The sequence below is a fragment of the Schistocerca gregaria genome, unplaced genomic scaffold (genome assembly GCF_023897955.1).
Source record: "Schistocerca gregaria isolate iqSchGreg1 unplaced genomic scaffold, iqSchGreg1.2 ptg000317l, whole genome shotgun sequence".
In the NCBI taxonomy this organism is placed as follows: Eukaryota; Metazoa; Arthropoda; class Insecta; order Orthoptera; family Acrididae; genus Schistocerca; species Schistocerca gregaria.
Window position 1 is genome coordinate 1300564 of NW_026061795.1, and position 72089 is coordinate 1372652.

Sequence of the window (72089 nt, forward strand, 5' to 3'; positions counted from 1 at the left end):
CGATCTGGCTTTAAGTCGATTCGATAACAAATGACGAAAACGGACGGATTTCTCAGGTTTTTACTACATATGAACACTTTTCACATTCTCCCGTGCAACTCGGCGGCTAGTTCTCCTTTCATGCAGAATCTTAAGGTCCTGGCGCATGTCCAAGGCACCAAAGCCAGCTAAAAAGTCAATAACCGATACCTAAAAATTGAATTGTACTACTTCTTACTGGCTATTACATCATCTTAAAAGCTTCATCTGTGTTCTACTATGGTGTTTTTAGTGTCTCCGAATATCGCAGTACGCGTCATAGCTTTGCAGACGATAAGTACAACCGTTTCAGAGAGAAGAGCGGCCAATGTGACGATCTGGCTTTAAGTCGATTCGATAACAAATGACGAAAACGGACGGATTTCTCAGGTTTTTACTACATATGAACACTTTTCACATTCTCCCGTGCAACTCGGCTGGTAGTCCTCCTCTCATGCAGAATCTTAAGGTCCTAGCTCATGTCCAAGGCACCAAAGCCAGCTAAAAAGTCAATAATCGATACCTAAAACATGAATTGTACTACTTCTTACTGGCTATTGCATCAACTTAGAGGCTTCATCTGTGTTCTACTATGGTGATTTTAGCGTCCCTGCATACCGCAGCACGCGACATAGCTTTGCAGACGATAAGTACAACCGTTTCAGAGAGAAGAGCGGCCAATGTGACGATCTGGCTATAAGTCGATTCGATAACAAATGACGAAAACGGACCGATTTCTCAGGTTTTTACTACATATGAACACCTTTCACATTCTCCCGTGCAACTCGGCCGCTAGTCCTAATTTCATGCAGAATCTTAAGGTCCTAGCTCATGTTCAAGGCACCGAAGCCAGATAAAATTCAATAATCGATACCTAAAACTTGAATTCTACTACTTCTTACTGGCTATTACATCAACTTAAAAGCTTCATCTGTGTTCTACTATGGTGATTTTAGTGTCTCCGCATACCGCAGCACGCGACATAGCTTTGCAGACGATAAGTACAACCGTTTTAGAGAGAAGAGCGGCCAATGTTACGATCTGGCTTTAAGTCGATTCGATAACAAATGACGAAAACGGACGGATGTCTCAGGTTTTTACTACATATGAACACTTTTCACATTCTCCCGTGCAACTCGGCTGCTAGTCCTCCTTTTATGCAGATTCTTAAGGTCCTAGCTCATGTCCAAGGCACCAAAGCCAGCTAAAAAGTCAATAATCGATTCCTAAAACTTGAATTGGACTACTTCTTACTGACTATTACATCACTTTAGAACCTTCATCTGTGTTCTACTACGTTGCTTTTAGTTTCTCCGCATACCGCAGCAAGCGACATAGTTTTGCAGACGATAAGTACAACCGTTTCAGAGAGAACAGCGGCCAATGTGACGATCTAGCTTTAAGTCGATTGGATAACAAATGACGAAAACGGACGGATTTCTGAGGTTTTTACTACATATGAACACTTTTCACATTCTCCCGTGCAACTCGGCTGCTAGTCCTTCTTTCAAGCAGAATCTTAAGGTCCTAGATCATGTCCAAGGCCCCAAAGCCAGCTAAAGAGTCAATAATCAATATCTAAAACTTGAATTGTACTACTTCTTACTGGCTATTACATCAACTTAGAAGCTTCATCTGTGTTCTACTATGGTGCTTTTAGTGTCTCCGCATATCGCAGCACGCGACATAGCTTTTCAGACGATAAGTACAACGGTTTCAGAGAGAAGAGCGGCAAATGTGACGATCTGGCTTTAAGTCGATTCGATAACAAATGACGCAAACGGACGGATTTCTCAGGTTTTTACTACATTTGAACACTTTTGACATTCTCCCGTGCAACTCGGCTGCTAGTCCTCCTTTCATGCAGAATCTTAAGGTCCTAGCTCATGTCCAAGTCACCAAAGCCAGCTAAAAAGTCAATAATCGATACCTAAAACTTGAATTGGACTACTTCTTACTGGCTATTACATCAACTTAGATGCTTCATCTGTGTTCTACTATGGTGACTTTAGTGTCTCCGCATACCGCAGCACGCGACATAGCTTTGCAGACGATAAGTACAACCGTTTTAGAGAGAAGAGCGGCCAATGCTACGATCTGGCTTTAAGTCGATTCGATAACAAATGACGAAAACGGACGGATTTCTCAGGTTTTTACTACATATGAACACTTTTCACATTCTCCCGTGCAACTCGGCTGCTAGTCCTTCTTTTATGCATAATCTTAAGGTCCTAGCTCATGTCCAAGGCACCAAAGCCAGCTAAAAAGTCAATAATCGATACCTAAAACTTGAATTGGACTACTTCTTACTGGCTATTACATCAACTTAGAACCTTCATCAATGTTCTACTACGGTGCTTTTAGTTTCTCCGCATACCGCAGCACGCGACACAGCTTTGCAGACGATAAGTACAACCGTTTTAGAGAGAAGAGCGGCCAATGTTACGATCTGGCTTTAAGTCGATTCGATAACAAATGACGAAAACGGACGGATGTCTCAGGTTTTTACTACATATGAACACTTTTCACATTCTCCCATGCAACTCGGCTGCTAGTCGTCCTTTTATGCAGAATCTTAAGGTCCTAGCTCATGTCCAAGGCACCAAAGCCAGCTGAAAAGTCAATAATCGATACCTAAAACTTGAATTGGACTATTTCTTACTGGCAATTACATCAACTTAGAACCTTCATCTATGTTCTACTACGGTGCTTTTAGTTTCTCCGCATACCGCAGCACGCGACATAGTTTTGCAGACGATAAGTACAACCGTTTCAGAGAGAAGAGCGGCCAATGTGACGATCTGGCTTTAAATCGATTGGATAAAAAAATGACGAAAACGGACGGATTTCCAAGGTTTTTACTACATATGAACACTTTTCACATTCTCCCGGGCAACTCGGCTGCTAGTCCTTCTTTCATGCAGAATCTTAAGGTCCTAGATCATGTACAAGGCACCAAAGCCAGCTAAAAAGTCAATAATCAATATCTAAAACTTGAATTGTACTACTTCTTACTGGCTATTACATCAACTTAGAAGCTTCATCTGTGTTCTACTATGGTGCGTTTAGTGTCTCCGAATACCGCAGTACGCGACATAGCTTTGCAGACGATAAATACAACCGTTTCAGAGAGCAGAGCGGCCAATGTGACGATTTGGCTTTAAGTCGATTCGATAACAAATGACGAAAACGGACGGATTTCTCAGGTTTTTACTACATATAAACACTTTTCACATTCTCCCGTGCAACTCGGCTGCTAGTCCTCCTTTCATGCAGAATCGTTAGGTCCTAGCTCTTGTCCAAGGCACCAAAGCCAGCTAAAAAGTCAATAATCGATACCTAAAACTTGAATTGTACTACTTCTTACTGGCTATTACATCAACTTAGATGCTTCATCTATGTTCTACTACGGTGCTTTTAGTTTCTCCGCATACCGCAGCACGCGACACAGCTTTGCAGACGATAAGTACAACCGTTTTAGAGAAGAGAGCGGCTAATGTTACGATCTGGCTTTAAGTCGATTCGATAACAAATGACGAAAACGGACGGATGTCTCAGGTTTTTACTACATATGAACACTTTTCACATTCTCCCGTGAAACTCGGCTGCTAGTCCTCCTTTTATGCAGAATCTTAGATCCTAGCTCATGTCCAAGGCACCAAAGCCAGCTAAAAAGTCAATAATCGATACCTAAAACTTGAATTGGACGACTTCTTACTGGCTATTACATCAACTTAGAACCTTCATCTATGTTCTACTACGGTGCTTTTAGTTTCTCCGCATACCGCAGCACGCGACATAGTTTTGCAGAAGATAAGTACAACCGTTTCAGAGAGCAGAGTGGCCAATGTGACGATTTGGCTTTAAGTCGATTCGATAACAAATGACGAAAACGGACGGATTTCTCAGGTTTTTACTACATATAAACACTTTTCACATTCTCCCGTGCAACTCGGCTGCTAGTCCTCCTTTCATGCAGAATCGTAAGTTCCTAGCTCTTGTCCAAGGCACCAAAGCCAGCTAAAAAGTCAATAATCAATATCTAAAACTTGAATTGTACTACTTCTTACTGGCTATTACATCAACTTAGAAGCTTCATCTGTGTTCTACTATGGTGCTTTTAGTGTCTCCGCATATCGTAGCACGCGACATAGCTTTGCAGACGATAAGTACAACGGTTTCAGAGAGAAGAGCGGCCAATGTGACGATCTGGCTTTAAGTCGATTCGATAACAAATGACGCAAACGGACGGATTTCTCAGGTTTTTACTAGATATGAACACTTTTCACATTCTCCCGTGCAACTCGGCAGCTAGTCCTCCTTTCATGCAGAATCTTAAGGTCCTAGCTCATGTCCAAGTCACCAAAGCCAGCTAAAAAAACAATGATCGATACCTAAAACTTGAATTGGACTACTTCTTACTGGCTATTACATCAACTTAGATGCTTCAACTGTGTTCTACTATGGTGATTTTAGTGTCTCCGCATACCGCAGCACGCGACATAGCTTTGCAGACGATAAGTACAACCGTTTTAGAGAGAAGAGCGGCCAATGTTACGATCTGGCTTTAAGTCGATTCGATAACAAATGACGAAAACGGACGGATTTCCAGGTTTTTACTACATATGAACACTTTTCACATTCTCCCGTGCAACTCGGCTGCTAGTCCTTCTTTTATGCAGAATCTTAAGGTCCTAGATCATGTCCAAGGCACCAAAGCCAGCTAAAAAGTCAATAATCGATAACTAAAACTTGAATTGGACTACTTCTTACTGGCTATTACATCAACTTAGAACCTTCATCAATGTTCTACTACGGTGCTTTTAGTTTCTCCGCATACCACAGCACTCGACACAGCTTTGCAGACGATAAGTACAACCGTTTTAGAGAGAAGAGCGGCCAATGTTACGATCTGGCTTTAAGTCGATTCGATAACAAATGACGAAAACGGACGGATGTCTCAGGTTTTTACTACATATGAACACTTTTCACATTCTTCCGTGCAACTTGGCTGCTAGTCCTCCATTTATGCAGAATCTTAAGGTCCTAGCTCATGTCCAAGGCACCAAAGCCAGCTAAAAAGTCAGTAATCGATACCTAAAACTTGAATTGGACTACTTCTTACTGGCTATTACATCAACTTAGAACCTTCATCTATGTTCTACTACGGTGCTTTTAGTTTCTCCGCATACCGCAGCACGCGACATAGTTTTGCAGACGATAAGTACAACCGTTTCAGAGAGAAGAGCGGCCAATGTGACGATCTGGCTTTAATTCGATTGGATAAAAAATTGACGAAAACGGACGGATTTCTAAGGTTTTTACTACATATGAACACTTTTCACATTCTCCCGTGCAACTCGGCTGCTAGTCCTTCTTTCATGCAGAATCTTAGGGTCCTAGATCATGTCCAAGGCACCAAAGCCAGCTAAAAAGTCAATAATCAATATCTAAAACTTGAATTGCACTACTTCTTACTGGCTATTACATCAACTTAGTAGCTTCATCTGTGTTCTACTATGGTGCGTTTAGTGCCTCCGAATACCGCAGTACGCGACATAGCTTTGCAGACGATAAGAACAACCGTTTCAGAGAGCAGAGCGGCCAATGTGACGATTTGGCTTTAAGTCGATTCAATAACAAATGACGAAAACGGACGGATTTCTCAGGTTTTTACTACATATAAACACTTTTCACATTCTCCCGTGCAACTCGGCTGCTAGTCCTCCTTTCATGCAGAATCGTAAGGTCCTAGCTCTTGTCCAAGGCACCAAAGCCAGCTAAAAAGTCAATAATCGATACCTAAAACTTGAATTGGACTACTTCTTACTGGCTATTACATCAACTTAGAACCTTCATCTATGTTCTACTACGGTGCTTTTAGTTTCTCCGCATACCGCAGCACGCGACATAGTTTTGCAGAAGATAAGTACAACCGTTTCAGAGAGCAGAGTGGCCAATGTTACGATTTGGCTTTAAGTCGATTCGATAACAAATGACGAAAACGGACGGATTTCACAGGTTTTTACTACATGTAAACACTTTTCACATTCTCCCGTGCAACTCGGCTGCTAGTCCTCCTTTCATGCAGAATCGTATGGTCCTAGCTCTTGTCCAAGGCACGAAAGCCAGCTAAAAAGTCAGTAATCAATATCTAAAACTTGAATTGTACTACTTCTTACTGGCTATTACATCAACTTAGAAGCTTCATCTGTGTTCTACTAAGGTGCTTTTAGTGTCTCCGCATATCGCAGCACGCGACATAGCTTTGCAGACGATAAGTACAACGGTTTCAGAGAGAAGAGCGGCCAATGTGACGATCTGGCTTTAAGTCGATTCGATAACAAATGACGCAAACGGACGGATTTCTCAGGTTTTTACTAGATATGAACACTTTTCACATTCTCGAGTGCAACTCGGCTGCTAGTCCTCCTTTCATGCAGAATCTTAAGGTCATAGCCCATATCCAAGGCACCAAAGCAAGCTAAAAAGTCAATAACGATATCTAAAACTTGAATTGTACTATTTCTTACTGGCTATTACATCATCTTAGAAGCTTCATCTGTGTTCTACTATGGTGCGATTAGTGTCTCCGAGTACCGCAGTACGCGACATAGCTTTGCAGACGATAAGTACAACCGTTTCAGAGAGCAGAGCGGCCAATGTGACGATTTGGCTTTAAGTCGATTCGATAACAAATGACGAAAACGGACGGATTTCTCAGGTTTTTACTACATATAAACACTTTTCACATTCTCCCGTGCAACTCGGCTGCTAGTCCTCCTTTCATGCAGAATCGTAAGGTCCTAGCTCATGTTCAAGGCACCAAAGCCAGCTAAAAAGTCAATAATCGATACCTAAAACGTGAATTGTACTAGTGCTTACTGGCTATTACATCAACTTAGAAGCTTTATTTGTGTTCTACTATGATGATTTTCGTGTCTCCGCATACCGCAGCACGCGACATAGCTTTGCAGACAATAAGTACAACCGTTTCAGAGACAAGAGTGACCAATGTGAAGATCTGGCTTTAAGTCGATTCGATAACAAATGACGAAAACGGACGGATTTCTCAGGTTTTTACTACATATGAACACTTTTTACATTCTCCCGTGCAACTCTGCTCCTAGTCCTCCTTTCATGCTGAATCTTAAGGTCCTAGCTCATGTCCAAGGGACCAAAGCGAGCCAAAAAGTCAATAACCGATACCTAAAAATTGAATCGTACAACTTCTTACTGGCTATTACATCATCTTAGAAGCTTCATCTGTGTTCTACTATGGTGTTTCTAGTGTCTCCCAATACCGCAGTACGTGACATAGCTTTGCAGACGATAAATACAACCGTTTCAGAGAGAAGAGCGGCCAATGTGACCATCTGGCTTTAAGTCGATTCGATAACAAATGACGAAAACGGGCGGATTTCTCAGGTTTTTACTACATATGAACACTTTGAACATTCTCCCGTGCAACTCGGCTGCTAGTCCTACTTTCATGCAGAATCTTAAGGTCCTAGCTCATGTCCAAAGCACCGAAGCCAGCTAAAAAGTCAATAATCGATACATAAAACTTGAATTGTACTACTTCTTGCTAGCTATTGCATCAACTTAGAAGCTTCATCTGTGTTCTACTATGGTGCTTTTAGTGTCTCCGCATACCGCAGCACGCGACATAGCTTTGCAGACGATAAGTACAACGGTTTCAGAGAGAAGAGCGGCCAATGTGACGATCTGGCTTTAAATCGATTCGATAACAAATGACGAAAACGGACGGATTTCTCAGGTTTTTACTACATATGAACACTTTTCATATTCTCCCGTGCAACTCGGCTGCTAGTCCTCCTTTCATGCAGAATCTTAAGGTCCTGGCTCATGTCCCAGTCACCAAAGCCAGCTAAAATGTCAATAATCGATACCAAAAACTTCAATTGGACTACTTCTTACTGGCTATTACATCAACTTAGATGCTTCATCTTTGTTCTACTATGGTGATTTTAGTGTCTCCGCATACCGCAGCACGCGACATAGCTTTGCAGACGATAAGTACAACCGTTTCAGAGAGAAGTGCGGCCAATGTGACGATCTGGCTATACGTCGATTCGATAACAAATGACGAAAACGGACGGATTTCTCAGGTTTTTACTACATATGAACACTTTTCATATTCTCCCGTGCAACTCGGCTGCTAGTCCTCCTTTCATGCAGAATCTCAAGGTCCTAGCTCATGTCCAAGGCACCAAGGCAGCTAAAAGGTCAATAATCAATACTTAAAACTTGAATTGTACTACTTCTTACTGGCTATTACATCAACTTAGAAGCTTCATCTGTGTTCTACTATGGTGCCTTTAGTGTCTCCGCATACCGCAGCAGGCGACATAGCTTTGCAGACGATAAGTACAACCGTTTCAGAGAGAAGAGCGGTCAATGTGACGATCTGGCTTTAAGACGATTCGATAACAAATGACGAAAACGGACGGATTTCTTGGGTTTTTACTACATATGAACACTTTTCACATTCTACCGTGCAACTCGGTTGCTAGTCCTCCTTTCATATAGACCCTTAAGGTCCTAGCTCATGTCCAAGTCACCATAGCCAGCTAAAAAGTCAATAATCGATACCTAAAACTTGAATTGGACTACTTCTTACTGGCTATTACATCAACTTACAAGCTTCATCTGTGTTCTACTATGGTGATTTCAGTGTCTCCGCATACCGCAGCACGCGACATAGCTTTGCAGACGATAAGTACAAACGTTTCAGAGAGAAGAGCGGCCAATGTGACGATCTGGCTATAAGTCGATTCGATAACAAATGACGAAAACGGACGGATTTCTCAGGTTTTTACTACATGCGAACACTTTTCACATTCTCCCGTGCAACTCGGCTGCTAGTCCTCCTTTCATGCAGAATCTCAAGGTCCTAGCTCATGTCCAAGACACCAAGGCAGCTAAAAGGTCAATAATCAATACTTAAAACTTGAATTGTACTACTTCTTACTGGCTATTACATCAACTTAGAAGTTTCATCTGTGTTCTACTATGGTGCTTTTAATGTCTCCGCATACCGCAGCACGCGACATAGCTTTGCAGACGATAAGTACAACCGTTTCAGAGAGAAGAGCGGTCAATGTGACGATCTGGCTTTAAGACGATTCGATAACAAATGACGAATACGGACGGATTTCTTGGGTTTTTACTACACATGAACACTTTTCACATTCTCCCGTTTAACTCGGCAGCTAGTCGTCCTTTCATGCAGAATCTTAAGGTCCTAGCTCATGTCCAAGGCACCAAAGCCAGCTAAGAAGTCAATAACCGATACCTAAAACTTGAATTGTACTACTTCTTACTGGCTATTACATCACCTTAGAAGCTTCATCTGTGTTCTACTATGGTGCTTTTAGTGTCTCCGCATACCGCAGCACGCGACATAGCTTTGCAGACGATAAGTACAACGGTTTCAGAGAGAAGAGCGGCCAATGTGACGATCTGGCTTTAAATCGATTCGATAACAAATGACGAAAACGGACGGATTTCTCAGGTTTTTACTACATATGAACACTTTTCATATTCTCCCGTGCAACTCGGCTGCTAGTCCTCCTTTCATGCAGAATCTTAAGGTCCTGGCTCATGTCCAAGTCACCAAAGCCAGCTAAAATGTCAATAATCGATACCAAAAACTTCAATTGGACTACTTCTTACTGGCTATTACATCAACTTAGATGCTTCATCTTTGTTCTACTATGGTGATTTTAGTGTCTCCGCATACCGCAGCACGCGACATAGCTTTGCAGACGATAAGTACAACCGTTTCAGAGAGAAGAGCGGCCAATGTGACGATCTGCCTATACGTCGATTTGATAACAAATGACGAAAACGGACGGATTTCTTAGGTTTTTACTACATATGAACACTTTTCATATTCTCCCGTGCAACTCGGCTGCTAGTCCTCCTTTCATGCAGAATCTCAAGGTCCTAGCTCATGTCCAAGGCACCAAGGCAGCTAAAAGGTCAATAATCAATACTTAAAACTTGAATTGTACTACTTCTTACTGGCTATTACATCAAGTTAGAAGCTTCATCTGTGTTCTACTATGGTGCCTTTAGTGTCTCCGCATACCGCAGCAGGCGACATAGCTTTGCAGACGATAAGTACAACCGTTTCAGAGAGAAGAGCGGTCAATGTGACGATCTGGCTTTAAGACGATTCGATAACAAATGACGAAAACGGACGGATTTCTTGGGTTTTTACTACATATGAACACTTTTCACATTCTACCGTGCAACTCGGTTGCTAGTCCTCCTTTCATATAGACCCTTAAGGTCCTAGCTCATGTCCAAGTCACCAAAGCCAGCTAAAAAGTCAATAATCGATACCTAAAACTTGAATTGGACTACTTCTTACTGGCTATTACATCAACTTACAAGCTTCATCTGTGTTCTACTATGGTGATTTCAGTGTCTCCGCATACCGCAGCACGCGACATAGCTTTGCAGACGATAAGTACAAACGTTTCAGAGAGAAGAGCGGCCAATGTGACGATCTGGCTATAAGTCGATTCGATAACAAATGACGAAAACGGACGGATTTCTCAGGTTTTTACTACATGCGAACACTTTTCACATTCTCCCGTGCAACTCGGCTGCTAGTCCTCCTTTCATGCAGAATCTCAAGGTCCTAGCTCATGTCCAAGGCACCAAGGCAGCTAAAAGGTCAATAATCAATACTTAAAACTTGAATTGTACTACTTCTTACTGGCTATTACATCAACTTAGAAGTTTCATCTGTGTTCTACTATGGTGCTTTTAATGTCTCCGCATACCGCAGCACGCGACATAGCTTTGCAGACGATAAGTACAACCGTTTCAGAGAGAAGAGCGGTCAATGTGACGATCTGGCTTTAAGACGATTCGATAACAAATGACGAAAACGGACGGATTTCTTGGGTTTTTACTACACATGAACACTTTTCACATTCTCCCGTGCAACTCGGCAGCTAGTCGTCCTTTCATGCAGAATCTTAAGGTCCTTGCTCATGTCCAAGGCACCAAAGCCAGCTAAGAAGTCAATAACCGATACCTAAAACTTGAATTGTACTACTTCTTACTGGCTATTACATCACCTTAGAAGCTTCATCTGTGTTCTACTATGGTGCTTTTAGTGTCTCCGCATATCGCAGCACGCGACATAGCTTTGCAGACGATAAGTACAACCGTTTCAGAGAGAAGAGCGGCAAATGTGACGATCTGGCTTTAAGTCGATTCGATAACAAATGACGCAAACGGACGGATTTCTTGGGTTTTTACTACATATGAACACTTTTCACATTCTCCCGTGCAACTCGGCTGCTAGTCCTCCTTTCATGCAGAATCTTAAGGTCATAGCCCATATCCAAGGCATCAAAGCCAGCTGAAAAGTCAATAACGATATCTAAAACTTGAATTGTACTATTTCTTACTGGCTATTACATCATCTTAGAAGCTTCATCTGTGTTCTACTATGGTGCGTTTAGTGTCTCCGAATACCGCAGTACGCGACATAGCTTTGCAGACAATAAGTACAACCGTTTCAGAGACAAGAGTGACCAATGTGAAGATCTGGCTTTAAGTCGATTCGATAACAAATGACGAAAACGGACGGATTTCTCAGGTTTTTACTACATATAAACACTTTTCATATTCTCCCGTGCAACTCGGCTGCTAGTCCTCCTTTCATGCAGAATCGTAAGGTCCTAGCTCATGTTCAAGGCACCAAAGCCAGCTAAAAAGTCAATAATCGATACCTAAAACGTGAATTGTACTAGTGCTTACTGGCTATTACATCAACTTAGAAGCTTTATTTGTGTTCTACTATGATGATTTTCGTGTCTCCGCATACCGCAGCACGCGACATAGCTTTGCAGACAATAAGTACAACCGTTTCAGAGACAAGAGTGACCAATGTGAAGATCTGGCTTTAAGTCGATTCGATAACAAATGACGAAAACGGACGGATTTCTCAGGTTTTTACTACATATGAACACTTTTTACATTCTCCCGTGCAACTCTGCTCCTAGTCCTCCTTTCATGCTGAATCTTAAGGTCCTAGCTCATGTCCAAGGGACCAAAGCGAGCCAAAAAGTCAATAACCGATACCTAAAAATTGAATCGCACAACTTCTTACTGGCTATTACATCATCTTAGAAGCTTCATCTGTGTTCTACTATGGTGTTTCTAGTGTCTCCCAATACCGCAGTACGTGACATAGCTTTGCAGACGATAAGTACAACCGTTTCAGAGAGAAGAGCGGCCAATGTGACCATCTGGCTTTAAGTCGATTCGATAACAAATGACGAAAACGGACGGATTTCTCAGGTTTTTACTACATATGAACACTTTGAACATTCTCCCGTGCAACTCGGCTGCTAGTCCTACTTTCATGCAGAATCTTAAGGTCCTAGCTCATGTCCAAGGCACCGAAGCCAGCTAAAAAGTCAATAATCGATACATAAAACTTGAATTGTACTACTTCTTGCTGGCTATTGCATCAACTTAGAAGCTTCATCTGTGTTCTACTATGGTGCTTTTAGTGTCTCCGCATACCGCAGCACGCGACATAGCTTTGCAGACGATAAGTACAACGGTTTCAGAGAGAAGAGCGGCCAATGTGACGATCTGGCTTTAAATCGATTCGATAACAAATGACGAAAACGGACGGATTTCTCAGGTTTTTACTACATATGAACACTTTTCATATTCTCCCGTGCAACTCGGCTGCTAGTCCTCCTTTCATGCAGAATCTTAAGGTCCTGGCTCATGTCCAAGTCACCAAAGCCAGCTAAAATGTCAATAATCGATACCAAAAACTTCAATTGGACTACTTCTTACTGGCTATTACATCAACTTAGATGCTTCATCTTTGTTCTACTATGGTGATTTTAGTGTCTCCGCATACCGCAGCACGCGACATAGCTTTGCAGACGATAAGTACAACCGTTTCAGAGAGAAGAGCGGCCAATGTGACGATCTGGCTATACGTCGATTCGATAACAAATGACGAAAACGGACGGATTTCTCAGGTTTTTACTACATATGAACACTTTTCATATTCTCCCGTGCAACTCGGCTGCTAGTCCTCCTTTCATGCAGAATCTCAAGGTCCTAGCTCATGTCCAAGGCACCAAGGCAGCTAAAAGGTCAATAATCAATACTTAAAACTTGAATTGTACTACTTCTTACTGGCTATTACATCAACTTAGAAGCTTCATCTGTGTTCTACTATGGTGCCTTTAGTGTCTCCGCATACCGCAGCAGGCGACATAGCTTTGCAGACGATAAGTACAACCGTTTCAGAGAGAAGAGCGGTCAATGTGACGATCTGGCTTTAAGACGATTCGATAACAAATGACGAAAACGGACGGATTTCTTGGGTTTTTACTACATATGAACACTTTTCACATTCTACCGTGCAACTCGGTTGCTAGTCCTCCTTTCATATAGAACCTTAAGGTCCTAGCTCGTGTCCAAGGCTCCAAAGCCATATAAGAAGTCAATAACGATATCTAAAACTTGAATTGTACTATTTCTTACTGGCTATTACATCATCTTAGAAGCTTCATCTGTGTTCTACTATGGTGCGTTTAGTGTCTCCGAATACCGCAGTACGCGACATAGCTTTGCAGACGATAAGTACAACCGTTTCAGAGAGCAGAGCGGCCAATGTGACGATTTGGCTTTAAGTCGATTCGATAACAAATGACGAAAACGGACGGATTTCTCAGGTTTTTACTACATATAAACACTTTTCACATTCTCCCGTGCAACTCGGCTGCTAGTCCTCCTTGCATGCAGAATCGTAAGGTCCTAGCTCATGTTCAAGGCACCAAAGCCAGCTAAAAAGTCAATAATCGATACCTAAAACTTGAATTGTACTAGTTCTTACTGGCTATTACATCAACTTACAAGCTTCATCTGTGTTCTACTATGAAGATTTTCTTGTCTCCGCTTACCGCAGCACGCGACATAGCTTTGCAGACGATATGTACAACCGCTTAGAGAGAAGAGCGGCCAATGTGACGATCTGGCTTTAAGTCGATTCGATAACAAATGACGAAAACGGACGGATTTCTCAGGTTTTTACTACATATGAACACTTTTCATATTCTCCCGTGCAACTCGGCTGCTAGTCCTCCTTTCATGCAGAATCTTAAGGTCCTTGCTCATGTCCAAGTCACCAAAGCCAGCTAAAATGTCAATAATCGATACCAAAAACTTCAATTGGACTACTTCTTACTGGCTATGACATCAACTTAGATGCTTCATCTGTGTTTTACTATGGTGATTTTAGTGTCTCCGCATACCGCAGCACGCGACATAGCTTTGCAGACGATAAGTACAACCGTTTCAGAGAGAAGAGCGGCCAATGTGACGATCTAGCTATAAGTCGATTCGATAACAAATGACGAAAACGCACAGATTTCTCAGGTTTTTACTACATGCGAACACTTTTCACATTCTCCCGTGCAACTCGGCTGCTAGTCCTCCTTTCATGCAGAATCTCAAGGTCCTAGCTCATGTCCAAGGCACCAAGGCAGCTAAAAGGTCAATAATCAATACTTAAAACTTGAATTGTACTACTTCTTACTGCCTATTACATCAACTTAGAAGCTTCATCTGTGTTCTACTATGGTGCCTTTAGTGTCTCCGCATACCGCAGCAGGCGACATAGCTTTGCAGACGATAAGTACAACCGTTTCAGAGAGAAGAGCGGTCAATGTGACGATCTGGCTTTAAGACGATTCGATAACAAATGACGAAAACGGACGGATTTCTTGGGTTTTTACTACATATGAACACTTTTCACATTCTACCGTGCAACTCGGTTGCTAGTCCTCCTTTCATATAGGACCTTAAGGTCCTAGCTCATGTCCAAGTCACCAAAGCCAGCTAAAAAGTCAACAATCGATACCTAAATTTGAATTGGACTACTTCTTACTGGCTATTACATCAACTTAGATGCTTCATCTGTGTTCTACTATGGTGATTTTAGTGTCTCCGCATACCGCAGCACGCGAAATAGCTTTGCAGACGATAAGTACAACCGTTTCAGAGAGAAGAGCGGCCAATGTGACGATCTGGCTTTAAGTCGATTCGATAACAAATGACGAAAACGGACGGATTTCTCAGGATTTTATTACGTATGAACACTTTTCACATTCTCCCGTGCAACTCGGCTGCTAGTCCTCCTTTCATGCAGAATCTTAAGGTCCTAGCTCATGTCCAAGGCACCAAAGCCAGCTAAAGATTCAATAATCAATGCCTAAAACTTGAATTCTACTACTTCTTACTGGCTATTACATCAACTTAGAAGCTTCATCTCTGTTCTACTATGGTGCTTTTAGTGTCTCCACATACCGCAGCACGCGACATAGCTTTGCAGAAAATAAGTAGAACCGTTTCAGAGAGAAGAGCGGCCAATGTGACGATCTGGCTAAAAGTCGATTCGATAACAAATGACGAAAACGGACGGATTTCTCAGGTTTTTACTACATATGAACACTTTTCACATTCTCCTGGGCAACTCGGCTGCTAGTCCTTCTTTCATGCAGAATCTTAAGGTCCTAGATCATGTCCAAGGCACCAAAGCCAGCTAAAAAGTCAATAATCAATATCTAAAACTTGAATTGTACTACATCTTACTCGCTATTACATTAACTTAGAAGCTTCATCTGTGTTCTACTATGGTGCTTTTAGTGTCTCCGCATATCGCAGCACGCGACATAGCTTTGCAGACGATAAGTACAACGGTTTCAGAGAGAAGAGCGGCAAATGTGTCGATCTGGCTTTAAGTCGATTCGATAACAAATGACGCAAACGGACGGATTTCTTAGGTTTTTACTACATATGAACACTTTTCACATTCTCCCGTGCAACTCGGCTGCTAGTCCTCCTTTCATGCAGAATCTTAAGGTCATAGCCCATGTCCAAGGCACCAAAGCCAGCTAAAAAGTCAATAACGATATCTAAAACTTGAATTGTACTATTTTTTACTGGCTATTACATCATCTTAGAAGCTTCATCTGTGTTCTACTCTGGTGCTTTTAGTGTCTCCGCATAACGCAGCACGCGACATAGCTTTGCAGACGATAAGTACAACCGTTTCAGAGAGAAGAGCGGTCAATGTGACGATCTGGCTTTAAGACGATTCGATAACAAATGACGAAAACGGACGGATTTCTTGGGTTTTTACTACATATGAACACTTTTCACATTCTCCCGTGCAACTCGGCAGCTAGTCCTCCTTTCATGTAGAATCTTAAGGTCCTAGCTCATGTCCAAGGCACCAAAGCCAGCTAAAAAGTCAATGACCGATACCTAAAACTAGAATTGTACTACTTCTTACTGGCTATTACATCAACTTAGAAGCTTGATCTGTGTTGTACTATGGTGCTTTTAGGGTCTCAGCATACCGCAGCAGGCGACATAGCTTTGCAGACGATATGTACAACCGTTTCAGAGAGAAGAGCGGTCAATGTGACGATCTGGCTTTAAGACGATTCGATTACAAATGACGAAAACGGACGGATTTCTTGGGTTTTTACTACATATTAACACTTTTCATATTCTCCCGTGCAACTCGGCAGCTAGTCCTCCTTGCATGCAGAATCTTAAAGTCCTAGCTCATGTCCAAGTCACCAAAGCCAGCTAAAAAGTCAATAACCGACACCTAAAACTTGAATTGTACTACTTCTTACTGGCTATTACATCAACTTAGAAGCTTCATCTGTGTTCTACTATGGTGTTTTTAGTGTCTCCGCATACCGCAGCACGCGACATAGCTTTGTAGACGATAAGTACAACCGTTTCAGAGAGGAGAGCGGTCAATGTGACGATCTGGCTTTAAGTCGATTCGATAACAAGTGACGAAAACGGACGGATTTCTCAGGTTTTTATTACTTGCGAACACTTTTCACATTCTACCGTGCAACTCGGTTGCTAGTCCTCCTTTCATAAAGAACCTTAAGGTCCTAGCTCATGTCCAAGTCACCAAAGCCAGCTAAAAAGTCAATAATCGATACCTAAAACTTGAATTGGACTACTTCTTACTGGCTATTACATCAACTTACATGCTTCATCTGGGTTCTACTATGGTTATTTTAGTGTCTCCGCATACCGCAGCACGCGACATAGCTTTGCAGACGATAAGTACAACCGTTTCAGAGAGAAGAGCGGCCAATGTGACGATCTCGCTATAAGTCGATTCGATAACAAATGACGAAAACGGACGGATTTCTCAGGTTTTTACTACATGCGAACACTTTTCACATTCTCCCGTGCAACTCGGCTGCTAGTCCTCCTTTCATGCAGAATCTCAAGGTCCTAGCTCATGTCCAAGGCACCAAGGCAGCTAAAAGGTCAATAATCAATACTTAAAACTTGAATTGTACTACTTCTTACTGGCTATTACATCAACTTAGAAGCTTCATCTGTGTTCTACTATGGTGCTTTTAATGTCTCCGCATACCGCAGCACGCGACATAGCTTTGCAGACGATAAGTACAACCGTTTCAGAGAGAAGAGCGGTCAATGTGACGATCTGGCTTTAAGACGATTCGATAACAAATGACGAAAACGGACGGATTTCTTGGGTTTTTACTACATATGAACACTTTTCACATTCTCCCGTGCAACTCGGCAGCTAGTCCTCCTTTCATGCAGAATCTTAAGGTCCTAGCTCATGTCCAAGTCACCAAAGCCAGCTAAGAAGTCAATAATCGATACCTAAATTTGAATTGGACTACTTCTTACTGGCTATTACATCAACTTAGATGCTTCATCTGTGTTCTACTATGGTGCTTTTAGTGTCTCCGCATACCGCAGCACGCGAAATAGCTTTGCAGACGATAAGTACAACCGTTTCAGAGAGAAGAGCGGCCAATGTGACGATCTGGCTTTAAGTCGATTCGATAACAAATGACGAAAACGGACGGATTTCTCAGGATTTTATTACATATGAACACTTTTCACATTCTCCCGTGCAACTCGGCTGCTAGTCCTCCTTTCATGCAGAATCTTAAGGTCATAGCACATGTCCAAGGCACCAAAGCCAGCTAAAAAGTCAATAACGATATCTAAATCTTGAATTGTACTATTTCTTACTGGCTATTACATCATCTTAGTAGCTTCATCTGTGTTCTACTATGGTGCGTTTAGTGTCTCCGCATAACGCAGCACGCGACATAGCTTTGCAGACGATAAGTACAACGGTTTCAGAGAGAAGAGCGGCAAATGTGACGATCTGGCTTTAAGACGATTCGATAACAAATGACGAAAGCGGACGGATTTCTTGGGTTTTTACTACATATGAACACTTTTCACATTCTCCCGTGCAACTCGGCAGCTAGTCCTCCTTTCATGCAGAATCTTAAGGTCCTAGCTCATGTCGAAGTCACCAAAGCCAGCTAAAAAGTCAATAACCGATACCTAAAACTTGAATTGTACTACTTCTTACTGGCTATTACATCAACTTAGAAGCTTCATCTGTGTTCTACTATGGTGCTTTTAGTGTCTCCGCATACCGCAGCACGCGACATAGCTTTGTAGACGTTAAGTACAACCGTTTCAGAGAGGAGAGCGGCCAATGTGACGATCTGGCTTTAAGTCGATTCGATAACAAATGACGAAAACGGACGGATTTCTCAGGTTTTTATTACATATGAACACTTTTCACATTCTACCGTGCAACTCGGTTGCTAGTCCTCCTTTCATATAGAACCTTAAGGTCCTAGCTCATGTCCAAGTCACCAAAGCCAGCTAAAAAGTCAATAATCGATACCTAAAACTTGAATTGGACTACTTCTTACTGGCTATTACATCAACGTACATGCTTCATCTGTGTTCTACTATGGTGATTTTAGTGTCTCCGCATACCGCAGCACGCGACATAGCTTTGCAGACGATAAGTACAACCGTTTCAGAGAGAAGAGCGGCCAATGTGACGATCTGGCTATAAGTCGATTCGATAACAAATGACGAAAACGGACGGATTTCTCAGGTTTTTACTACATATGAACACTTTTCACATTCTCCCGTGCAACTCGGCTGCTAGTCCTCCTTTCATGCAGAATCTCAAGGTCCTAGCTCATGTCCAAGGCACCAAGGCAGCTAAAAGGTCAATAATCAATACTTAAAACTTGAATTGTACTACTTCTTACTGGCTATTACATCAACTTAGAAGCTTCATCTGTGTTCTACTATGGTGCTTTTAATGTCTCCGCATACCGCAGCACGCGACATAGCTTTGCAGACGATAAGTACAACCGTTTCAGAGAGAAGAGCGGTCAATGTGACTATCTGGCTTTAAGACGATTCGATAACAAATGACGAAAACGGACGGATTTCTTGGGTTTTTACTACATATGAACACTTTTCACATTCTCCCGTGCAACTCGGCAGCTAGTCCTCCTTTCATGCAGAATCTTAAGGTCCTAGCTCATGTCCAAGGCACCAAAGCCAGCTAAAAAGTCAATAATCGATACCTAAAACTTGAATTGGACTACTTCTTACTGGCTATTACATCAACTTACATGCTTCATCTGTGTTCTACTATGGTGATTTTAGTGTCTCCGCATACCGCAGCACGCGACATAGCTTTGCAGACGATAAGTACAACCGTTTCAGAGAGAAGAGCGGCCAATGTGACGATCTGGCTATAAGTCGATTCGATAACAAATGACGAAAACGGACGGATTTCTCAGGTTTTTACTACATGCGAACACTTTTCACATTCTCCCGTGCAACTCGGTTGCTAGTCCTCCTCTCATGCAGAATCTTAAGGTCCTAGCTCATGTCCAAGTCACCAAAGCCAGCTAAAAAGTCAATAATCGATACCTAAATTTGAATTGGACTACTTCTTACTGGCTATTACATCAACTTAGATGCTTCATCTGTGTTCTACTATGGTGATTTTAGTGTCTCCGCATACCGCAGCACGCAACATAGCTTTGCAGACGATAAGTACAACCGTTTCAGAGAGAAGAGCGGCCAATGTGACGATCTGGCTATAAGTCGATTCGATAACAAATGACGAAAACGGACGGATTTCTCAGGTTTTTACTACATATGAACACTTTTCACATTCTCCCGTGCAACTAGGCTGCTAGTCTTCCTTTCATGCAGAATCTCAAGGTCCTAGCTCATGTCCAAGGCACCAAGGCGGCTAAAAGGTCAATAATCAATACTTAAAACTTGAATTGTACTACTTCTTACTGGCTATTACATCAACTTAGAAGCTTCATCTGTGTTCTACTATGGTGCTTTTAATGTCTCCGCATACCGCAGCACGCGACATAGCTTTGCAGACGATAAGTACAACCGTTTCAGAGAGAAGAGCGGTCAATGTGACGATCTGGCTTTAAGACGATTCGATAACAAATGACGAAAACGGACGGATTTCTTGGGTTTTTACTACATATGAACACTTTTCACATTCTCCCGTGCAACTCGGCAGCTAGTCCTCCTTTCATGCAGAATCTTAAGGTCCTAGCTCATGTCCAAGGCACCAAAGCCAGCTAAAAAGTCAATAACCGATACCTAAAACTTGAATTGTACTACTTCTTACTGGCTATTACATCAACTTAGAAGCTTCATCTGTGTTCTACTATGGTGATTTTAGTGTCTCCGCATACCGCAGCACGCGAAATAGCTTTGCAGACGATAAGTACAACCGTTTCAGAGAGAAGAGCGGCCAATGTGACGATCTGGCTTTATGTCGATTCGATAACAAATGACGAAAACGGACGGATTTCTCAGGATTTTATTACATATGAACACTTTTCACATTCTCCCGTGCAACTCGGCTGCTAGTCCTCCTTTCATGCAGAATCTTAAGGTCATAGCACATGTCCAAGGCACCAAAGCCAGCTAAAAAGTCAATAACGATATCTAAATCTTGAATTGTACTATTTCTTACTGGCTATTACATCATCTTAGTAGCTTCATCTGTGTTCTACTATGGTGCTTTTAGTGTCTCCGCATAACGCAGCACGCGACATAGCTTTGCAGACGATAAGTACAACGGTCTCAGAGAGAAGAGCGGCAAATGTGACGATCTGGCTTTAAGTCGATTCGATAACAAATGACGCAAACGGACGGATTTCTCAGGTTTTTACTACATATGAACACTTTTCACATTCTCCCGTGCAACTCGGCTGCTAGTCCTCCTTTCATGCAGAATCTTAAGGTCATAGCCCATGTACAAGGCACCAAAGCCAGCTAAAAAGTCAATAACGATATCTAAAACTTGAATTGTACTATTTCTTACTGGCTATTACATCAACTTAGAAGCTTCATCTGTGTTCTACTATGGTGCTTTTAGTGTCTCCGCATAACGCAGCACGCGACATTGCTTTGCAGACGATAAGTACAACCGTTTCAGAGAGAAGAGCGGTCAATGTGACGATCTGGCTTTAGGACGATTCGATAACAAATGACGAAAACGGACGGATTTCTTGGGTTTTTACTACATATGAACACTTTTCACATTCTCCCGTGCAACTCGGCAGCTAGTCCTCCTTTCATGTAGAATCTCAAGGTCCTAGCTCATGTCCAAGGCACCAAAGCCAGCTAAAAAGTCAATAACCGATACCTAAAACTAGAATTGTACTACTTCTTACTGGCTATTACATCAACTTAGAAGCTTGATCTGTGTTGTACTCTGGTGCTTTTAGTGTCTCAGCATACCGCAGCAGGCGACATAGCTTTGCAGACGATAAGTACAACCGTTTCAGAGAGAAGAGCGGTCAATGTGACGATCTGGCTTTAAGACGATTCGATAACAAATGACGAAAGCGGACGGATTTCTTGGGTTTTTACTACATATGAACACTTTTCACATTCTCCCGTGCAACTCGGCAGCTAGTCCTCCTTTCATGCAGAATCTTAAGGTCCTAGCTCATGTCGAAGTTACCAAAGCCAGCTAAAAAGTCAATAACCGATACCTAAAACTTGAATTGTACTACTTCTTACTGGCTATTACATCAACTTAGAAGCTTCATCTGTGTTCTACTATGGTGCTTTTAGTGTCTCCGCATACCGCAGCACGCGACATAGCTTTGTAGACGATAAGTACAACCGTTTCAGAGAGGAGAGCGGCCAATGTGACGATCTGGCTTTAAGTCGATTCGATAACAAATGACGAAAACGGACGGATTTCTCAGGTTTTTATTACATATGAACACTTTTCACATTCTACCGTGCAACTCGGTTGCTAGTCCTCCTTTCATATAGAACCTTAAGGTCCTAGCTCATGTCCAAGTCACCAAAGCCAGCTAAAAAGTCAATAATCGATACCTAAAACTTGAATTGGACTACTTCTTACTGGCTATTACATCAACTTACATGCTTCATCTGTGTTCTACTATGGTGATTTTAGTGTCTCCGCATACCGCAGCACGTGACATACCTTTGCAGACGATAAGTACAACCGTTTCAGAGAGAAGAGCGGCCAATGTGACGATCTGGCTATAAGCCGATTCGATAACAAATGACGAAAACGGACGGATTTCTCAGGTTTTTACTACATGCGAACACTTTTCACATTCTCCCGTGCAACTCGGCTGCTAGTCCTCCTTTCATGCAGAATCTCAAGGTCCTAGCTCATGTCCAAGGCACCAAGGCAGCTAAAAGGTCAATAATCAATACTTAAAACTTGAATTGTACTACTTCTTACTGGCTATTACATCAACTTAGAAGCTTCATCTGTGTTCTACTATGGTGCTTTTAATGTCTCCGCATACCGCAGCACGCGACATAGCTTTGCAGACGATAAGTACAACCGTTTCAGAGAGAAGAGCGGTCAATGTGACGATCTGGCTTTAAGACGATTCGATAACAAATGACGAAAACGGACGGATTTCTTGGGTTTTTACTACATATGAACACTTTTCACATTCTCCCGTGCAACTCGGCAGCTAGTCCTCCTTTCATGCAGAATCTTAAGGTCCTAGCTCATGTCCAAGGCACCAAAGCCAGCTAAAAAGTCAATAATCGATACCTAAAACTTGAATTGGACTACTTCTTACTGGCTATTACATCAACTTACATGCTTCATCTGTGTTCTACTATGGTGATTTTAGTGTCTCCGCATACCGCAGCACGCGACATAGCTTTGCAGACGATAAGTACAACCGTTTCAGAGAGAAGAGCGGCCAATGTGACGATCTGGCTATAAGTCGATTCGATAACAAATGACGGAAACGGACGGATTTCTGGGTTTTTACTACATATGAACACTTTTCACATTCTCCCGTGCAACTCGGCAGCTAGTCCTCCTTTCATGCAGAATCTTAAGGTCCTAGCTCATGTCAAAGGCACCAAAGCCAGCTAAAAAGTCAATAATCAATACCTAAAACTTGAATTCTACTACTTCTTACTGCCTATTACATTAACTAAGAAGCTTCATCTGTGTTCTACTATGGTGCTTTTAGTGTCTCCGCATATCGCAGCACGCGACATAGCTTTGCAGACGATAAGTACAACGGTTTCAGAGAGAAGAGCGGCAAATGTGACGATCTGGCTTTAAGTCGATTCGATAACAAATGACGCAAACGGACGGATTTCTCAGGTTTTTACTACATATGAACACTTTTCACATTCTCCCGTGCAACTCGGCTGCTAGTCCTCCTTTCATGCAGAATCTTAAGGTCATAGCCCATGGCCAAGGCACCAAAGCCAGCTAAAAAGTCAATAACGATATCTAAAACTTGAATTGTACTATTTCTTACTGGCTATTACATCATCCTAGAAGCTTCATCTGTGTTCTACTATGGTGCTTTTAGTGTCTCCGCATAACGCAGCACGCGACATAGCTTTGAAGACGATAAGTACAACCGTTTCAGAGAGAAGAGCGGTCAATGTGACGATCTGGCTGTAAGACGATTCGATAACAAATGACGAAAAGGGACGGATTTCTTGGGTTATTACTACATATGAACACTTTTCACATTCTCCCGTGCAACTCGGCAGCTAGTCCTCCTTTCATGTAGAATCTTAAGGTCCTAGCTCATGTCCAAGGCACCAAAGCCAGCTAAAAAGTCAATAACCGATACCTAAAACTAGAATTGTACTACTTCTTACTGGCTATTACATCAACTTAGAAGCTTGATATGTGTTGTACTATGGTGCTTTTAGTGTCTCAGCATACCGCAGCAGGCGACATAGCTTAGCAGACGAAAAGTACAACCGTTTCAGAGAGAAGAGCGGTCAATGTGACGATCTGGCTTTAAGACGATTCGATAACAAATGACGAAAACGGACGGATTTCTTGGGTTTTTACTACATATGAACACTTTTCACATTCTCCCGTGCAACTCGGCAGCTAGTCCTCCTTTCATGCAGAATCTTAAGGTCCTAGCTCATGTCCAAGTCACCAAAGCCAGCTAATAAGTCAATAACCGATACCTAAAACTTGAATTGTACTACTTCTTACTGGCTATTACATCAGCTTAGAAGCTTCATCTGTGTTCTACTATGGTGCTTTTAGTGTCTCCGCATACCGCAGCACGCGACATAGCTTTGCAGACGATAAGTACAACCGTTTCAGAGAGAAGAGCGGTCAATGTGACGATCTGGCTTTAAGACGATTCGATAACAAATGACGAAAACGGACGGATTTCTTGGGTTTTTACTACATATGAACACTTTTCACATTCTCCCGTGCAACTCGGCAGCTAGTCCTCCTTTCATGCAGAATCTTAAGGTCATAGCTCATGTCCAAGGCACCAAAGCCAGCTAAAAAGTCAACAACTATACCTAAAACTTGAATTGTACTATTTCTTACTGGCTATTATATCATCTTAGAAGCTTCATCTGTGTTCTACTATGGTGCGTTTAGTGTCTCCGAATACCGCAGTACGCGACATAGCTTTGCAGACGATAAGTACAAACGTTTCAGAGAGCAGAGCGGCCAATGTGCCGATTTGGCTTTAAGTCGATTCGATAACAAATGACGAAAACGGACGGATTTCTTGGGTTTTTACTACATTTGAACACTTTTCACATTCTCCCGTGCAACTCGGCTGCTAGTCCTCCTTTTATGGAGAATCTTAAGGTCCTAGCTCATGTCCAAGGCCCCAAAGCCAGCTAAAAAGTCAATAATCGATACCTAAAACTTGAATTGGACTACTTCTTACTGGCTATTACATCAACTTAGAACCTTCATCAATGTTCTACTACGGTCCTTTTAGTTTCTCCGCATACCGCAGCACGCGACACAGCTTTGCAGACGATAAGTACAACCGTTTTAGAGAGAAGAAAGGCCAATGTTACGATCTGGCTTTAAGTCGATTCGATAACAAATGACGAAAACGGACGGATGTCTCAGGTTTTTACTACATATGAACACTTTTCACATTCTCCCGTGCAACTCGGCTGCTAGTCCTCCTTTTATGCAGAATTTTAAGGTCCTAGCTCATGTCCAAGGCACCAAAGCCAGCTAAAAAGTCAATAATCGATACCTAAAACTTGAATTGGACTACTTCTTACTGGCTATTACATCAACTTAGAACCTTCATCTATGTTCTACTACGGTGCTTTTAGTTTCTCCGCATACCGCAGAACGCGACATAGTTTTGCAGACGATAAGTACAACCGTTTCAGAGAGAAGAGCGGCCAATGTGACGATCTGGCTTTAAGTCGATTGGATAAATAAGTGACGAAAACGGACGGATTTCTAAGGTTTTTACTACATATGAACACTTTTCACATTCTCCCGGGCAACTCGGCTGCTAGTCCTTCTTTCATGCAGAATCTTAAGGTCCTAGATCATGTCCAAGGCACCAAAGCCAGCTAAAAAGTCAAAAATCAATATCTCAAACTTGAATTCTACTACTTCTTACTGGCTATTACATCAACTTAGAAGCTTCATCTGTGTTCTACTATTGTGCGTTTAGTGTCTCCGAATACCGCAGTACGCGACATAGCTTTGCAGACGATAAGTACAACCGTTTCAGAGAGCAGAGCGGCCAATGTGACGATTTGGCTTTAAGTCGATTCGATAACAAATGACGAAAACGGACGGATTTCTCAGGTTTTTACTACATATGAACACTTTTCACATTCTCCCGTGCAACTCGGCTGCTAGTCCTCCTTTCATGCAGAATCTTAAGGTAATAGCCCATGTCCAAGGCACCAAAGCCAGATAAAAAGTCAATAACGATATCTAAAACTTGAATTGTACTATTTCTTACTGGCTATTACATCAACTTAGAAGCTTCATCTGTGTTCTACTATGGTGCGTTTAGTGTCTCCGAATACCGCAGTACGCGACATAGCTTTGCAGACGATAAGTACAACCGTTTCAGAGAGCAGAGCGGCCAATGTGACGATTTGGCTTTAAGTCGATTCGATAACAAATGACGAAATCGGACGGATTTCTCAGGTTTTTACTACATATAAACACTTTTCACAATCTCCCGTGCAACTCGGCTGCTAGTCCTCCTTTCATGCAGAATCGTATGGTCCTAGCTCATGTCCAAAGCACCAAAGCCAGCTAAAAAGTCAATAATCGATACCTAAAACTTGAATTGTACTAGTTCTTACTGGCTATTACATCAACTTAGAAGCTTTATCTGTGTTCTACTATGATGATTTTCGTGTCTCCGCATACCGCAGCACGCGACATAGCTTTGCAGACAATAAGTACAACCGTTTAAGAGAGAAGAGTGACCAATGTGACGATCTGGCTTTAAGTCGATTCGATAACAAATGACAAAAACGGACGGATTTCTCAGGTTTTTACTAGATATGAACACTTTTCACATTCTCCCGTGCAACTCTGCTCCTAGTCCTCCTTTCATGCAGAATCTTAAGGTCCTAGCTCATGTCCAAGGCACCAAAGCGAGCCAAAAAGTCAATAACCGATACCTAAAAATTGAATTGTACAACTTCTTACTGGCTATTACATCATCTTAGAAGCTTCATCTGTGTTCTACTATGGTGTTTTTAGTGTCTCCGAATACCGCAGTACGTGACATAGCTTTGCAGACGATAAGTACAACCGTTTCAGAGAGAAGAGCGGCCAATGTGACGATCTGGCTTTAAGTCGATTCGATAACAAATGACGAAAACGGACGGATTTCTCAGGTTTTTACTACGTATGAACACTTCTCACATTCACCCGTGCAACTCCTCTGCTAGTCCTCCTTTCATGCAGAATCTTAAGGTCCTAGCTCATGTCCAAGGCATCAAAGCCAGCTAAAAAGTCAATAATCGATAACTAAAACTTAAATTGGACTACTTCTTACTGGCTATTACATCAACTTACAAGCTTCATCTGTGTTCTACTATGAAGATTTTCTTGTCTCCGCTTACCGCAGCACGCGACATAGCTTTGCAGACGATATGTACAACCGCTTAGAGAGAAGAGCGGCCAATGTGACGATCTGGCTTTAAGTCGATTCGATAACAAATGACGAAGACGGACGGATTTCTCAGGTTTTTACTACGTATGAACACTTCTCACATTCACCCATGCAACTCCTCTGCTAGTCCTCCTTTCATGCAGAATCTTAAGGTCCTAGCTCATGTCCAAGGCATCAAAGCCAGCTAAAAAGTCAATAATCGATAACTAAAACATGAATTGGACTACTTCTTACTGGCTATTACATCAACTTAGATGCTTCATCTGTGTTCTACTATGGTGATTTTAGTGTCTCCGCATACCGCAGCAGGCGACATAGCTTTGCAGACGATAAGTACAACGGTTTCAGAGAGAAGAGCGGCCAATGTGACGATCTGGCTATAAGTCGATTCAATAACAAATGACGAAAACGGACGGATTTCTTAGGTTTTTACTACATGCGAACACTTTTCACATTCTCCCGTGCAACTCGGCTGCTAGTCCTCCTTTCATGCAGAATCTCAAGGTCCTAGCTCATGTCCAATTCACCAAGGCAGCTAAAAGGTCAATAATCAATACTTAAAACTTGAATTGTACTACTTCTTACTGGCTATTACATCAACTTAGAAGCTTCATCTGTGTTCTACTATGGTGCTTTTAATGTCTCCGCATACCGCACCACGCGACATAGCTTTGCAGACGATAAGTACAACCGTTTCAGAGAGAAGAGCGGTCAATGTGACGATCTGGCTTTAAGACGATTCGATAACAAATGACGAAAACGGACGGATTTCTTGGGTTTTTACTACATATGAACACTTTTCACATTCTACCGTGCAACTCGGCAGCTAGTCCTCCTTTCATGCGGAATCTTAAGGTCCTAGCTCATGTCCAAGGCACCAAAGCCAGCTAAAAAGTCAATAACCGATACCTAAAACTTGAATTGTACTAGTTCTTACTGGCTATTACATCAACTTAGAAGCTTCATCTGTGTTCTACTATGGTGCTTTTAGTGTCTCCGCATACCGCAGCACGCGACATAGCTTTGTAGACGATAAGTACAACCGTTTCAGAGAGAAGAGCGGCCAATGTGACTATCTGGCTTTAAGTCGATTCGATAACAAATGACGAAAACGGACTTATTTCTCAGGTTTTTATTACATATGAACACTTTTAACATTCTCCCGTGCAACTCGGTTGCTAGTCCTCCTTTCATGCAGAATCTTAAGGTCCTAGCTCATGTGCAAGTCACCAAAGCCAGCTAAAAAGTCAATAATCGATACCTAAATTTGAATTGGACTACTTCTTACTGGCTATTACGTCAACTTAGATGCTTCATCTGTGTTCTACTATGGTGATTTTAGTGTCTCCGCATACCGCAGCACGCGAAATAGCTTTGCAGACGATAAGTACAACCGTTTCAGAGAGAAGAGCGGCCAATGTGACGATCTGGCTTTAAGTCGATTCGATAACAAATGACGAAAACGGACGGATTTCTCAGGATTTTATTACATATGAACACTTTTAACATTCTCCCGTGCAACTCGCCTGCTAGTCCTCCTTTTATGCAGAATCTTAAGGTCCTAGCTCATGTCCAAGGCACCAAAGCCAGCTAAAAAGTCAATAATCAATACCTAAAACTTGAATTCTACTACATCTTACTGGCTATTACATCAACTTAGAAGCTTCATCTCTGTTCTACTATGGTGCTTTTAGTGTCTTCACATACCGCAGCACGCGACATAGCTTTGCAGAAGATAAGTACAACCGTTTCAGAGAGAAGAGCGGCCAATATGACGATCTGGCTAAAAGTCGATTCGATAACAAATGACGAAAACGGACGGATTTCTCAGGTTTTTACTACATATGAACACTTTTCACATTCTCCCGGGCAACTCGGCTGCTAGTCCTTCTTTCATGCAGAATCTTAAGGTCCTAGCCCATGGCCAAGGGACCAAAGCGAGCCAAAAAGTCAATAACCGATACCTAAAAATTGAATTGTACAACCTCTTACTGGCTATTACATCATCTTAGAAGCTTCATCTGTGTTCTACTATGGTGTTTTTAGTGTCTCCGAATACCGCAGTACGTGACATAGCTTTGCAGACGATAAGTACAACCGTTTCAGAGAGAAGAGCGGCCAATGTGACGATCTGGCTTTAAGTTGATTCGATAACAAATGACGAAAACGGACGGATTTCTCAGGTTTTTACTACATATGAACACTTTTCACATTCTCCCGTGCAACACGGCTGCTATTCCTCCTTCCATGCAGAATGTTAACGTCCTAGCTCATGTCCAAGGCACCAAAGCCAGCTAAAAAGTCAATAATCGATACCTAAAACTTGAATTGTATAACTTCTTACTGGCTATTGCATCAACTTAGAAGCTTCATCTGTGTTCTACTATGGTGATTTTAGTGTCTCCGCATACCGCAGCACGCGACATAGCTTTGCAGACGATAAGTACAACGGTTTCAGAGAGAAGAGCGGCCAATGTGACGATCTGGCTTTAAGTCGATTCGATAACAAATGACGAAAACGGACGGATTTCTCAGGTTTTTACTACGTATGAACACTTCTCACATTCACCCATGCAACTCCTCTGCTAGTCCTCCTTTCATGCAGAATCTTAAGGTCCTAGCTCATGTCCAAGGCATCAAAGCCAGCTAAAAAGTCAATAATCGATAACTAAAACATGAATTGGACTACTTCTTACTGGCTATTACATCAACTTAGATGCTTCATCTGTGTTCTACTATGGTGATTTTAGTGTCTCCGCATACCGCAGCACGCGACATAGCTTTGTAGACGATAAGTACAACCGTTTCAGAGAGAAGAGCGGCCAATGTGACTATCTGGCTTTAAGTCGATTCGATAACAAATGACGAAAACGGACTTATTTCTCAGGTTTTTATTACATATGAACACTTTTAACATTCTTCCGTGCAACTCTGTTGCTAGTCGTCCTTTCATGCAGAATCTTAAGGTCCTAGCTCATGTCCAAGTCACCAAAGCCAGCTAAAAATTCAATAATCGATACCTAAATTTGAATTGGACTACTTCTTACTGGCTATTACGTCAACTTAGAAGCTTCATCTCTGTTCTACTATGGTGCTTTTAGTGTCTTCACATACCGCAGCACGCGACATAGCTTTGCAGAAGATAAGTACAACCGTTTCAGAGAGAAGAGCGGCCAATATGACGATCTGGCTAAAAGTCGATTCGATAACAAATGACGAAAACGGACGGATTTCTCAGGTTTTTACTACATATGAACACTTTTCACATTCTCCCGGGCAACTCGGCTGCTAGTCCTTCTTTCATGCAGAATCTTAAGGTCCTAGATCATGTCCAAGGCACCAAAGCCAGCTAAAAAGTCAATAATCAATATCTAAAACTTGAATTGTACTACTTCTTACTGGCTATTACATTAACTTAGAAGCTTCATCTGTGTTCTACTATGGTGCTTTTAGTGTCTCCGCATATCGCAGCACGCGACATAGCTTTGCAGACGATAAGTACAACCGTTTCAGAGAGAAGAGCGGCAAATGTGACGATCTGGCTTTAAGTCGATTCGATAACAAATGACGATAACGGACGGATTTCTCAGGTTTTTACTACATATGAACACTTTTCACATTCTCCCGTGCAACTCGGCTGCTAGTCCTAATTTCATGCAGAATCTTAAGGTCCTAGCTCATGTCCAAGGCACCAAAGCCAGCTAAAAAGTCAATAATCAATACCTAAAACTTGAATTCTACTACATCTTACTGGCTATTACATCAACTTAGAAGCTTCATCTCTGTTCTACTATGGTGCTTTTAGTGTCTTCACATACCGCAGTACGCGACATAGCTTTGCGGAAGATAAGTACAACCGTTTCAGAGAGAAGAGCGGCCAATATGACGATCTGGCTAAAAGTCGATTCGATAACAAATGACGAAAACGGACGGATTTCTCAGGTTTTTACTACATATGAACACTTTTCACATTCTCCCGGGCATCTCGGCTGCTAGTCCTTCTTTCATGCAGAATCTTAAGGTCCTAGATCATGTCCAAGGCACCAAAGCCAGCTAAAAAGTCAATATCCAATATTTAAAACTTGAATTGTACTACTTGTTACTGGCTATTACATTAACTTAGAAGCTTCATCTGTGTTCTACTATGGTGCTTTTAGTGTCTCCGCATATCGCAGCACGCGACATAGCTTTGCAGACGATAAGTACAACCGTTTCAGAGAGAAGCGCGGCCAATATGACGATCTGGCTTTAAGTCGATTCGATAACAAATGAAGAAAACCGACGGATTTCTCAGGTTTTTACTACATGCGAACACTTTTCACATTCTCCCGTGCAACTCGGCTGCTAGTCCTCCATTCACGCAGAATCTCAAGGTCGTAGCTCATGTCCAAGCACCAAAGCCAGCTAAAAGGCAATAACCGATACCTAAAACTTGAATTGTACTACTTCTTACTGGCTATTACATCAACTTAGAAGCTTCATCTGTGTTCTACTATGGTGCTTTTAGTGTCTCCGCATACCGCAGCACGCGACATAGCTTTGTAGACGATAAGTACAACCGTTATAGAGAGAAGAGCGGCCAATGTGACGATCTGGCTTTAAGTCGATTCGATAACAAATGACGAAAACGGACGGATTTCTCAGGTTTTTATTACATATGAACACTTTTCACATTCTCCCGTGCAACTCGGTTTCTAGTCCTCCTTTCATGCAGAATCTTAAGGTCCTAGCTCATGTCCAAGTCACCAAAGCCAGCTAAAAAGTCAATAATCGATACCTAAAACTTGAACTGTACTACTTCTTACTGGCTATTACATCAACTTAGAAGCTTCATCTGTGTTCTACTACGGTGCTTTTAGTTTCTCCGCATACCGCAGCACGCGACATAGTTTTGCAGACGATAAGCACAACCGTTTCAGAGAGAAGAGCGGCCAATGTGACGATCTGGCTTTAAGTCGATTCGATAACAAATGACGAAAACGGACGGATTTCTCAGGTTTTTACTACATGCGAACACTTTTCACATTCTCCCGTGCAACTCGGCTGCTAGTCCTCCTTTCACGCAGAATCTCAAGGTCCTAGCTCATGTCCAAACCACCAAAGCCAGCTAAAAAGTCAATAATCGATACCTAAAACTTGAATTGTACTACTTCTTACAGGCTATTACACCAACTTAGAAGCTTCATCTGTGTTCTACAATGATGATTTTCGTGTCTCCTCATACCGCAGCACGCGACATAGCTTTGCAGACGATAAGTACAACCGTTTCACGGAGAAGAGTGGCCAATGTGACGATCTAGCTATAAGTCGATTCGATAACAAATGACGAAAACGGACGGATTTACAAGGATTTTACTACATATGAACACTTTTCACATTCTCCCATGCAACTCGGCTGCTAGTCCTCCTTTCATGCAGAACGTTAAGGTCCTAGCTCATGTCCAATGCACCAAAGCCAGCTAAAAAGTCAATAATCGATACCTAAAACTTGAACTGTACTACTTGTTACTGGCTATTACATCAACTTTGAAGCTTCATATGTGTTCTACTATGGTGCTTTTAGTGTCTCCGCATACCGCAGCACGCGACATAGCTTTGCAGACGATAAGTACAACCGTTTCAGAGAGAAGAGCGGCCAATGTGACGATCTGGCTTTAAGTCGATTCGATAAGAAATGAAGAAAACGGACGGATTTCTCAGGTTTTTACTACATATGAGCACTTTTCACATTCTCCCGTGCAACTGGGCTGCTAGTCCTCCTTTTATGCAGAATTTTAAGGTCCTAGCTCATGTCCAAGGCACCAAAGCCAGCAAAAAAGTCAATAATCGATACCTAAAACTTGAATTGGACTACTTCTTACTGGCTATTACATCAACTTAGAATCTTCATCTGTGTTCTACTATGGTGCTTTTAGTGTCTCCGCATACCGCAGCACGCGACATAGCTTTGTAGACGATAAGTACAACCGTTTCAGAGAGAAGAGCGGCCAAAGTGACGATCTGGCTTTAAGTCGATTCGATAACAAATGACGAAAACGGACGGATTTCTCAGGTTTTTATTACATATGAACACTTTTCACATTTTCCCGTGCAACTCGGTTGCTAGTCCTCCTTTCATGCAGAATCTTAAGGTCCTAGCTCATGTCCAAATCACCAAAGCCAGCTAAAAAGTCAATAATCGATACCTAAAACTTGAATTGGACTACTTCTTACTGGCTATTACATCAACTTAGATCCTTCATCTGTGTTCTACTATGGTGCTTTTAGTGTCTCAGCCTACAGCAGCACGCGACATAGCTGTGCAGACGATAAGTACAACCGTTTCAGAGAGAAGAGCGGCCAATGTGACGATCTGGCTTTAAGTCGATTCGATAACAAATGACGAAAACGGACGGATTTCTCAGGTTTTTACTACATATGAACACTTTTCACATTCTCCCGTGCAACTCGGCTGCTAGTCCTCCTTTCATGCAGAATCTTAAAATCCTTGCTCATGTCCAAGGCACCAAAGCCAGCTAAAAAGTCAATAATCGATACCTAAAACTTGAATTCTACTTCTTCTTACTGGCTATTACATCAACTTAGAAGCTTAATCTCTGTTCTACTATCGTGCTATTAGTGTGTCCACCTACCGCAGCACGCGACATAGCTTTGCTGAAGATAAGTACAACCGTTTCAGAGAGAAGAGCGGCCAATGTGACGATCTGGCTTTAAGTCGATTCGATAGCAAATGACGAAAACGGACGGATTTCTCAGGTTTTTACTACATATGAACACTTTTCACATTCTCTCGTGCAACTCGGCAGCTAGTCCTCCTTTCATGCAGAATGTTAAGGTCCTAGCTCATGTCCAAGACACCAAAGCCAGCTAAAAAGTCAATAATCGATACCTAACTTCTTACTGGCTATTACTTCAACTTAGAACCTTCATCTGTGTTCTACTACGGTGCTTTTAGTTTCTCCGCATACCGCAGCACGCGACACAGCTTTGCAGACGATAAGTACAACCGTTTCAGAGAGAAGAGCGGCCAATGTGACGATCTGTCTTTAAGTCGATTCGATAACAAATGACGAAACCGGACGGATTTCTCAGGTTTTTACTACATATGAACACTTTTCACATTCTCCCGAGCAACGCGGCTGCTAGTCCTCCTTTCATGCAGAATGTTAAGGTCCTAGCTCATGTCCAAGGCACCAAAGCAAGCTAAAAAGTCAATAATCGATACCTAACTTCTTACTGGCTATTACATCAACTTAGAAGCTTCATCTGTGTTCTACTACGGTGCTTTTAGTTTCTCCGCATACCGCAGCACGCGACACAGCTTTGCAGACGATAAGTACAACCGTTTCAGAGAGAAGAGCGGCCAATGTGACGATCTGGCTTTAAGTCGATTCAATAACAAATGACGAAAACGGACGGATTTCTCAGGTTTTTACTACATATGAACACTTTTCAAATTCTCCCGTGCAACTCGGCTGCTAGTCCTACTTTCATGCAGAATCTTAAGGTAATAGCTCATGTCCAAGGCACCAAACCCAGCTAAGAAGTCAATAATCGATAACTAAAACTTGAATTGTACTACTTCTTACTGGCTATTACAACAACTTAGAATCTTCATCTGTGTTCTACTATGGTGCTTTTAGTGTCTCCGCATACCGCAGCACGCGACATAGCTTTGTAGACGATAAGTACAACCGTTTCAGAGAGAAGAGCGGCCGAAGTGACGATCTGGCTTTAAGTCGATTCGATAACAAATGACGAAAACGGACGGATTTCTCAGGTTTTTATTACATATGAACACTTTTCACATTCTCCCGTGCAACTCGGTTGCTAGTCCTCCCTTCATGCAGAATCTTAAGGTCCTAGCTCATGTCCAAGTCACCAAAGCCAGCTAAAAAGTCAATAATCGATAACTAAAACTTGAATTGGACTACTTCTTACTGGCTATTACATCAACTTAGATGCTTCATCTGTGTTCTACTATGTTGCTTTTAGTGTCTCAGCATACAGCAGCACGCGACATAGCTTTGTAGACGATAAGTACAACCGTTTCAGAGAGAAGAGCGGTCAAAGTGACGATCTGGCTTTAAGTCGATTCGATAACAAATGACGAAAACGGACGGATTTCTCAGGTTTTTACTACATATGAACACTTTTCACATTCTCCCGTGCAACTCGGCTGCTAGTCCTCCTTTCACGCAGAATCTTAAGGTCCTTGCTCATGTCCAAGGCACCAAAGCCAGCTAAAAAGTCAATAATCGATACCTAAAACTTGAATTCTACTTCTTCTTACTGGCTATTACATCAACTTAGAAGCTTCATCTCTGTTCTACTATGGTGCTATTAGTGTGTCCACATACCGCAGCACGCGACATAGCTTTGCAGAAGATAAGTACAACCGTTTCAGAGAGGAGCGGCCAATGTGACGATCTGGCTTTAAGTCGATTCGATAACAAATGACGAAAATGGTCGGATTTCTCAGGTTTTTACTACATATGAAAACTTTTCACATTCTCTCGTGCAACTCGGCTGCTAGTCCTCCTTTCATGCAGAATCTTAAGGTCCTAGCTCATGTCCAAGGCACCAAAGCCAGCTAAAAGGTCAATATTCATTACCTAAAACTTGATTTGTACTACATCTTACTGGCTATTACATCATCTTAGGAGCTTCATCTGTGTTCTACTATGGTGCTTTTAGTGTCTCCGCATACCACAGCACGCGACATAGCTTTGCAGACGATAAATACAACCGTTTCTGAGAGAAGAGCGGCCAATGTGACGATCTGGCTTTAAGTCGATTCGATAACAAATGACGAAAACGAACGGATTTCTCAGGTTTTTACTACATATGAAAACTTTTCACATTCTCTCGTGCAACTCGGCTGCTAGTCCTCCTTTCATGCAGAATTTTAAGGTCCTAGCTCATGTCCAAGGCACCAAAGCCAGCTAAAAAGCCAATAATCGATACCTAACTTCTTACTGGCTATTACATCAACTTAGAAGCTTCATCTGTGTTCTACTACGGTGCTTTTAGTTTCTCCGCATACCGCAGTACGCGACATAGTTTTGCAGACGATAAGCACAACCGTTTCAGAGAGAAGAGCGGCCAATGTGACGATCTGGCTTTAAGTCGATTCGATAACTAATGACGAAAACGGACGTATTTCTCAGGTTTTTACTGCATATGAACACTTTTCACATTCTCCCGTGCAACTCGGCTGCTAGTCCTCCTTTCATGCAGAATGTTAAGGTCCTAGCTCATGTCCAAGGCACCAAAGCCAGCTAAAAAGTCAATAATCGATACCTTGAACTTGAAATGTACTACTTCTTACTGGCTATTACATAATCTTAGGAGCTTCATCTGTGTTTTACTATGGTGCCTTTAGTGTCTCCGAATACCGCAGTACGCGACATAGCTTTGCAGACAATAAGTACAACCGTTTCAGAGAGCAGAGCGGCCAATGTGACGATCTGGCTTTACGTCGATTCGATAACAAATGTCGAAAATGGACGGATTTCTCAGGTTTTTACTACATATGAACACTTTTCACAGTCTCCCGTGCAACTCGGCTGCTAGTCCTCCTTTCATGCAGAATCTTAAGGTCGTTGCTCATGTAAAAGGCACCAAAGCCAGCTAAGAAGTCAATAATCGATACCTAAAACTTGAATTGTACTACTTCTTACTGGCTATTACATCAACTTAGAAGCTTCATCTGTGTTCTACTATGGTGCTTTTAGTGTCTCCGCATACCACAGCACGCGACATAGCTTTGCAGACGATAAGTACAACCGTTTCAGAGAGAAGAGCAGCCAATGTGACGATCTGGCTTTAAGTCGATTCGATAGCAAATGACGAAAACGGACGGATTTCTCAGGTTTTTACTACATATGAACACTTATCAAATTCACCCGTGCAACTCGGCTGCTAGTCCTACTTTCATGCAGAATCTTAAGGTAATAGCTCATGTCCAAGGCACCAAACCCAGCTAAGAAGTCAATAATCGATACCTAAAACTTGAATTGTACTACTTCTTACTGGCTATTACATCAACTTAGAAGCTTCATCTGTGTTCTACTATGGTGCTTTTAGTGCCTCCGCGTAGCGCAGCACGCGACATATCTTTGCAGACGATAAGTGCAACCGTTTCAGAGAGAAGAGCAGCCAATGTGACGATCTGGCTTTAAGTCGATTCGATAACAAATGACGAAAACGGACGTATTTCTCAGGTTTTTACTACATATGAACACTTTTCACATTCTCGCGTGCAAGTCGGCTGCTAGTCCTCCTTTCATGCAGAATCTTAAGGTCCTAGCTCATGTCTAAGGCACCAAAGCCAGCTAAAAAGTCAATAACCGATACCTACAACTTGAATTGTACTACTTCTTACTGGCTATTACATCATCTTAGGAGCTTCATCTGTGTTCTACTATAGTGCTTTTAGTGTCTCCGAATACCGCAGTACGCGACATAGCTTTGCAGACGATACGTACAACCGTTTCAGAGAGAAGAGCGGCCAATGTGACGATCTGGCTTTAAGTCGATTCGATAGCAAATGACGAAAACGGACGGATTTCTCAGGTTTTTACTACATATGAACACTTTTCACATTCTCTCGTGCAACTCGGCTGCTAGTCCTCCTTTCATGCAGAATCTTAAGGTCCTAGCTCATGTCCAAGGCACCAAAGCCAGCTAAAAGGTCAATATTCATTACCTAAAACTTGAATTGTACTACTTCTTACTGGCTATTACATCATCTTAGGAGCTTCATCTGTGTTCTACTATGGTGCTTTTAGTGTCTCCGAATACCGCAGCACGCGACATAGCTTTGCAGACGATAAGTACAAGTGTTTCAGAGAGAAGAGCGGCCAATGTGACGATCTGGCTTTAAGTCGATTCGATAACAAATGACGAAACCGGACGGATTTCTCAGGTTTTTACTACATATGAACACTTTTCACATTCTCCCGAGCAACGTGGCTGCTAGTCCTCCTTTCATGCAGAATGTTAAGGTCCTAGCTCATGTCCAAGGCACCAAAGCCAGCTAAAAAGTCAATAATCGATACCTAACTTCTTACTGGCTATTACATCAACTTAGAAGCTTCATCTGTGTTCTACTACGGTGCTTTTAGTTTCTCCGCATACCGCAGCACGCGACACAGCTTTGCAGACGATAAGTACAACCGTTTCAGAGAGAAGAGCGGCCAATGTGACGATCTGGCTTTAAGTCGATTCAATAACAAATGACGAAAACGGACGGATTTCTCAGGTTTTTACTACATATGAACACTTTTCAAATTCACCCGTGCAACTCGGCTGCTAGTCCTACTTTCATGCAGAATCTTAAGGTAATAGCTCATGTCCAAGGCACCAAAGCCAGCTAAGAAGTCAATAATCGATACCAAAAACTTGAATTGTACTACTTCTTACTGGCTATTACATCAACTTAGAAGCTTCATCTGTGTTCTACTATGGTGCTTTTAGTGCCTCCGCGTAGCGCAGCACGCGACATAGCTTTGCAGACGATAAGTACAACCGTTTCAGAGAGAAGAGCAGCCAAAGTGACGATCTGGCTTTAAGTCGATTCGATAACAAATGACGAAAACGGACGTATTTCTCAGGTTTTTATTACATATGAACACTTTTCACATTCTCCCGTGCAACTCGGTTGCTAGTCCTCCTTTCATGCAGAATCTTAAGGTCCTAGCTCATGTCCAAGGCACCAAAGCCAGCTAAAAAGTCAATAACCGATACCTACAACTTGAATTGTACTACATCTTACTGGCTATTACATCATCTTAGGAGCTTCATCTGTGTTCTACTATGGTGCTTTTAGTGTCTCCGAATACCGCAGTACGCGACATAGCTTTGCAGACGATACGTACAACCGTTTCAGAGAGAAGAGCGGCCAATGTGACGATCTGGCTTTAAGTCGATTCGATAGCAAATGACGAAAACGGACGGATTTCTCAGGTTTTTACTACATATGAACAGTTTTCACATTCTCTCGTGCAACTCGGCTGCTAGTCCTCCTTTCATGCAGAATCTTAAGGTCCTAGCTCATGTCCAAGGCACCAAAGCCAGCTAAAAGGTCAATATTCATTACCTAAAACTTGAATTGTACTACTTCTTACTGGCTATTACATCATCTTAGGAGCTTCATCTGTGTTCTACTATGGTGCTTTTAGTGTCTCCGAATACCGCAGTACGCGACATAGCTTTGCAGACGATAAGTACAACCGTTTCAGAGAGAAGAGCGGCCAATGTGACGATCTGGCTTTAAGTCGATTCGATAACAAATGACGAAACCGGACGGATTTCTCAGGTTTTTACTACATATGAACACTTTTCACATTCTCTCGTGCAAGTCGGCTGCTAGTCCTCCTTTCATGCAGAATCTTAAGGTCCTAGCTCATGTCCAAGGCACCAAAGCCAGCTAAAAGGTCAATATTCATTACCTAAAACTTGAATTGTACTACTTCTTACTGGCTATTACATCATCTTAGGAGCTTCATCTGTGTTCTACTATGGTGCTTTTAGTGTCTCCGAATACCGCAGTACGCGACATAGCTTTGCAGACGATACGTACAACCGTTTCAGAGAGAAGAGCGGCCAATGTGACGATCTGGCTTTAAGTCGATTCGATAGCAAATGACGAAAACGGACGGATTTCTCAGTTTTTTACTACATATGAACACTTTTCACATTCTCCCGTGCAACTCGGCTGCTAGTCCTCCTTTCATGCACAATGTTAAGGTCCTAGCTCATGTCCAAGGCAGCAAAGCCAGCTAAAAAGTCAATAATCGATACCTAAAACTTGAATTGTACTATTTCTTACTGGCTATTACATCATCTTAGAAGCTTCATCTGTGATCTACTATGGTGCTTTTAGTTTCTCCGCATACCGCAGCACGCGACATTGTTTTGCAGACGATAAGCACAACCGTTTCAGAGAGAAGAGCGGCCAATGTGGCGATCTGGCTTTAAGTCGATTCGATAACAAATGACGAAAACGGACGTATTTCTCAGGATTTTACTGCATATGAACACTTTACACATTCTCCCGTGCAACTCGGCTGCTAGTCCTCCTTTCATGCAGAATGTTAAGGTCCTATCTCATGTCCAAGGCACCAAAGCCAGCTAAAAAGTCAATAATCGTTACCTAAAACTTGAATTGTACTACTTCTTACTGGCTAATACATCATCTTAGAAGCTTCATCTGTGATCTACTATGGTGCTTTTAGTTTCTCCGCATACCGCAGCACGCGACATAGTTTTGCAGACGATAAGCACAACCGTTTCAGAGAGAAGAGCGGCCAATGTGACGATCCGGCTTTAAGTCGATTCGATAACAAATGACGAAAACGGACGGATTTCTCAGGTTTTTACTACATATAAACACTTTTCAAATTCTCCCGTGCAACTCGGCTGCTAGTCCTACTTTCATGCAGAATCTTAAGGTAATAGCTAATGTCCAAGGCACCAAAGCCAGCTAAAAAGTCAATAATCGATACCTAACTTCTTACTGGCTATTACATCAACTTAGAAGCTTCATCTGTGTTCTACTACGGTGCTTTTAGTTTCTCCGCATACCGCAGCACGCGACACAGCTTTGCAGACGATAAGTACAACCGTTTCAGAGAGAAGAGCGGCCAATGTGACGATCTGGCTTTAAGTCGATTCGATAACAAATGACGAAAACGGACGGATTTCTAAGGTTTTTACTACATATGAACACTTTTCACATTCTCCCGTGCAAGTCGGCTGCTAGTCCTCCTTTCATGCAGAATCTTAAGGTCCTAGCTCATGTCTAAGGCACCAAAGCCAGCTAAAAAGTCAATAACCGATACCTACAACTTGAATTGTACTACTTCTTACTATCTATTACATCTTCTTAGGAGCTTCATCTGTGTTCTACTATAGTGCTTTTAGTGTCTCCGAATACCGCAGTACGCGACATAGCTTTGCAGACGATACGTACAACCGTTTCAGAGAGAAGAGCGGCCAATGTGACGATCTGGCTTTAAGTCGATTCGATAGCAAATGACGAAAACGGACGGATTTCTCAGGTTTTTACTACATATGAACACTTTTCACATTCTCTCGTGCAACTCGGCTGCTAGTCCTCCTTTCATGCAGAATCTTAAGGTCCTAGCTCATGTCCAAGGCACCAAAGCCAGCTAAAAGGTCAATATTCATTACCTAAAACTTGAATTGTACTACTTCTTACTGGCTATTACATCATCTTAGGAGCTTCATCTGTGTTCTACTATGGTGCTTTTAGTGTCTCCGAATACCGCAGCACGCGACATAGCTTTGCAGACGATAAGTACAAGTGTTTCAGAGAGAAGAGCGGCCAATGTGACGATCTGGCTTTAAGTCGATTCGATAACAAATGACGAAACCGGACGGATTTCTCAGGTTTTTACTACATATGAACACTTTTCACATTCTCCCGAGCAACGCGGCTGCTAGTCCTCCTTTCATGCAGAATGTTAAGGTCCTAGCTCATGTCCAAGGCACCAAAGCCAGCTAAAAAGTCAATAATCGATACCTAACTTCTTACTGGCTATTACATCAACTTAGAAGCTTCATCTGTGTTCTACTACGGTGCTTTTAGTTTCTCCGCATACCGCAGCACGCGACACAGCTCTGCAGATGATAAGTACAACCGTTTCAGAGAGAAGAGCGGCCAATGTGACAATCTGGCTCTAAGTCGATTCAATAACAAATGACGAAAACGGACGGATTTCTCAGGTTTTTACTACATATGAACACTTTTCAAATTCACCCGTGCAACTCGGCTGCTAGTCCTACTTTCATGCAGAATCTTAAGGTAATAGCTCATGTCCAAGGCACCAAAGCCAGCTAAGAAGTCAATAATCGATACCTAAAACTTGAATTGTACTACTTCTTACTGGCTATTACATCATCTTAGAAGCTTCATCTGTGATCTACTATGGTGCTTTTAATTTCTCCGCATACCGCAGCACGCGACATAGTTTTGCAAACGATAAGCACAACCGTTTCAGAGAGAAGAGCGGCCAATGTGACGATCTGGCTTTAAGTCGATTCGATAACAAATGACGAAACCGGACGGATTTCTCAGGTTTTTACTACATATGAACACTTTTCAAATTCACTTGTGCAACTCGGCTGCTAGTCCTCCTTTCATGCAGAATGTTAAGGTCCTTGCTCATCTCCAAGGCACCAAAGCCAGCTAAAAGGTCAATATTCAATACCTAAAACTTGAACTGTACTTCTTCTTACTGGCTATTACATCAACTTAGAAGCTTGATCTGTGTTCTACTATGGTGCTTTTAGTGTCTCCGCATACCACAGCACGCGACATAGCTTTGCAGACGATAAATACAACCGTTTCAGAGAGAAGAGCAGCCAATGTGACGATCTGGCTTTAAGTCGATTCGATAACAAATGACGAAAACGGACGGATTTCTAAGGTTTTTACTACATATGAACACTTTTCACATTCTCCAGTGCAACTCGGTTGCTAGTCCTCCTTTCATGCAGAATCTTAAGGTCCTAGCTCATGTCCAAGGCACCAAAGCCAGCTAAAAAGTCAATAACCGATACCTACAACTTGAATTGTACTACTTCTTACTGGCTATTACATCATCTTAGGAGCTTCATCTGTGTTCTACTATGGTGCTTTTAGTGTCTCCGAATACCGCAGTACGCGACATAGCTTTGCAGACGATACGTACAACCGTTTCAGAGAGAAGAGCGGCCAATGTGACGATCTGGCTTTAAGTCGATTCGATAGCAAATGACGAAAACGGACGGATTTCTCAGGTTTTTACTACATATGAACACTTTTCACATTCTCTCGTGCAACTCGGCTGCTAGTCCTCCTTTCATGCAGAATCTTAAGGTCCTAGCTCATGTCCAAGGCACCAAAGCCAGCTAAAAGGTCAATATTCATTACCTAAAACTTGAATTGTACTACTTCTTACTGGCTATTACATCATCTTAGGAGCTTCATCTGTGTTCTACTATGGTGCTTTTAGTGTCTCCGAATACCGCAGCACGCGACATAGCTTTGCAGACGATAAGTACAACCGTTTCAGAGAGAAGAGCGGCCAATGTGACGATCTGGCTTTAAGTCGATTCGATAACAAATGACGAAACCGGACGGATTTCTCAGGTTTTTATTACATATGAACACTTTTCACATTCTCTCGTGCAACTCGGCTGCTAGTCCTCCTTTCATGCAGAATCTTAAGGTCCTAGCTCATGTCCAAGGCACCAAAGCCAGCTAAAAGGTCAATATTCATTACCTAAAACTTGAATTGTACTACTTCTTACTGGCTATTACATCATCTTAGGAGCTTCATCTGTGTTCTACTATGGTGCTTTTAGTGTCTCCGAATAACGCAGTACGCGACATAGCTTTGCAGACGATACGTACAACCGTTTCAGAGAGAAGAGCGGCCAATGTGACGATCTGGCTTTAAGTCGATTCGATAGCAAATGACGAAAACGGACGGATTTCTCAGGTTTTTACTACATATGAACACTTTTCACATTCTCCCGTGCAACTCGGCTGCTAATCCTCCTTTCATGCACAATGTTAAGGTCCTAGCTCATGTCCAAGGCAGCAAAGCCAGCTAAAATGTCAATAATCGATACCTAAAACTTGAATTGTACTATTTCTTACTGGCTATTACATCATCTTAGAAGCTTCATCTGTGATCTACTATGGTGCTTTTAGTTTCTCCGCATACCGCAGCACGCGACATAGTTTTGCAGACGATAAGCACAACCGTTTCAGAGAGAAGAGCGGCCAATGTGACGATCTGGCTTTAAGTCGATTCGATAACAAATGACGAAAACGGACGTATTTCTCAGGTTTTTACTGCATATGAACACTTTTCATATTCTCCCGTGCAACTCGGCTGCTAGTCCTCTTTCATGCAGAATGTTAAGGTCCTAGCTCATGTCCAAGGCACCAAAGCCAGCTAAAAAGTCAATAATCGTTACCTAAAACTTGAATTGTACTACTTCTTACTGGCTAATACATCATCTTAGAAGCTTCATCTGTGATCTACTATGGTGCTTTTAGTTTCTCCGCATACCGCAGCACGCGACATAGTTTTGCAGACGATAAGCACAACCGTTTCAGAGAGAAGAGCGGCCAATGTGACGATCCGGCTTTAAGTCGATTCGATAACAAATGACGAAAACGGACGGATTTCTCAGGTTTTTACTACATATGAACACTTTTCAAATTCTCCCGTGCAACTCGGCTGCTAGTCCTACTTTCATGAAGAATCTTAAGGTAATAGCTCATGTCCAAGGCACCAAAGCCAGCTAAGAAGTCAATAATCGATACCTAAAACTTGAATTGTACTACTTCTTACTGGCTATTACATCAACTTAGAAGCTTCATCTGTGTTCTACTATGGTGCTTTTAGTGCCTCCGCGTAGCGCAGCACGCGACATAGCTTTGCAGACGATAAGTACAACCGTTTCAGAGAGAAGAGCAGCCAATGTGACGATCTGGCTTTAAGTCGATTCGATAACAAATGACGAAAACGGACGGATTTCTAAAGTTTTTACTACATATGAACACTTTTCACATTCTCCCGTGCAAGTCGGCTGCTAGTCCTCCTTTCATGCAGAATCTTAAGGTCCTAGCTCATGTCTAAGGCACCAAAGCCAGCTAAAAAGTCAATAACCGATACCTACAACTTGAATTGTACTACTTCTTACTGGCTATTACATCATCTTAGGAGCTTCATCTGTGTTCTACTATAGTGCTTTTAGTGTCTCCGAATACCGCAGTACGCGACATAGCTTCGCAGACGATACGTACAACCGTTTCAGAGAGAAGAGCGGCCAATGTGACGATCTGGCTTTAAGTCGATTCGATAGCAAATGACGAAAACGGACGGATTTCTCAGGTTTTTCCTACATATGAACACTTTTCACATTCTCCCGAGCAATGCGGCTGCTAGTCCTCCTTTCATGCAGAATGTTAAGGTCCTAGCTCATGTCCAAGGCACCAAAGCCAGCTAAAAAGTCAATAATCGATACCTAACTTCTTACTGGCTATTACATCAACTTAGAAGCTTCATCTGTGTTCTACTACGGTGCTTTTAGTTTCTCCGCATAACGCAGCACGCGACACAGCTTTGCAGACGATAAGTACAACCGTTTCAGAGAGAAGAGCGGCCAATGTGACGATCTGGCTTTAAGTCGATTCAATAACAAATGACGAAAACGGACGGATTTCTCAGGTTTTTACTACATATGAACACTTTTCAAATTCACCCGTGCAACTCGGCTGCTAGTCCTACTTTCATGCAGAATCTTAAGGTAATAGCTCATGTCCAAGGCACCAAAGCCAGCTAAGAAGTCAATAATCGATACCTAAAACTTGAATTGTACTACTTCTTACTGGCTATTACATCAACTTAGAAGCTTCATCTGTGTTCTACTATGGTGCTATTAGTGCCTCCGCGTAGCGCAGCACGCGACATAGCTTTGCAGACGATACGTACAACCGTTTCAGAGAGAAGAGCGGCCAATGTGACGATCTGGCTTTAAGTCGATTCGATAGCAAATGACGAAAACGGACGGATTTCTCAGGTTTTTACTACATATGAACACTTTTCACATTCTCTCGTGCAACTCGGCTGCTAGTCCTCCTTTCATGCAGAATCTTAAGGTCCTAGCTCATGTCCAAGGCACCAAAGCCAGCTAAAAGGTCAATATTCATTACCTAAAACTTGAATTGTACTACTTCTTACTGGCTATTACATCATCTTAGGAGCTTCATCTGTGTTCTACTATGGTGCTTTTAGTGTCTCCGAATACCGCAGCACGCGACATAGCTTTGCAGACGATAAGTACAAGTGTTTCAGAGAGAAGAGCGGCCAATGTGACGATCTGGCTTTAAGTCGATTCGATAACAAATGACGAAACCGGACGGATTTCTCAGGTTTTTACTACATATGAACACTTTTCACATTCTCCCGAGCAACGCGGCTGCTAGTCCTCCTTTCATGCAGAATGTTAAGGTCCTAGCTCATGTCCAAGGCACCAAAGCCAGCTAAAAAGTCAATAATCGATACCTAACTTCTTACTGGCTATTACATCAACTTAGAAGCTTCATCTGTGTTCTACTACGGTGCTTTTAGTTTCTCCGCATACCGCAGCACGCGACACAGCTTTGCAGATGATAAGTACAACCGTTTCAGAGAGAAGAGCGGCCAATGTGACAATCTGGCTCTAAGTCGATTCAATAACAAATGACGAAAACGGACGGATTTCTCAGGTTTTTACTACATATGAACACTTTTCAAATTCAACCGTGCAACTTGGCTGCTAGTCCTACTTTCATGCAGAGTCTTAAGGTAATAGCTCATGTCCAAGGCACCAAAGCCAGCTAAGAAGTCAATAATCGATACCTAAAACTTGAATTGTACTACTTCTTACTGGCTATTACATCATCTTAGAAGCTTCATCTGTGATCTACTATGGTGCTTTTAGTTTCTCCGCATACCGCAGCACGCGACATAGTTTTGCAAACGATAAGCACAACCGTTTCAGAGAGAAGAGCGGCCAATGTGACGATCTGGCTTTAAGTCGATTCGATAACAAATGACGAAACCGGACGGATTTCTCAGGTTTTTACTACATATGAACACTTTTCAAATTCACCCGTGCAACTCGGCTGCTAGTCCTCCTTTCATGCAGAATGTTAAGGTCCTTGCTCATCTCCAAGGCACCAAAGCCAGCTAAAAGGTCAATATTCAATACCTAAAACTTGAACTGTACTACTTCTTACTGGCTATTACATCAACTTTGAAGCTTGATCTGTGTTCTACTATGGTGCTTTTAGTGTCTCCGCATACCACAGCACGCGACATAGCTTTGCAGACGATAAATACAACCGTTTCAGAGAGAAGAGCAGCCAATGTGACGATCTGGCTTTAAGTCGATTCGATAACAAATGACGAAAACGGACGGATTTCTAAGGTTTTTACTACATATGAACACTTTTCACATTCTCCAGTGCAACTCGGTTGCTAGTCCTCCTTTCATGCAGAATCTTAAGGTCCTAGCTCATGTCCAAGGCACCAAAGCCAGCTAAAAAGTCAATAACCGATACCTACAACTTGAATTGTACTACTTCTTACTGGCTATTACATCATCTTAGGAGCTTCATCTGTGTTCTACTATGGTGCTTTTAGTGTCTCCGAATACCGCAGTACGCGACATAGCTTTGCAGACGATACGTACAACCGTTTCAGAGAGAAGAGCGGCCAATGTGACGATCTGGCTTTAAGTCGATTCGATAGCAAATGACGAAAACGGACGGATTTCTCAGGTTTTTACTACATATGAACACTTTTCACATTCTCTCGTGCAACTCGGCTGCTAGTCCTCCTTTCATGCAGAATCTTAAGGTCCTAGCTCATGTCCAAGGCACCAAAGCCAGCTAAAAGGTCAATATTCATTACCTAAAACTTGAATTGTACTACTTCTTACTGGCTATTACATCATCTTAGGAGCTTCATCTGTGTTCTACTATGGTGCTTTTAGTGTCTCCGAATACCGCAGCACGCGACATAGCTTTGCAGACGATAAGTACAACCGTTTCAGAGAGAAGAGCGGCCAATGTGACGATCTGGCTTTAAGTCGATTCGATAACAAATGACGAAACCGGACGGATTTCTCAGGTTTTTACTACATATGAACACTTTTCACATTCTCTCGTGCAACTTGGCTGCTAGTCCTCCTTTCATGCAGAATCTTAAGGTCCTAGCTCATGTCCAAGGCACCAAAGCCAGCTAAAAGGTCAATATTCATTACCTAAAACTTGAATTGTACTACTTCTTACTGGCTATTACATCATCTTAGGAGCTTCATCTGTGTTCTACTATGGTGCTTTTAGTGTCTCCGAATAACGCAGTACGCGACATAGCTTTGCAGACGATACGTACAACCGTTTCAGAGAGAAGAGCGGCCAATGTGACGATCTGGCTTTAAGTCGATTCGATAGCAAATGACGAAAACGGACGGATTTCTCAGGTTTTTACTACATATGAACACTTTTCACATTCTCCCGTGCAACTCGGCTGCTAATCCTCCTTTCATGCACAATGTTAAGGTCCTAGCTCATGTCCAAGGCAGCAAAGCCAGCTAAAATGTCAATAATCGATACCTAAAACTTGAATTGTACTATTTCTTACTGGCTATTACATCATCTTAGAAGCTTCATCTGTGATCTACTATGGTGCTTTTAGTTTCTCCGCATACCGCAGCACGCGACATAGTTTTGCAGACGATAAGCACAACCGTTTCAGAGAGAAGAGCGGCCAATGTGACGATCTGGCTTTAAGTCGATTCGATAACAAATGACGAAAACGGACGTATTTCTCAGGTTTTTACTGCATATGAACACTTTTCATATTCTCCCGTGCAACTCGGCTGCTAGTCCTCTTTCATGCAGAATGTTAAGGTCCTAGCTCATGTCCAAGGCACCAAAGCCAGCTAAAAAGTCAATAATCGTTACCTAAAACTTGAATTGTACTACTTCTTACTGGCTAATACATCATCTTAGAAGCTTCATCTGTGATCTACTATGGTGCTTTTAGTTTCTCCGCATACCGCAGCACGCGACATAGTTTTGCAGACGATAAGCACAACCGTTTCAGAGAGAAGAGCGGCCAATGTGACGATCCGGCTTTAAGTCGATTCGATAACAAATGACGAAAACGGACGGATTTCTCAGGTTTTTACTACATATGAACACTTTTCAAATTCTCCCGTGCAACTCGGCTGCTAGTCCTACTTTCATGAAGAATCTTAAGGTAATAGCTCATGTCCAAGGCACCAAAGCCAGCTAAGAAGTCAATAATCGATACCTAAAACTTGAATTGTACTACTTCTTACTGGCTATTACATCAACTTAGAAGCTTCATCTGTGTTCTACTATGGTGCTTTTAGTGCCTCCGCGTAGCGCAGCACGCGACATAGCTTTGCAGACGATAAGTACAACCGTTTCAGAGAGAAGAGCAGCCAATGTGACGATCTGGCTTTAAGTCGATTCGATAACAAATGACGAAAACGGACGGATTTCTAAAGTTTTTACTACATATGAACACTTTTCACATTCTCCCGTGCAAGTCGGCTGCTAGTCCTCCTTTCATGCAGAATCTTAAGGTCCTAGCTCATGTCTAAGGCACCAAAGCCAGCTAAAAAGTCAATAACCGATACCTACAACTTGAATTGTACTACTTCTTACTGGCTATTACATCATCTTAGGAGCTTCATCTGTGTTCTACTATAGTGCTTTTAGTGTCTCCGAATACCGCAGTACGCGACATAGCTTCGCAGACGATACGTACAACCGTTTCAGAGAGAAGAGCGGCCAATGTGACGATCTGGCTTTAAGTCGATTCGATAGCAAATGACGAAAACGGACGGATTTCTCAGGTTTTTACTACATATGAACACTTTTCACATTCTCCCGAGCAATGCGGCTGCTAGTCCTCCTTTCATGCAGAATGTTAAGGTCCTAGCTCATGTCCAAGGCACCAAAGCCAGCTAAAAAGTCAATAATCGATACCTAACTTCTTACTGGCTATTACATCAACTTAGAAGCTTCATCTGTGTTCTACTACGGTGCTTTTAGTTTCTCCGCATAACGCAGCACGCGACACAGCTTTGCAGACGATAAGTACAACCGTTTCAGAGAGAAGAGCGGCCAATGTGACGATCTGGCTTTAAGTCGATTCAATAACAAATGACGAAAACGGACGGATTTCTCAGGTTTTTACTACATATGAACACTTTTCAAATTCACCCGTGCAACTCGGCTGCTAGTCCTACTTTCATGCAGAATCTTAAGGTAATAGCTCATGTCCAAGGCACCAAAGCCAGCTAAGAAGTCAATAATCGATACCTAAAACTTGAATTGTACTACTTCTTACTGGCTATTACATCAACTTAGAAGCTTCATCTGTGTTCTACTATGGTGCTATTAGTGCCTCCGCGTAGCGCAGCACGCGACATAGCTTTGCAGACGATACGTACAACCGTTTCAGAGAGAAGAGCGGCCAATGTGACGATCTGGCTTTAAGTCGATTCGATAGCAAATGACGAAAACGGACGGATTTCTCAGGTTTTTACTACATATGAACACTTTTCACATTCTCTCGTGCAACTCGGCTGCTAGTCCTCCTTTCATGCAGAATCTTAAGGTCCTAGCTCATGTCCAAGGCACCAAAGCCAGCTAAAAGGTCAATATTCATTACCTAAAACTTGAATTGTACTACTTCTTACTGGCTATTACATCATCTTAGGAGCTTCATCTGTGTTCTACTATGGTGCTTTTAGTGTCTCCGAATACCGCAGCACGCGACATAGCTTTGCAGACGATAAGTACAAGTGTTTCAGAGAGAAGAGCGGCCAATGTGACGATCTGGCTTTAAGTCGATTCGATAACAAATGACGAAACCGGACGGATTTCTCAGGTTTTTACTACATATGAACACTTTTCACATTCTCCCGAGCAACGCGGCTGCTAGTCCTCCTTTCATGCAGAATGTTAAGGTCCTAGCTCATGTCCAAGGCACCAAAGCCAGCTAAAAAGTCAATAATCGATACCTAACTTCTTACTGGCTATTACATCAACTTAGAAGCTTCATCTGTGTTCTACTACGGTGCTTTTAGTTTCTCCGCATACCGCAGCACGCGACACAGCTTTGCAGATGATAAGTACAACCGTTTCAGAGAGAAGAGCGGCCAATGTGACAATCTGGCTCTAAGTCGATTCAATAACAAATGACGAAAACGGACGGATTTCTCAGGTTTTTACTACATATGAACACTTTTCAAATTCAACCGTGCAACTTGGCTGCTAGTCCTACTTTCATGCAGAGTCTTAAGGTAATAGCTCATGTCCAAGGCACCAAAGCCAGCTAAGAAGTCAATAATCGATACCTAAAACTTGAATTGTACTACTTCTTACTGGCTATTACATCATCTTAGAAGCTTCATCTGTGATCTACTATGGTGCTTTTAGTTTCTCCGCATACCGCAGCACGCGACATAGTTTTGCAAACGATAAGCACAACCGTTTCAGAGAGAAGAGCGGCCAATGTGACGATCTGGCTTTAAGTCGATTCGATAACAAATGACGAAACCGGACGGATTTCTCAGGTTTTTACTACATATGAACACTTTTCAAATTCACCCGTGCAACTCGGCTGCTAGTCCTCCTTTCATGCAGAATGTTAAGGTCCTTGCTCATCTCCAAGGCACCAAAGCCAGCTAAAAGGTCAATATTCAATACCTAAAACTTGAACTGTACTACTTCTTACTGGCTATTACATCAACTTTGAAGCTTGATCTGTGTTCTACTATGGTGCTTTTAGTGTCTCCGCATACCACAGCACGCGACATAGCTTTGCAGACGATAAATACAACCGTTTCAGAGAGAAGAGCAGCCAATGTGACGATCTGGCTTTAAGTCGATTCGATAACAAATGACGAAAACGGACGGATTTCTAAGGTTTTTACTACATATGAACACTTTTCACATTCTCCAGTGCAACTCGGTTGCTAGTCCTCCTTTCATGCAGAATCTTAAGGTCCTAGCTCATGTCCAAGGCACCAAAGCCACCTAAAAAGTCAATAACCGATACCTACAACTTGAATTGTACTACTTCTTACTGGCTATTACATCATCTTAGGAGCTTCATCTGTGTTCTACTATGGTGCTTTTAGTGTCTCCGAATACCGCAGTACGCGACATAGCTTTGCAGACGATACGTACAACCGTTTCAGAGAGAAGAGCGGCCAATGTGACGATCTGGCTTTAAGTCGATTCGATAGCAAATGACGAAAACGGACGGATTTCTCAGGTTTTTACTACATATGAACACTTTTCACATTCTCCCGAGCAATGCGGCTGCTAGTCCTCCTTTCATGCAGAATGTTAAGGTCCTAGCTCATGTCCAAGGCACCAAAGCCAGCTAAAAAGTCAATAATCGATACCTAACTTCTTACTGGCTATTACATCAACTTAGAAGCTTCATCTGTGTTCTACTACGGTGCTTTTAGTTTCTCCGCATAACGCAGCACGCGACACAGCTTTGCAGACGATAAGTACAACCGTTTCAGAGAGAAGAGCGGCCAATGTGACGATCTGGCTTTAAGTCGATTCAATAACAAATGACGAAAACGGACGGATTTCTCAGGTTTTTACTACATATGAACACTTTTCAAATTCACCCGTGCAACTCGGCTGCTAGTCCTACTTTCATGCAGAATCTTAAGGTAATAGCTCATGTCCAAGGCACCAAAGCCAGCTAAGAAGTCAATAATCGATACCTAAAACTTGAATTGTACTACTTCTTACTGGCTATTACATCAACTTAGAAACTTCATCTGTGTTCTACTATGGTGCTATTAGTGCCTCCGCGTAGCGCAGCACGCGACATAGCTTTGCAGACGATACGTACAACCGTTTCAGAGAGAAGAGCGGCCAATGTGACGATCTGGCTTTAAGTCGATTCGATAGCAAATGACGAAAACGGACGGATTTCTCAGGTTTTTACTACATATGAACACTTTTCACATTCTCTCGTGCAACTCGGCTGCTAGTCCTCCTTTCATGCAGAATCTTAAGGTCCTAGCTCATGTCCAAGGCACCAAAGCCAGCTAAAAGGTCAATATTCATTACCTAAAACTTGAATTGTACTACTTCTTACTGGCTATTACATCATCTTAGGAGCTTCATCTGTGTTCTACTATGGTGCTTTTAGTGTCTCCGAATACCGCAGCACGCGACATAGCTTTGCAGACGATAAGTACAAGTGTTTCAGAGAGAAGAGCGGCCAATGTGACGATCTGGCTTTAAGTCGATTCGATAACAAATGACGAAACCGGACGGATTTCTCAGGTTTTTACTACATATGAACACTTTTCACATTCTCCCGAGCAACGCGGCTGCTAGTCCTCCTTTCATGCAGAATGTTAAGGTCCTAGCTCATGTCCAAGGCACCAAAGCCAGCTAAAAAGTCAATAATCGATACCTAACTTCTTACTGGCTATTACATCAACTTAGAAGCTTCATCTGTGTTCTACTACGGTGCTTTTAGTTTCTCCGCATACCGCAGCACGCGACACAGCTTTGCAGATGATAAGTACAACCGTTTCAGAGAGAAGAGCGGCCAATGTGACAATCTGGCTCTAAGTCGATTCAATAACAAATGACGAAAACGGACGGATTTCTCAGGTTTTTACTACATATGAACACTTTTCAAATTCAACCGTGCAACTTGGCTGCTAGTCCTACTTTCATGCAGAGTCTTAAGGTAATAGCTCATGTCCAAGGCACCAAAGCCAGCTAAGAAGTCAATAATCGATACCTAAAACTTGAATTGTACTACTTCTTACTGGCTATTACATCATCTTAGAAGCTTCATCTGTGATCTACTATGGTGCTTTTAGTTTCTCCGCATACCGCAGCACGCGACATAGTTTTGCAAACGATAAGCACAACCGTTTCAGAGAGAAGAGCGGCCAATGTGACGATCTGGCTTTAAGTCGATTCGATAACAAATGACGAAACCGGACGGATTTCTCAGGTTTTTACTACATATGAACACTTTTCAAATTCACCCGTGCAACTCGGCTGCTAGTCCTCCTTTCATGCAGAATGTTAAGGTCCTTGCTCATCTCCAAGGCACCAAAGCCAGCTAAAAGGTCAATATTCAATACCTAAAACTTGAACTGTACTACTTCTTACTGGCTATTACATCAACTTTGAAGCTTGATCTGTGTTCTACTATGGTGCTTTTAGTGTCTCCGCATACCACAGCACGCGACATAGCTTTGCAGACGATAAATACAACCGTTTCAGAGAGAAGAGCAGCCAATGTGACGATCTGGCTTTAAGTCGATTCGATAACAAATGACGAAAACGGACGGATTTCTAAGGTTTTTACTACATATGAACACTTTTCACATTCTCCAGTGCAACTCGGTTGCTAGTCCTCCTTTCATGCAGAATCTTAAGGTCCTAGCTCATGTCCAAGGCACCAAAGCCACCTAAAAAGTCAATAACCGATACCTACAACTTGAATTGTACTACTTCTTACTGGCTATTACATCATCTTAGGAGCTTCATCTGTGTTCTACTATGGTGCTTTTAGTGTCTCCGAATACCGCAGTACGCGACATAGCTTTGCAGACGATACGTACAACCGTTTCAGAGAGAAGAGCGGCCAATGTGACGATCTGGCTTTAAGTCGATTCGATAGCAAATGACGAAAACGGACGGATTTCTCAGGTTTTTACTACATATGAACACTTTTCACATTCTCTCGTGCAACTCGGCTGCTAGTCCTCCTTTCATGCAGAATCTTAAGGTCCTAGCTCATGTCCAAGGCACCAAAGCCAGCTAAAAGGTCAATATTCATTACCTAAAACTTGAATTGTACTACTTCTTACTGGCTATTACATCATCTTAGGAGCTTCATCTGTGTTCTACTATGGTGCTTTTAGTGTCTCCGAATACCGCAGCACGCGACATAGCTTTGCAGACGATAAGTACAACCGTTTCAGAGAGAAGAGCGGCCAATGTGACGATCTGGCTTTAAGTCGATTCGATAACAAATGACGAAACCGGACGGATTTCTCAGGTTTTTACTACATATGAACACTTTTCACATTCTCTCGTGCAACTCGGCTGCTAGTCCTCCTTTCATGCAGAATCTTAAGGTCCTAGCTCATGTCCAAGGCACCAAAGCCAGCTAAAAGTTCAATATTCATTACCTAAAACTTGAATTGTACTACTTCTTACTGGCTATTACATCATCTTAGGAGCTTCATCTGTGTTCTACTATGGTGCTTTTAGTGTCTCCGAATAACGCAGTACGCGACATAGCTTTGCAGACGATACGTACAACCGTTTCAGAGAGAAGAGCGGCCAATGTGACGATCTGGCTTTAAGTCGATTCGATAGCAAATGACGAAAACGGACGGATTTCTCAGGTTTTTACTACATATGAACACTTTTCACATTCTCCCGTGCAACTCGGCTGCTAATCCTCCTTTCATGCACAATGTTAAGGTCCTAGCTCATGTCCAAGGCAGCAAAGCCAGCTAAAAAGTCAATAATCGATACCTAAAACTTGAATTGTACTATTTCTTACTGGCTATTACATCATCTTAGAAGCTTCATCTGTGATCTACTATGGTGCTTTTAGTTTCTCCGCATACCGCAGCACGCGACATAGTTTTGCAGACGATAAGCACAACCGTTTCAGAGAGAAGAGCGGCCAATGTGACGATCCGGCTTTAAGTCGATTCGATAACAAATGACGAAAACGGACGGATTTCTCAGGTTTTTACTACATATGAACACTTTTCAAATTCTCCCGTGCAACTCGGCTGCTAGTCCTACTTTCATGAAGAATCTTAAGGTAATAGCTCATGTCCAAGGCACCAAAGCCAGCTAAGAAGTCAATAATCGATACCTAAAACTTGAATTGTACTACTTCTTACTGGCTATTACATCAACTTAGAAGCTTCATCTGTGTTCTACTATGGTGCTTTTAGTGCCTCCGCGTAGCGCAGCACGCGACATAGCTTTGCAGACGATAAGTACAACCGTTTCAGAGAGAAGAGCAGCCAATGTGACGATCTGGCTTTAAGTCGATTCGATAACAAATGACGAAAACGGACGGATTTCTAAAGTTTTTACTACATATGAACACTTTTCACATTCTCCCGTGCAAGTCGGCTGCTAGTCCTCCTTTCATGCAGAATCTTAAGGTCCTAGCTCATGTCTAAGGCACCAAAGCCAGCTAAAAAGTCAATAACCGATACCTACAACTTGAATTGTACTACTTCTTACTGGCTATTACATCATCTTAGGAGCTTCATCTGTGTTCTACTATAGTGCTTTTAGTGTCTCCGAATACCGCAGTACGCGACATAGCTTCGCAGACGATACGTACAACCGTTTCAGAGAGAAGAGCGGCCAATGTGACGATCTGGCTTTAAGTCGATTCGATAGCAAATGACGAAAACGGACGGATTTCTCAGGTTTTTACTACATATGAACACTTTTCACATTCTCCCGAGCAATGCGGCTGCTAGTCCTCCTTTCATGCAGAATGTTAAGGTCCTAGCTCATGTCCAAGGCACCAAAGCCAGCTAAAAAGTCAATAATCGATACCTAACTTCTTACTGGCTATTACATCAACTTAGAAGCTTCATCTGTGTTCTACTACGGTGCTTTTAGTTTCTCCGCATAACGCAGCACGCGACACAGCTTTGCAGACGATAAGTACAACCGTTTCAGAGAGAAGAGCGGCCAATGTGACGATCTGGCTTTAAGTCGATTCAATAACAAATGACGAAAACGGACGGATTTCTCAGGTTTTTACTACATATGAACACTTTTCAAATTCACCCGTGCAACTCGGCTGCTAGTCCTACTTTCATGCAGAATCTTAAGGTAATAGCTCATGTCCAAGGCACCAAAGCCAGCTAAGAAGTCAATAATCGATACCTAAAACTTGAATTGTACTACTTCTTACTGGCTATTACATCAACTTAGAAGCTTCATCTGTGTTCTACTATGGTGCTATTAGTGCCTCCGCGTAGCGCAGCACGCGACATAGCTTTGCAGACGATAAGTACAACCGTTTCAGAGAGAAGAGCAGCCAATGTGACGATCTTTCTTTAAGTCGATTCGATAACAAATTACGAAAACGGACGGATTTCTAAGGTTTTTACTACATATGAACACTTTTCACATTCTCCCGTGCAAGTCGGCTGCTAGTCCTCCTTTCATGCAGAATCATAAGGTCCTAGCTCATGTCTAAGGCACCAAAGCCAGCTATAAAGTCAATAACCGATACCTACAACTTGAATTGTACTACTTCTTACTGGCTATTACATCATCTTAGGAGCTTCATCTGTGTTCTACTATAGTGCTTTTAGTGTCTCCGAATACCGCAGTACGCGACATAGCTTTGCAGACGATACGTACAACCGTTTCAGAGAGAAGAGCGGCCAATGTGACGATCTGGCTTTAAGTCGATTCGATAGCAAATGACGAAAACGGACGGATTTCTCACGTTTTTACTACATATGAACACTTTTCACATTCTCCCGAGCAACGCGGCTGCTAGTCCTCCTTTCATGCAGAATGTTAAGGTCCTAGCTCATGTCCAAGGCACCAAAGCCAGCTAAAAAGTCAATAATCGATACCTAACTTCTTACTGGCGATTACATCAACTTCTGTGTTCTACTACGGTGCTTTTAGTTTCTCCGCTTAACGCAGCACGCGACACAGCTTTGCAGACGATAAGTACAACCGTTTCAGAGAGAAGAGCGGCCAATGTGACGATCTGGCTTTAAGTCGATTCAATAACAAATGACGAAACCGGACGGATTTCTCAGGTTTTTACTACATATGAACACTTTTCACTTTCTCCCGTGCAACTTGGCTGCTAGTCCTCCTTTCACGCAGAATCTTAAGGTCCTTGCTCATGTCCAAGGCACCAAAGCCAGCTAAAAAGTCAATAATCGATACCTAACTTCTTACTGGCTATTACATCAACTTAGAAGCTTCATCTGTGTTCTACTATGGTGCTTTTAGTGTCTCAGCATACAGCAGCACGCGACATAGCTTTGTAGACGATAAGTACAACCGTTTCAGAGAGAAGAGCGGCCAATGTGACGATCTGGCTTTAAGTCGATTCGATAACAAATGACGAAAACGGACGGATTTCTCAGGTTTTTACTACATATGAACACTTTTCACTTTCTCCCGTGCAACTTGGCTGCTAGTCCTCCTTTCACGCAGAATCTTAAGGTCCTTGCTCATGTCCAAGGCACCAAAGCCAGCTAAAAAGTCAATAATCGATACCTAAAACTTGAATTCTACTTCTTCTTACTGGCTATTACATCAACTTAGAAGCTTCATCTCTGTTCTACTATGGTGCTATTAGTGTGTCCACATACCGCAGCACGCGACATAGCTTTGCAGAAGATAAGTACAACCGTTTCAGAGAGAAGAGCGGCCAATGTGACGATCTGGCTTTAACTCGATTCGATAACAAATGACGAAAACGGACGGATTTCTCAGGTTTTTACTACATATGAACACTTTTCACATTCTCCCGTGCAAGTCGGCTGCTAGTCCTACTTTCATGCAGAATCTTAAGGTCCTAGCTCATGTCCAAGGCACCAAAGCCAGCTAAAAAGTCAATAACCGATACCTACAACTTGAATTGTACTACTTCTTACTGGCTATTATATAATCTTAGGAGCTTCATCTGTGTTCTACTATGGTGCTTTTAGTGTCTCCGAATACCGCAGTACGCGACATAGCTTAGCAGACAATAAGTACAACCGTTTCAGAGAGCAGAGCGGCCAATGTGACGATCTGGCTTTACGTCGATTCGATAACAAAGGACGAAAATGGACGGATTTCTCAGGTTTTTACTACATATGAACACTTTTCACAGTCTCCCGTGCAACTCGGCTGCTAGTCCTCCTTTCATGCAGAATCTTAAGGTCCTTGCTCATGTCCAAGGCACCAAAGCCAGCTAAAAGGTCAATATTCAATACCTAAAACTTGAACTGTACTACTTCTTACTGGCTATTACATCAACTTAGAAGCTTGATCTGTGTTCTACTATGGTGCTGTTAGTGTCTCCGCATACCACAGCACGCGACATAGCTTTGCAGACGATAAATACAACCGTTTCAGAGAGAAGAGCGGCCAATGTGACGATCTGGCTTTAAGTCGATTCGATAACAAATGACGAAAACGGACGGATTTCTCAGGTTTTTACTACATATGAAAACTTTTCACATTATCTCGTCCAACTCGGCTGCTAGTCCTCCTTTCATGCAGAATCTTAAGGTCCTAGCTCATGTCCAAGGCACCAAAGCCAGCTAAAAGGTCAATATTCATTACCTAAAACTTGAATTGTACTACTTCTTACTGGCTATTACATCATCTTAGGAGCTTCATCTGTGTTCTACTATGGTGCTTTTAGTGTCTCCGAATACCGCAGTACGCGACATAGCTTTGCAGACGATACGTACAACCGTTTCAGAGAGAAGAGCGGCCAATGTGACGATCTGGCTTTAAGTCGATTCGATAGCAAATGACGATAACGGACGGATTTCTCAGGTTTTTACTACATATGAACACTTTTCACATTCTCTCGTGCAACTCGGCTGCTAGTCCTACTTTCATGCAGAATCTTAAGGTCCTAGCTCATGTCCAAGGCACCAAAGCCAGCTAAAAAGTCAATAACCGATACCTACAACTTGAATTGTACTACTTCTTACTGGCTATTACATCATCTTAGGAGCTTCATCTGTGTTCTACTATGGTGCTTTTAGTGTCTCCGAATACCGCAGTACGCGACATAGTTTTGCAGACGATAAGTACAACCGTTGCAGAGAGAAGAGCGGCCAATGTGACGATCTGGCTTTAAGTCGATTCGATAGCAAATGACGAAAACGGACGGATTTCTCAGGTTTTTACTACATATGAACACTTTTCACATTCTCTCGTGCAACTCGGCTGCTAGTCCTCCTTTCATGCAGCATCCTAAGGTCCTAGCTCATGTCCAAGGCACCAAAGCCAGCTAAAGGTCAATATTCATTACCTAAAACTTGAATTGTACTACTTCTTACTGGCTATTACATCAACTTAGGAGCTTCATCTGTGTTCTACTATGGTGCTTTCAGTGTCTCCGAATACCGCAGTACGCGACATAGCTTTTCAGACGATACGTACAACCGTTTCAGAGAGAAGAGCGGTAAATGTGACGATCTGGCTTTAAGTCGATTCGATAGCAAATGACGAAAACGGACGGATTTCTCAGGTTTTTACTACATATGAACACTTTTCACATTCTCCCGTGCAACTCGGCTGCTAGTCCTCCTTTCATGCACAATGTTAAGGTCCTAGCTCATGTCCAAGGCACCAAAGCCAGCTAAAAAGTCAATAATCGATACCTAAAACTTGAATTGTACTATTTCTTACTGGCTATTACCTCATCTTTGAAGCTTCATCTGTGTTCTACTATGGTGCTATTAGTGCCTCCGCGTAGCGCAGCACGCGACATAGCTTTGCAGACGATAAGTACAACCGTTTCAGAGAGAAGAGCGGCCAATGTGACGATCTGGCTTTAAGTCGATTCGATAACAAATGACGAAACCGGACGGATTTCTCAGGTTTTTACTACATATGAACACTTTTCACATTCTCCCGAGCAACGCGGCTGCTAGTCCTCCTTTCATGCAGAATGTTAAGGTCCTAGCTCATGTCCAAGGCACCAAAGCCAGCTAAAAAGTCAATAATCGATACCTAACTTCTTACTGGCTATTACATCAACTTAGAAGCTTCATCTGTGTTCTACTATGGTGCTTTTAGTGTCTCAGCATACAGCAGCACGCGACATAGCTTTGCAGAAGATAAGTACATCCGTTTCAGAGTGAAGAGCGGCCAATGTGACGATCTGGCTTTAACTCGATTCGATAACAAATGACGAAAACGGACGGATTTCTCAGGTTTTTACTACATATGAACACTTTTCACATTCTCCCGTGCAAGTCGGCTGCTAGTCCTCCTTTCATGCAGAATCTTAAGGTCCTAGCTCATGTCCAAGGCACCAAAGCCAGCTAAAAAGTCAATAACCGATACCTACAACTTGAATTGTACTACTTCTTACTGGCTATTATATAATCTTAGGAGCTTCATCTGTGTTCTACTATGGTGCTTTTAGTGTCTCCGAATACCGCAGTACGCGACATAGCTTAGCAGACAATAAGTACAACCGTTTCAGAGAGCAGAGCGGCCAATGTGACGATCTGGCTTTACGTCGATTCGATAACAAAGGACGAAAATGGACGGATTTCTCAGGTTTTTACTACATATGAACACTTTTCACAGTCTCCCGTGCAACTCGGCTGCTAGTCCTCCTTTCATGCAGAATCTTAAGGTCCTTGCTCATGTCCAAGGCACCAAAGCCAGCTAAAAGGTCAATATTCAATACCTAAAACTTGAACTGTACTACTTCTTACTGGCTATTACATCAACTAAGAAGCTTGATCTGTGTTCTACTATGGTGCTTTTAGTGTCTCCGCATACCACAGCACGCGACATAGCTTTGCAGACGATAAATACAACCGTTTCAGAGAGAAGAGCGGCCAATGTGACGATCTGGCTTTAAGTCGATTCGATAACAAATGACGAAAACGGACGGATTTCTCAGGTTTTTACTACATATGAAAACTTTTCACATTCTCTCGTGCAACTCGGCTGCTAGTCCTACTTTCATGCAGAATCTTAAGGTCCTAGCTCATGTCCAAGGCACCAAAGCCAGCTAAAATGTCAATAACCGATACCTACAACTTGAATTGTACTACTTCTTACTGGCTATTACATCATCTTCGGAGCTTCATCTGTGTTCTACTATGGTGCTTTTAGTATCTCCGAATACCGCAGTACGCGACATAGCTTTGCAGACGATAAGTACAACCGTTGCAGAGAGAAGAGCGGCCAATGTGACGATCTGGCTTTAAGTCGATTCGATAGCAAATGACGAAAACGGACGGATTTCTCAGGTTTTTACTACATATGAACACTTTTCACATTCTCTCGTCCAACTCGGCTGCTAGTCCTCCTTTCATGCAGAATCTTAAGGTCCTAGCTCATGTCCAAGGCACCAAAGCCAGCTAAAAGGTCAATATTCATTACCTAAAAGTTGAATTGTACTACTTCTTACTGGCTATTACATCAACTAGGGAGCTTCATCTGTGTTCTACTATGGTGCTTTCAGTGTCTCCGAATACCGCAGTACGCGACATAGCTTTTCAGACGATACGTACAACCGTTTCAGAGAGAAGAGCGGTAAATGTGACGATCTGGCTTTAAGTCGATTCGATAGCAAATGACGAAAACGGACGGATTTCTCAGGTTTTTACTACATATGAACACTTTTCACATTCTCCCGTGCAACTCGGCTGCTAGTCCTCCTTTCATGCACAATGTTAAGGTCCTAGCTCATGTCCAAGGCACCAAAGCCAGCTAAAAAGTCAATAATCGATACCTAAAACTTGAATTGTACTATTTCTTACTGGCTATTACCTCATCTTTGAAGCTTCATCTGTGTTCTACTATGGTGCTATTAGTGCCTCCGCGTAGCGCAGCACGCGACATAGCTTTGCAGACGATAAGTACAACCGTTTCAGAGAGAAGAGCGGCCAATGTGACGATCTGGCTTTAAGTCGATTCGATAACAAATGACGAAACCGGACGGATTTCTCAGGTTTTTACTACATATGAACACTTTTCACATTCTCCCGAGCAACGCGGCTGCTAGTCCTCCTTTCATGCAGAATGTTAAGGTCCTAGCTCATGTCCAAGGCACCAAAGCCAGCTAAAAAGTCAATAATCGATACCTAACTTCTTACTGGCTATTACATCAACTTAGAAGCTTCATCTGTGTTCTACTATGGTGCTTTTAGTGTCTCAGCATACAGCAGCACGCGACATAGCTTTGTAGACGATAAGTACAACCGTTTCAGAGAGAAGAGCGGCCAATGTGACGAGCTGGCTTTAAGTCGATTCGATAACAAATGACGAAAACGGACGGATTTCTCAGGTTTTTACTACATATGAACACTTTTCACTTTCTCCCGTGCAACTTGGCTGCTAGTCCTCCTTTCACGCAGAATCTTAAGGTCCTTGCACATGTCCAAGGCACCAAAGCCAGCTAAAAAGTCAATAATCGATACCTAAAACTTGAATTCTACTTCTTCTTACTGGCTATTACATCAACTTAGAAGCTTCATCTCTGTTCTACTATGGTGCTATTAGTGTGTCCACATACCGCAGCACGCGACATAGCTTTGCAGAAGATAAGTACAACCGTTTCAGAGTGAAGAGCGGCCAATGTGACGATCTGGCTTTACGTCGATTCGATAACAAATGACGAAAACGGACGGATTTCTCAGGTTTTTACTACATATGAACACTTTTCACATTCTCCCGTGCAAGTCGGCTGCTAGTCCTCCTTTCATGCAGAATCTTAAGGTCCTAGCTCATGTCCAAGGCACCAAAGCCAGCTAAAAAGTCAATAACCGATACCTACAACTTGAATTGTACTACTTCTTACTGGCTATTATATAATCTTAGGAGCTTCATCTGTGTTCTACTATGGTGCTTTTAGTGTCTCCGAATACCGCAGTACGCGACATAGCTTAGCAGACAATAAGTACAACCGTTTCAGAGAGCAGAGCGGCCAATGTGACGATCTGGCTTTACGTCGATTCGATAACAAAGGACGAAAATGGACGGATTTCTCAGGTTTTTACTACATATGAACACTTTTCACAGTCTCCCGTGCAACTCGGCTGCTAGTCCTCCTTTCATGCAGAATCTTAAGGTCCTTGCTCATGTCCAAGGCACCAAAGCCAGCTAAAAGGTCAATATTCAATACCTAAAACTTGAACTGTACTACTTCTTACTGGCTATTACATCATCTTAGGAGCTTCATCTGTGTTCTACTATGGTGCTTTTAGTGTCTCCGAATACCGCAGTACGCGACATAGCTTTGCAGACGATACGTACAACCGTTTCAGAGAGAAGAGCGGCCAATGTGACGATCTGGCTTTAAGTCGATTCGATAGCAAATGACGAAAACGGACGGATTTCTCAGGTTTTTACTACATATGAACACTTTTCACATTCTCTCGTGCAACTCGGCTGCTAGTCCTACTTTCATGCAGAATCTTAAGGTCCTAGCTCATGTCCAAGGCACCAAAGCCAGCTAAAAAGTCAATAACCGATACCTACAACTTGAATTGTACTACTTCTTACTGGCTATTACATCATCTTAGGAGCTTCATCTATGTTCTACTATGGTGCTTTTAGTGTCTCCGAATACCGCAGTACGCGACATAGCTTTGCAGACGATAAGTACAACCGTTGCAGAGAGAAGAGCGGCCAATGTGACGATCTGGCTTTAAGTCGATTCGATAGCAAATGACGAAAACGGACGGATTTCTCAGGTTTTTACTACATATGAACACTTTTCACATTCTCTCGTGCAACTCGGCTGCTAGCCCTCCTTTCATGCAGAATCTTAAGGTCCTAGCTCATGTCCAAGGCACCAAAGCCAGCTAAAAGGTCAATATTCATTACCTAAAACTTGAATTGTACTACTTCTTACTGGCTATTACATCAACTTAGGAGCTTCATCTGTGTTCTACTATGGTGCTTTCAGTGTCTCCGAATACCGCAGTACGCGACATAGCTTTTCAGACGATACGTACAACTGTTTCAGAGAGAAGAGCGGTAAATGTGACGATCTGGCTTTAAGTCGATTCGATAGCAAATGACGAAAACGGACGGATTTCTCAGGTTTTTACTACATATGAACACTTTTCACATTCTCCCGTGCAACTCGGCTGCTAGTCCTCCTTTCATGCACAATGTTAAGGTCCTAGCTCATGTCCAAGGCACCAAAGCCAGCTAAAAAGTCAATAATCGATACCTAAAACTTGAATTGTACTATTTCTTACTGGCTATTACCTCATCTTTGAAGCTTCATCTGTGATCTACTATGGTGCTTTTAGTTTCTCCGCATACCGCAGCACGCGACATAGTTTTGCAGACGATAAGCACAACCGTTTCAGAGAGAAGAGCGGCCAATGTGACGATCTGACTTTAAGTCGATTCGATAACAAATGACGAAAACGGACGTATTTCTCAGGTTTTTACTGCATATGAACACTTTTCACATTCTCCCGTGCAACTCGGCTGCTAGTCCTCCTTTCATGCAGAATGTTAAGGTCCTAGCTCACGTCCAAGGCACCAAAGCCAGCTAAAAAGTCAATAATCGATAGCTAAAACTTGAATTGTACTACTTCTTACTGGCTGATACATCATCTTAGAAGCTTCATCTGTGATCTACTATGGTGCTTTTAGTTTCTCCGCATACCGCAGCACGCGACATAGTTTTGCAAACGATAAGCACAACCGTTTCAGAGAGAAGAGCGGCCAATGTGACGATCTGGCTTTAAGTCGATTCGATAACAAATGACGAAACCGGACGGATTTCTCAGGTTTTTACTACATATGAACACTTTTTACATTCTCCCGAGCAACGCGGCTGCTAGTCCTCCTTTCATGCAGAATGTTAAGGTCCTAGCTCATGTCCAAGGCACCAAAGCCAGCTAAAAAGTCAATAATCGATACCTAACTTCTTACTGGCTATTACATCAACTTAGAAGCTTCATCTGTGTTCTACTACGGTGCTTTTAGTTTCTCCGCATACCGCAGCACGCGACACAGCTTTGCAGACGATAAGTACAACCGTTTCAGAGAGAAGAGCGGCCAATGTGACGATCTGGCTTTAAGTCGATTCAATAACAAATGACGAAAACGGACGGATTTCTCAGGTTTTTACTACATATGAACACTTTTCACATTCTCCCGAGCAACGCGGCTGCTAGTCCTCCTTTCATGCAGAATGTTAAGGTCCTAGCTCATGTCCAAGGCACCAAAGCCAGCTAAGAAGTCAATAATCGATACCTAAAACTTGAATTGTACTACTTCTTACTGGCTATTACATCAACTTAGAATCTTCATCTGTGTTCTACTATGGTGCTTTTAGTGTCTCCGCATACCGCAGCACGCGACATAGCTTTGTAGACGATAAGTACAACCGTTTCAGAGAGAAGAGCGGCCAAAGTGACGATCTGGCTTTAAGTCGATTCGATAACAAATGACGAAAACGGACGGATTTCTCAGGTTTTTATTACATATGAACCCTTTTCACATTCTCCCGTGCAACTCGGTTGCTAGTCCTCCTTTCATGCAGAATCTTAAGGTCCTAGCTCATGTCCAAGTCACCAAAGCCAGCTAAAAAGTCAATAATCGATACCTAAAACTTGAATTGGACTACTTCTTACTGGCTATTACATAATCTTAGGAGCTTCATCTGTGTTCTACTATGGTGCTTTTAGTGTCTCCGAATACCGCAGTACGCGACATAGCTTTGCAGACAATAAGTACAACCGTTTCAGAGGGGAGAGCGGCCAATGTGACGATCTGGCTTTACGTCGATTCGATAACAAATGACGAAAATGGACGGATTTCTCAGGTTTTTACTACATATGAACACTTTTCACAGTCTCCCGTGCAACTCGGCTGCTAGTCCTCCTTTCATGCAGAATCTTAAGGTCCTTGCTCATGTCCAAGGCACCAAAGCCAGCTAAAAGGTCAATATTCAATACCTAAAACTTAAACTGTACTACTTCTTACTGGCTATTACATCAACTTAGAAGCTTGATCAGTGTTCTACTATGGTGCTTTTAGTGTCTCCGCATACCACAGCACGCGACATAGCTTTGCAGACGATAAATACAACCGTTTCAGAGAGAAGAGCGGCCAATGTGGCGATCTGGCTTTAAGTCGATTCGATAACAAATGACGAAAACGGACGGATTTCTGAGGTTTTTACTACATATGAAAACTTTTCACATTCTCTCGTGCAACTCGGCTGCTAGTCCTCCTTTCATGCAGAATTTTAAGGTCCTAGCTCATGTCCAAGGCACCAAAGCCAGCTAAAAGGTCAATATTCATTACCTAAAACTTGAATTGTACTACTTCTTACTGGCTATTACATCAACATAGAAGCTTCATCTGTGTTCTACTATGGTGCTTTTAGTGTCTCCGAATACCGCAGTACGCGACATAGCTTTGCAGACGATACGTACAACCGTTTCAGAGAGAAGAGCGGCCAATGTGACGATCTGGCTTTAAGTCGATTCGATAACAAATGACGAAAACGGACGTATTTCTCAGGTTTTTACTGCATATGAACACTTTTCACATTCTCCCGTGCAACTCGGCTGCTAGTCCTCCTTTCATGCAGAATGTTAAGGTCCTAGCTCACGTCCAAGGCACCAAAGCCAGCTAAAAAGTCAATAATCGATAGCTAAAACTTGAATTGTACTACTTCTTACTGGCTGATACATCATCTTAGAAGCTTCATCTGTGATCTACTATGGTGCTTTTAGTTTCTCCGCATACCGCAGCACGCGACATAGTTTTGCAAACGATAAGCACAACCGTTTCAGAGAGAAGAGCGGCCAATGTGACGATCTGGCTTTAAGTCGATTCGATAACAAATGACGAAACCGGACGGATTTCTCAGGTTTTTACTACATATGAACACTTTTTACATTCTCCCGAGCAACGCGGCTGCTAGTCCTCCTTTCATGCAGAATGTTAAGGTCCTAGCTCATGTCCAAGGCACCAAAGCCAGCTAAAAAGTCAATAATCGATACCTAACTTCTTACTGGCTATTACATCAACTTAGAAGCTTCATCTGTGTTCTACTACGGTGCTTTTAGTTTCTCCGCATACCGCAGCACGCGACACAGCTTTGCAGACGATAAGTACAACCGTTTCAGAGAGAAGAGCGGCCAATGTGACGATCTGGCTTTAAGTCGATTCAATAACAAATGACGAAAACGGACGGATTTCTCAGGTTTTTACTACATATGAACACTTTTCACATTCTCCCGAGCAACGCGGCTGCTAGTCCTCCTTTCATGCAGAATGTTAAGGTCCTAGCTCATGTCCAAGGCACCAAAGCCAGCTAAGAAGTCAATAATCGATACCTAAAACTTGAATTGTACTACTTCTTACTGGCTATTACATCAACTTAGAATCTTCATCTGTGTTCTACTATGGTGCTTTTAGTGTCTCCGCATACCGCAGCACGCGACATAGCTTTGTAGACGATAAGTACAACCGTTTCAGAGAGAAGAGCGGCCAAAGTGACGATCTGGCTTTAAGTCGATTCGATAACAAATGACGAAAACGGACGGATTTCTCAGGTTTTTATTACATATGAACCCTTTTCACATTCTCCCGTGCAACTCGGTTGCTAGTCCTCCTTTCATGCAGAATCTTAAGGTCCTAGCTCATGTCCAAGTCACCAAAGCCAGCTAAAAAGTCAATAATCGATACCTAAAACTTGAATTGGACTACTTCTTACTGGCTATTACATAATCTTAGGAGCTTCATCTGTGTTCTACTATGGTGCTTTTAGTGTCTCCGAATACCGCAGTACGCGACATAGCTTTGCAGACAATAAGTACAACCGTTTCAGAGGGGAGAGCGGCCAATGTGACGATCTGGCTTTACGTCGATTCGATAACAAATGACGAAAATGGACGGATTTCTCAGGTTTTTACTACATATGAACACTTTTCACAGTCTCCCGTGCAACTCGGCTGCTAGTCCTCCTTTCATGCAGAATCTTAAGGTCCTTGCTCATGTCCAAGGCACCAAAGCCAGCTAAAAGGTCAATATTCAATACCTAAAACTTAAACTGTACTACTTCTTACTGGCTATTACATCAACTTAGAAGCTTGATCAGTGTTCTACTATGGTGCTTTTAGTGTCTCCGCATACCACAGCACGCGACATAGCTTTGCAGACGATAAATACAACCGTTTCAGAGAGAAGAGCGGCCAATGTGGCGATCTGGCTTTAAGTCGATTCGATAACAAATGACGAAAACGGACGGATTTCTGAGGTTTTTACTACATATGAAAACTTTTCACATTCTCTCGTGCAACTCGGCTGCTAGTCCTCCTTTCATGCAGAATTTTAAGGTCCTAGCTCATGTCCAAGGCACCAAAGCCAGCTAAAAGGTCAATATTCATTACCTAAAACTTGAATTGTACTACTTCTTACTGGCTATTACATCAACATAGAAGCTTCATCTGTGTTCTACTATGGTGCTTTTAGTGTCTCCGAATACCGCAGTACGCGACATAGCTTTGCAGACGATACGTACAACCGTTTCAGAGAGAAGAGCGGCCAATGTGACGATCTGGCTTTAAGTCGATTCGATAGCAAATGACGAAAACGGACGGATTTCTCAGGTTTTTACTACATATGAACACTTTTCACATTCTCCCGTGCAACTCGGCTGCTAGTCCTACTTTCATGCAGAATCTTAAGGTCCTAGCTCATGTCCAAGGCACCAAAGCCAGCTAAAAAGTCAATAACCGATACCTACAACTTGAATTGTACTATTTCTTACTGGCTATTACATCATCTTAGGAGCTTCATCTGTGTTCTACTATGGTGCTTTTAGTGTCTCCGAATACCGCAGTACGCGACATAGCTTTGCAGACGATACGTACAACCGTTTCAGAGAGAAGAGCGGCCAATGTGACGATCTGGCTGTAAGTCCATTCGATAGCAAATGACGAAAACGGACGGATTTCTCAGGTTTTTACTACATATGAACACTTTTCACATTCTCCCGTGCAACTCGGCTGCTAGTCCTCCTTTCATGCAGAATCTTAAGGTCCTAGCTCATGTCCAAGGCACCAAAGCCAGCTAAAAGGTCAATATTCATTACCTAAAACTTGAATTGTACTACTTCTTACTGGCTATTACATCATCTTAGGAGCTTCATCTGTGTTCTACTATGGTGCTTTTAGTGTCTCCGAATACCGCAGTACGCGACATAGCTTTGCAGACGATACGTACAACCGTTTCAGAGAGAAGAGCGGCCAATGTGACGATCTGGCTTTAAGTCGATTCGATAGCAAATGACGAAAACGGACGGATTTCTCAGGTTTTTACTACATATGAACACTTTTCACATTCTCCCGTGCAACTCGGCTGCTAGTCCTCCTTTCATGCACAATGTTAAGGTCCTAGCTCATGTCCAAGGCACCAAAGCCAGCTAAAAAGTCAATAATCGATACCTAAAACTTGAATTGTACTATTTCTTACTTTTCTATTACATCATCTTAGAAGCTTCATCTGTGATCTACTATGGTGCTTTTAGTTTCTCCGCATACCGCAGCACGCGACATAGTTTTGCAAACGATAAGCACAACCGTTTCAGAGAGAAGAGCGGCCAATGTGACGATCTGGCTTTAAGTCGATTCGATAACAAATGACGAAACCGGACGGATTTCTCAGGTTTTTACTACATATGAACACTTTTCACATTCTCCCGAGCAACGCGGCTGCTAGTCCTCCTTTCATGCAGAATGTTAAGGTCCTAACTCATGTCCAAGGCACCAAAGCCAGCTAAAAAGTCAATAATCGATACCTAACTTCTTACTGGCTATTACATCAACTTAGAAGCTTCATCTGTGTTCTACTACGGTGCTTTTAGTTTCTCCGCATACCGCAGCACGCGACACAGCTTTGCAGACGATAAGTACAACCGTTTCAGAGAGAAGAGCGGCCAATGTGACGATCTGGCTTTAAGTCGATTCAATAACAAATGACGAAAACGGACGAATTTCTCAGGTTTTTACTACATATGAACACTTTTCAAATTCACCCGTGCAACTCGGCTGCTAGTCCTCCTTTCATGCAGAATGTTAAGGTCCTTGCTCATCTCCAAGGCACCAAAGCCAGCTAAAAGGTCAATATTCAATACCTAAAACTTGAATTGTACTACTTCTTACTGGCTATTACATCAACTTAGAAGCTTGATCTGTGTTCTACTATGGTGCTTTTAGTGTCTCCGCATACCACAGCACGCGACATAGCTTTGCAGACGATAAATACAACCGTTTCAGACAGAAGAGCAGCCAATGTGACGATCTGGCTTTAAGTCGATTCGATAACAAATGACGGAAACGGACGGATTTCTAAGGTTTTTACTACATATGAACACTTTTCACATTCTCCCGTGCAAGTCGGCTGCTAGTCCTCCTTTCATGCAGAATCTTAAGGTCCTAGCTCATGTCTAAGGCACCAAAGCCAGCTAAAAAGTCAATAACCGATACCTACAACTTGAATTGTACTACTTCTTACTGGCTATTACATTATCGTAGGAGCTTCATCTGTGTTCTACTATAGTGCTTTTAGTGTCTCCGAATACCGCAGTACGCGACATAGCTTTGCAGACGATACGTACAACCGTTTCAGAGAGAAGAGCGGCCAATGTGACGATTGGCTTTAAGTCGATTCGATAGCAAATGACGAAAACGGACGGATTTCTCAGGTTTTTACTACATATGAACACTTTTCACATTCTCCCGAGCAACGCGGCTGCTAGTCCTCCTTTCATGCACAATGTTAAGGTCCTAGCTCATGTCCAAGGCACCAAAGCCAGCTAAAAAGTCAATAATCGATACCTAAAACTTGAATTGTACTATTGCTTACTGGCTATTACATCATCTTAGAAGCTTCATCTGTGATCTACTACGGTGCTTTTAGTTTCTCCGCATACCGCAGCACGCGACACATCTTTGCAGACGATAAGTACAACCGTTTCAGAGAGAAGAGCGGCCAATGTGACGATCTGGCTTTAAGTCGATTCGATAACAAATGGCGAAAACGGACGGATTTCTCAGGTTTTTATTACATATGAACCCATTTCACATTCTCCCGTGCAACTCGGTTGCTAGTCCGCCTTTCATGGAGAATCTTAAGGTCCTAGCTCATGTCCAAGTCACCAAAGCCAGCTAAAAAGCCAATAATCGATACCTAAAACTTGAATTGGACTACTTCTTACTGGCTAATACATCATCTTAGAAGCTTCATCTGTGATCTACTATGGTGCTTTTAGTTTCTCCGCATACCGCAGCACGCGA